This window comes from Panthera pardus, unplaced genomic scaffold (genome assembly GCF_024362965.1).
Source record: "Panthera pardus isolate Hobbes unplaced genomic scaffold, ASM2436296v1 HiC_scaffold_24, whole genome shotgun sequence".
Classification (NCBI taxonomy): Eukaryota; Metazoa; Chordata; class Mammalia; order Carnivora; family Felidae; genus Panthera; species Panthera pardus.
Genome location: NW_026526810.1, coordinates 111,328,262 through 111,397,426, shown reverse-complemented (window position 1 = coordinate 111,397,426; position 69,165 = coordinate 111,328,262). Strand labels below are relative to the sequence as shown.

Here is a 69,165-nt window from a genome sequence, read left to right as displayed (position 1 = left end):
CACACAGAAAAGGCTCAGTTAATAGTAGCTAGCTTTTAGGAGTTCTTGGCTGGCTTAGTCCGTAGGGGGTGTGTGTGACTCTTGATCTCGGGGTTGTGGGTTCAAGACCCACTTTGGGTGTAGAGATTGCTTAAAAATAGAATCTTAAAAAGGTTTATTAAAAAATATTAGTTGGCATTTAAAATAGCTATTACCAGATCTCGGGGTTCCTGGGTGGCTCAGTCAGTTAAGCATCTGACTTTGGCTCAGGTCCTGATCTCTCAAGTTCGTGGGTTCAAGCCCCACATCAGGCTCTGTGCTGACAGCTCAGAGCCTGGAGCCTGCTTCGCATTCTATGTCTCCCTCTCTCTCTGACCCTCCCCTGCTTGCACTCTGTCTCTCTCTCTCTCAAAAATAAACATAAAAAAATGTTTTTAATAGTTATTACTAGATTAAACCAGCCATTCAAAGAGGTACAAACTTGGACCACATTATTTTGGTCCCTCTAGAATTGCTGTCACTGAAATGCTTGTTCTGTGTCATGCTTTGGACCTTCACAGGTCATGCCAGGGAACTCAGGAGGGACCCTGTGTCCACTGGAGGGAATGTACAAGACGATCCTCAGAATTTCCTTGTCTATCTACATTTTCTCTCATTCTTTTTAATTTTTATTTTTGTGTTTTATAATGCACATAATATTGCATTAGTTCATCGGTGCATATGTATAGTTTATAAGCAAATACACCTATACTTGGGAGTTCAACAATTTTTAGCCATGGGATGTTACCCTATAAAGTTTAGAAAGCAATGTCTTCTTTAGGAGTTCTCTCAGACTCAAGGTCACAAAAAGCTTCTTTTCTCCCAAGCAATTGGTTTATTATCTCTAATGAATAAGATCACTCCTATCATTGAATGCCTTGCTTTTGGCTTCAGCTGCTAGACACCTCAGAGCCAAGTTCATAACCCAGCCCTGTGTACAGAATGCCTGTGGTTGGCATCCTGAGATTTGTAGTTACGAGTACAGATTCTGGAACCACACTCCCTGTGTCCAAATCCTACTAGTGTGATCTTAGGCAAGTTGCTTAATCTCTCTGTGCCTCTATTTCCTTAAAATGTAAAATGATAATTATAGTAGTAATTACCTCATAGGATTATTACAAAGATTATTACAAAGAGATGATGCATATAAAGCAATTAGCATGGGGCACCTGGCTGGCTAAGTCAGTAGAGCATGCAACTGTTAACCTCAGGGTCATGAGTTTGAGCCCCATGTTGGGGGAAGAGTTCACTTAAAAATTTGTTTTCTAATATTAAAACAATAATACAGCAATCAGAACAGTACTCAGCATATACTAAGCACTCAAATATTATTCATATTGTTATTCTTGGCTCTCATTCTGTGATTTCCTACTCTTGCTTTTCTTCAGCCCCATTTCTGCTACTCTTTATGTATTTTAGTAAGATATTTCCAACCTTCTTTTGGAAAGAGCATAAGCAAGCAACTATATAAATAAATTTTTAATACGCCAGTCATTGTGTCCAGTGCTTGAAGAATACAAAGATAAGCAAAGATCGTTTCTGTCTTCAAGGAAATGCTCGGTCTAGTCAGGGAGACATATCCACAAATAGTTATAACCCAAGTACAGAATGTGGTAAGACACGCAGTTAAGGTGCCCATGAGGACACAGAGCAGCCGAGATATGTGAAGTGTTCCTTGGGAGGGTGGCATGGGAGCCACGCTGCCCGGGAGACAAGGATGATGGAACAGGGATTCCAGGTGGAGGGAACAACGGATGATCCAAGACGGACTCCCCAGAACTGATGTGCTATCCATGCTGGGTACGGTGGGAGTGCTCAATAAAGCCTTGTTTTTTGACTATTCGATTCAAGTGGTGGGAAAAGGGGTAGGAAGAGACAACAGGACAATGCCCAAGGGCACCTTCCTTTTTCAAGACAGTGAAAAAAATAAGATTGGAACCAAATCCTCTGAGGTGGGAAGATCAGCTTGGCTGCCAAGAAACAGGTGTGGACACCAAAGTAAGCAATTGCTTTGAGGGAGGAGGAAATGGAAGGCTTGGGGGTAAGAAATCGGAGGGGTCCTCTGCCCAGATCCATCTGGCATGCAGAACAAATGCCCAAAGCCCCTAACATTTCCCCTTGGACTCAGAGATAGAAGTCTCCTTTTTTTTCATGGTGCCTTCAACTTTAGGTCTTCCAGAACCACATTTTGGCCCAATCTCTTAAAGTGTTCTATCACTTCTAAGCAGGGTGACCCCAGATGATTTTGGTCACACACTCCCTTTCTCTGGAGGTATATGGAGAGTGCATCTGAAAATGAGGGGTCCAATCACAGTTATTTTTCAGCCCCAAATGTCCCTAAGAAGTGTCAACATGAGGGCGTTTGACTGGCTCAGTCAGTACAGCATTTGACTCTTGATCTTGGGATCATGAGTTTGAGTCCCACGTTGGGGGTAGAGATTACTTAAAAAAAATTTTTTTTAATGTTTTTATTTATTTTTGAGACAGAGAAAGACAGAGCATGAGCAGGGGAGGGGCGGAGAGAGAGGGAGACACAGAATCTGAAGCAGGCTCCAGGCTCCGAACTGTCAGCACAGAGCCCGACGTGGGGCTCGAACTCACGAACTGTGAGATCATGACCTGAGCCGAAGTCGGACGCTTAACCGATTGAGCCACCCAGGTGCCCCTAGAAATTACTTTTAAAATAATAATGATAAATAAATAAAATCTTTAAAAGAAGTGACAGAGTGTGGTAAGCAAAGTATAAAATTTGGAGTTGGGCAGAGCTGGTTTAATTCTAGCTTCTGACAAGGTGCTAACCCAGCTAAGCCATAAATTCTGCACCTGTAAAATGGAGTTCTCAAGGGGCACCTGGCTGGCTCAGTTGGTGGAGTGGCCGACTCTTGATCTCCAGATCTTGAGTTCGAGCTGCTCGTCAGGTGGAGAGGTTACTTAAAGAAAGAAATGGAGATGTCAATGTTTGCCTCAAGGGCTTGTCTGGGAGGATTATGCAATACAGTATACAAATGCCTGGTACTCAGAGATCTCTGAGCTCCCTCCATTCCTGAAAAGGAATAAGCTACTGCTTACTGAGCACCTCTACTGTGTCAGGCACTGTCATCTGTGTTCCCAGTTTGCCAATGAGTTGGTGGCTCAGGTCTTTCAGAATGCAGTGAACTCTTTCCTTTATTTCTGCCTTGAAGACTTGATGTCTTAAAATCAAGTGATCAACTTCTAGAATACCTCAGGTGTCATCAGTAAGTTTGGTACTACTAAGGGCTATGCTGACATAAGTCTAGAGATAATTCGAGGTGACCCCAGGCCCTTTCTTTTCCCAGAAGGAGAAGAGCAGGTAATATCTGTTTACATTTCATGTAAAGATGGGGTGCCTGGGTGGCTCAGTCAGTTGGGCGTCTGACTCTTGATATCGGCTCAGGTCATGATTTCATGATTCGTGAGTTCAAGCCCCACACCGGGCTCTGCGCTGACAGTGCAGAACTGCCTGGGATTCTCTCTCACCCTCTCTCTCTCTCTCTGCTCCTCCCCCACGCACACGCACTCTCTCAGAAATAAATTTTTAAAAATTAAATTAAAAAAAATTTTCATGAGAAGCGTTTACAACTTCTTTTTCCTTTCTTCTGTTTCTTTAAGTTGCTCTTTCCCAAGTTGGCTGCTCAGAGGAATCACCTGAAAAGGTTAAAAAAGAGGTGCCTCCTTCCTGCCCCAAGAAATTGTGATGTAATTGTCTGGTGTGCAACCTGCGCCTCTGGATTTTTTTAAATTCCCAGGTGTTCTAAAGATTTTTTTTTAAGTTTTTATTTATATATTTATTCTTTTAATGCCCCTCACCCCTTTAGCCCTTCCCCCCACCCAACACCCTACCAGCAACCCTCAGTTTGTTCTCTGTATTTAAGAGTCTCCCTCTCTGTTTTTATATTATTTTTGCTTCCCTTCCCTTATGTTTACGCACCCCTAGATTTTTTTTTAATGTTTATTTATTTTTGAGAGAGAGAGAGCACGTGCCTGTGGGGGAGGGAAAGAGAAAGAGGGAGAGGATCCCAAGCGTGGAGTCCAATGCGGGCCTTGAACTCACGAACCATGAGATCACGACCTGAGCAGAAAGCCAACTTTTAACCGACTGAGCTGCCCAGGCCCCCCACTTTGTGTTGTCTTTTGCTCAGTACATACATGGAATTACTGTGATTGAAGTGGCCTCTGAGGATGGGGTCTTTGGCCCTTTGAGGTTGAGGGCTGGCAGGGCTGCTGACCATGACCACATCCGTAGTTATATTGCAGCTTTTTTCTCCAAGGCAAGAGGTGGCCAGGGTGCAGAGTTTTCCTTCCTCTCCCTGCAGGGTGCCTTTTGGTGTGTTGGCCCATAGCCTAGGAAGTTGGAGGCACTTTGGGAGGCTATCAGGAGAAGTGGCCCATATCACTGTGAATCAGCCACACTCATTTTGACTGAAGCTAGGTCCTGTCCACAGGGGCAGGGCCTGCAAGAAATGGAGGAGGGTCAGGGAGCAGCAAATCCCAGCCATGCTCGAATGTGGACAGGGCTTCTCACAGAGGGGGGCCAAAGAACTGTCCCTTTTCCTAGCCTGTCCTGCCGAACTGGTATTTGAAACAAAATGTGGGCTCTTCCGGAGGCCATCTAGGAGGGCAAGGGGAGCTCAGGTGGGGCCAGCCCAAGACCCTGGAAGGGTCAGGATGATGGCCTCTCTGATTTTGGAGCCAGTTGGTAAACATGTAAACAGCAGAGACTGAGGAATTGTGCAAGAGAATTTGAGGAAGGGGTTACCCAACGGTCCTCAGATTCACATTCAAGGTAGGGGGTGGCGGGCGGGGGTGGGGGGTGGGGGGAGACCAGGGCTCACACCCTGAAGTGTTGTTGACAGCTGATTGCCAGCTGACTGTGTGGAGGCCTGGGGCGAGCCTCTCCTCTCTGGGCCTCTTTCCCTGTCTGAAAAATGGGGTCCGTACTCATTTCACCTTGGGTTGCTGTGAGAATTAAGCGAGGGAACAGATGTAAAGGCATTTAGCACTGTCCCCAGCACACAGGAGTAGCTGGGCTGGGAAGCCATGCAAAAAGACAGGGACCAATATCCTACAGGGCAGCCCCCATGGGGGGCCTGGAATCAGGACCACAAGGACCAGGGAAGCCACTTCCGCGTGCTGTCGCCGGGTGGGATGTCTTGTCCTGGACAAAAGGCTCGAGCCTTCAGCCCAGGATTCTAGCATGGGGACCTGAGCACAGAACCCCTCTCAGTATTTCTGCTGCCCTGGCTATGCTCCACGGGCAACTACCTTCCACCTCCAGGGAACTATGAGGAGAGTCTCAGGGTCTAGTGGCCCCGTGGCCCAGGCTGTGGCCAGGAGGGAGAGAGGGAGTGGTAGCGGTGGTGGGGAAGCTGTAAAAAAATGTAAATAGTGCAGTGTGGAGCATGGCTCCAGCTGTCTGGCACTCACCGGAGCTGGCAAGAGCCCGAGGAAGGAGCCCCAGACCCCGGGCGTCTTTTGTCCCTGGGTCTTGGCTATGTAAAAGGTGGGGGAAGGGACAAGAATTCTTGGAACTTGTCCATTCATTGGAGCCCCCCTGCTGCCAGCAGGTGCGAGAATGGGGGAGGGAGATGCGGACTCTGGCCTGGAAGGTTTAGAAATAAGAATTGCAACTCAGCATGCAGTGAACTGACAAACAGATTCCTCAGGTTCCAGCCTCCTAGGCTGTGAACCTTCAGGCCAGCCAGACTCCATCCTGCTTTGAATGCGGCCATGAACCGGTTCCCCGCTCTCCAACCGGCTTTCCCAACTCCCCTCTCGCCAGTTCCCGGATCCCAGCTTTGTGTACCCTACCAAAGAACCCTGCTTCGCCGGGCCTACTCCCAGGGTTGTTTGATTTTCTGAGGTTTCGGTTTGTTTTCATTTTGCAGCTCCTCTTTGGCTGCCAGGGCCTTCTCCAAAGCATCACATTCAAGCATTAGACATTACTTGGACTGAGGTCTTAGAAAAAGCAGTGTGGGGAGAGGAAGGACTTGTAACCATGCAAACCTGAATCCCAACCCTGCTCTGCCCTTCCCAGCTGAGCACAAGTTGCTAACCTAAAGCCGTGGTTTTCTGTAGGTACGTGGGAATTTCTTTTGTTCCTACTCCTCAAGGTTTTTGTGCAAGTTAAATCCTGAGTTTAAGGTTTAGAAAGCTCTTAGCACAATACGTGGCACAGAATACGTGCTCAATGACTATGAAATTATTCCCCTTAATAATCATAGGAAAATAAGGCAGAACCTCCCTACAGTCTTGTTTCAATTTGTATTTGTATTTCCCTCTTGCCAGAGAGAGTAATCTTTTTTTTTCTTTTTTTCTCGTGTTTATTGGCCCTTTGTGTTTCTTATGTGAATCGTCTGTTCGTTTCCATCATCGGTTCTTTTAGGGGTTTATTTATTCATTTATTTTATTTTTTGTCTTTGGTTTAATGATTGGTAGGGCATCTTGGTACATTCTGAAATTCTTTGTTAATCTAATCTGCAGAATTTTTTCTTTTGGTCTGTCACTTGCTTTTCGGCTTTTTGACGTCTTCCAACATACAAAGCCTGTTTTTCTTTCTACACAGTGTATGCCCAAATCTGCCCATAAGAGCTGGTCCTCTATAGACTGATTTACTTGGCAGTTTGCGGGCCTCAGTGACTCTCCCTTGACCAGCGCACTGCCCAGGGCTCTCTTAGACCTTCCATTGTTCTCTAAATGAACGTGAAAACCTGCTATAGTGCTGTTTGACCTATCCTGCAGTATTCTAGTTCTGTCCCCAAATGCACACACTCCCACCTACTGGTTTCTGGAAGGATCACAGCCTTCTTTTACTGGTTGGCCGATTTGGGGAAACTCCAAGATCTGACTGAGAAATTAGCAGCTGAATGAGAATTTGGATGTCCTCCATTAACCCTCTCTTTGGGGCCCAGGACTGACTAGATAGATCTCTCTATGCCTCACCAGCCCAGCCAGCTGCCCAGACTCACATTGACTGACCATTTACCTGATGCATTTCTGAGAAGCTGTGTGTAAATCTAATTTGATGGATTATATTTTAATGCTCTAGGAGAGAAGGAAATTAAAATAAATGTTATAAATTCTACTAGCTCATTTATTGGGCACTTATCACGTGCCATTTGCTGATGAAGCACTTTACCTAAAGACCTTATTTAATCCTCACGGCAATAAAGAAATTCAAATTTCTCCATTTTATAGATAAGAAGCCTGAAGCTCAAAGGGATGGTTATGCAGCTCGGCCAAGGTCACCTAGCTGGGAGGTTGCCAGATAGGGCAAATCAACATGGCCCAAATTTGAATTTCATATAAATAACAAGTAATTTTTTTTTTTTTTACTATAGCATATCTCAAGTACACATGCAATATTTTATCCGGCAACTGTGGGAAATGTGAACTGGAGTCTAAGTCTTCTGATTCCCTGGCCTTCCAGTGGTGAGACCATGGAATTCTTTTGCGGGGAATTCTTTGAAAAGGGAAGAACACGCTTGTACTCACTTTTGGGCTCCACCTCAGACACGCTGAATAAAACTTCTGGTGGTGACATGTCCTCACAAGCACCCCGACTTCAAAGCCCTACTCCTTGGGGAGCCCTCTGCACTCTGAATTTTGAGAGCACTTTTGTATGTATCCAGCTCCTACTCCACTGCAGAGACTGATAGGTAGACAGACACATTATGGGGCGTGCTGGGTGCTCGATGCTGGGTTGGGCAGCAGCATAGTAGAGACCATTTTAGAAGGGGTAGGGGTGGGAGCAGTCAGATAGAAATTTCAGGAGGTACGCTTCAGCCAACTCTCAAAGAGTCCATAGTTTTGTTTTCCTCCGAAGGGATATAATGCAGGATAATGGATATAACTTTTAGCCAGTAGTTATGTTTTGCAATAAGAGATAAATTCAGATGAAGAAGAAAGTGAGCACATGGGCTCCAGAGCCAGATATCTTGGTCACATCCACCTTTCACCACTTACTGGATATATGATCATGGCCATGGGACCAGTTGACCTTCTCCATGCTTCAATTTGTCTTCCGTGAAATGGACATAACGATAGTATCTACCTCATTGGTTTGGCATACAATTAACTAATCCTTATAAAATGCCTACCACAGCTCCTGAAAGGTACTAGGCATGCATGGAGGTTCACACTGACGATTTCCCTTCTCTAGTAGATTTTTGCTTCAGCCTGCAGATGGGTTGTACTATCTCCATCCTTGACCTCGTGGCCTCCTCTAACTACTGGGTCATTCATTATCTGTTCCTTTCCTATGGCACAACTCAGAGAGAATTGCATATTCCTAATTGCCTATTTCCGCTTCCTCACCTGCTTCACTCTCCGGAACCCACTCCATGGAATCTGCTCTTGGCAAGGTTGCTGATAAGCTTCACAGTGCAACGCCAGCAGGCAATTCTGTTTCTGTCTTTGTAACCCCATAGCAGCATTCAACACAGTTGATCTGGCCATGCCTCTTGAAGTTTTGCTCCCTTGGCCCCCAGAACACCACATTCACCTGGCTTCCTCCTCCTCCCTCCCTGCTGTTTCTTCTCCGTCTCCTTTCCTGGCTCCTCCTCCTCCTGTCCTGGTCCTACTGCTAGATGTGAGAGTCCTGTAGGGCTCAGGCCTCTGACCTCTTCTCCTCTCTGTCTACATACATACCACCTACCTTCCTACATACCTACCTACCTACTCCTTAGGTGATCTCTTGTAATCTACAGATTTAAAATCCCACCTTTCTTCTGATGATTCCCACATTTATAGCACCAGCTCAGATATGTCTCCTGAACTCAAGACTCATAGCCAGTTGCCTATGGAACATCACCACTGGGTGTCCAGTAGGCAACTTAGATTCAACCTGCCCATAAACAAACTCATGACTTACCAACTGCCCCCACCTAGAATCTGTTCTTCCTTCAGAGTTTCCCATGTCAGTACTATGGTACTATGGTACTATCGTTCACTGTTGTTCAGGCCAAAGCCTTAGAATCACTCTTGATTCCTCTTGCTCTCATTCCCCACATGCAAACTCAAATCCTGTTGGCACTAGTTTCAAAATACATCCCAAATCCAATACTTCTCACTTCCTCTGAAGCAAGATTTCTTAGCTTTGGTGCTTTGGACATTCTGGACTAGGTAATTCTTTGTTGTGAGTCCTATGCATTATTATACGATGCTCAGCAGCATCCCTGGCCTCTACCCACTAGATGCTAGTAGGATCTTCCTGGTTGTGACAACCGAAAATGTCTCCAGATATTGCCAAATGTCCCTAGCGTCGGTAATAGGGGATGGACAGGGTGGGGCAAAATCATCTTGGTTGAGAACCACATCTCCACAGCTACCATTCCATAATCTCAACCATTGTTATCTCTTACCAAATAGCTTCCTAACTGGTTTCCCTATCTCCATTCTACCTCTCCCTTCTCCACAGAGCAGCAACCAGAGAAATCCTTTTTTTTTTCTTTCAATTTATTTATTTAAAGTTGGCTCCACGCCCAATGTGGGGCTTGAACTCTTGACTCTGAGATCAAGAGTCGCATGCTCTACCAACTGGGCCAGCCAGACATTCCTAGAGTAGTCTTTATAAATCATAAGGCAACTCTTGTCACTCTTCTGTTTTCAACCCTCCAATGGTTTCCTGTAACAATAACCGTAAAACCCAGCGTCCTTATGATGGTGTGCAACACCCTACATGGTCTGGCCCTTGCTCGTTTCCCAACACTCTCCCCTTGCTCATTGCACTCCAGCAATGACTTCAAAGAAGCTGACTTCTTTGCTGCACCTTGAACACATCAAGAATATTCTTCCCTCAGGACATTTGTATCTGCTGCTCCCTTTATTCAGGATGCTATCTCTCAAAATCTGCCCCTTCCATCACTTCATTCAGGTTTGCTATTTAAACCTCCTCTGAGAGGGCTTCCCTGATCACTCTATCTCGAGGAGCACTGGGATTGCCATCCCTGTCTCCCCACATCCTGCATGATGGACCTGCGTGATGCATCCTGCATGATGAAGGTGTGCGGCCAGATCCCCTTCCTTGAGGAGGGACTTGTTGCCCAGCTGTTGGGAGTGTAGTCAGCAGACAGCTTTCAGCTCTCAGTCCCTTCAAGGATTGCCTCAGAGCAGAGTTGTCCAAGGTTGTGACCTTCCCTAGGTAGCCCACATCCAAGGACTGATTGGGGCCAAGTAGAAAGGAGGAAACTCAGAGGGACCATTTTAGATCTGGAGTTCCCCATGGAGTTGACTGAGGCTATCATTAGATCTGCCTCTCAGCTTGATTTCTCCCTCTTGCCCCATCTTGCTTCCTTCCCATCACTTGCACAGATGTGATCTGAGAACATTCAGGGTGCTAAACATTCAGGATGTGTGTCCCAGGGGACTGTACCTATGACGCCCTCTATAGTGTTCTTGGACTTATATTTAATATCATTTTATTTGTTTATTGTATTATTTGCTTAAGGGCTGTGAAGGCAGGGACTTCGTTTTGAAACTGCTGTATCTCTGACACCTAGAACAATGCTGGGCACATACAGAATATGTGCTCAGTGAACACTTACTTGAATGTTGAATGAATTATTCTTTAATATTTAAAAAAATTTTTTTAATGTTTATTTATTTTTGAGAGAGAGAGAGAGAATGAGCAGGGAAGGGGCAGAGAGAGAGGGAGACACAATCCAAAGCAGGCTCCAGGCTCTGAGCTGTCAGCACAGAACCCGATGCAGGGCTCAAACCCACAAACTGTGAGATCATGACCTGAACTGAAGTCGGACGTTTAACCGACTGAGCCACCCAGGCGCCCCTAACATTTTTTTTAGGTAAACTCTGTACCCAAAGAATTCATGACCTGAAGATCAAGTGTTTCATGCTCTAGGGGTGCCTGGGTGGTTCAGTAGGTCAAACATCTGCCTCTTGATCTCAGCTCAGGTCTTGATCTCAGGGTAGGATGCTTATAACAGCATCAAATGCCCCATTGCACCCCTTGTTGGGCCCCGCATTGGGCATAGAGCCTACTTAAAAAAAGAAAAAAAAAAAAAAAAGGAAAGAGAGTCTTATGCTCTACCTACTGAGCCAGCCAGGTGCCCCTGAATGAATTATTCTTGTCCCCAATCTCAGCTCCTCATTACTCTAAGATTACTCTGGAATCCTTGAGTGACTTCTAATATGAAGGCTCCAACTTTTTAACAGACGTGCAGCTCAGGGGGCATAATCTTTCCAAAATGATTTACTTCTGGAGCGGGAACAGGCCCACGTGGTTTCAAATCTAGAAGTCTGGACAGCAGGGCTCTGCTCAGCTCACAACTTTGTTCCTCCTGCTGTGTCCCCCTTTTGTCTGGAAACAAATTTAGCATTCTAGTCTCATACTGGAAAGCTGCCTTGGGCCTTTGAACCAGCTACACTGCAGGTAGTTTGACCTTGTCAGCCTGTAGGATAAGTTTCAGATTAACTGATTATTCTTCAGTGTTTTTACACACTGTTTCATCTTTTTCAAGAACATTCACATCACTCAGTAATGTCTCATGATGGCTGTGAGCTGCAGATTCATTTTATCATCCTAATTTTATGTACAGGAAGACTGGGGGTTAGGGGGCTAGCTTCATCATTCCAAAAGTGTTCGCTGAACACTTTTTTTTTAATGTTTATTTATTTTTTGAGAGAGAGAGAGAGAGACGGAGCACGAGCAGGGGAAGGGAGGGAAGGGGCAGAGAGACAGCGAGACAGAATCCGAAGCAGGCTCCAGGCTCTGAGCTGTCAGCACAGAGCCCGACGCGGGGCTTGAACCCACGAATGGCGAGATCATGACCTGAGCTGAAGTCGGACGCTTAACTGACTGAGCCACCCAGGCGCCCCTTGCTGAACACTTCTGTGTGCCAGGCACTGGGCTGGATGTTGAAGGATATAAGGATCACTAGGCAAGACAGGGGAGATAGGCAGAAACAACTTTGTCTATAACAGGTGTAAATCAAGAGCTGGGGGAGCCAGAAGGTGACTGAATTGTTTCTATACTGGGAGACAACTTTTGAGAAGGTTGCATTGTGTGGGTAACATTTTTTTTAACCCACTTTAGAGGCGCCTGGGAGGCTCAGTCGGTTAGGCGTCCCACTTTAGCTCAGGTTCTGATCTCATGATTTGTGGGTTCCAGCCCTGCGTCGAGCCCTGTGCTGACAGCTCAGACCCTGGAGACTACTTTGGATTCGGTGTCTCCCTCTCTCTCTGCCCCTCCCCCTCTCACGTTCTGTCTCTCTCTCTCTCAAAAATAAATAATAAAAACATTTTTTTTAATTTTTAAATAAAAAAACAACCACTTTAGAGGTGTCTGGGTGGCTCAGTTGGTTGAGTGTCCAACTCTTCTTTTTTTTTTCTCTCTCACTTTTTGCATTTTATTGGCCACAGGGGAGGAGGCCTCCTCCAAGTTACCAGAGGTGCTCATAGTTTCTTTAGCCACTCCAAGCTTGGAACCTTGGGGTCCTGGGACTGGCTGGGCACATCGGGCATGTTCCCATCATCTTGGAGCGGCACTGGATAGTTGTTGGGCGTGGCCTGGTTGATCATGGTGGCATATTTGGTGAAGGGGCTAACGGTGGGCAGAATTATACCGAGGCCCCCAGTGGTGAAGGATGCGACCAGCACCTTGACCCAGGCATCCTTAAGGAAGGCTGCGAGTCTCCTGGCCATCCATCTTGGTCCTTGAGTGTCCAACTCTTGATTTTTTGGCTCAAGTCATGATCTCATTGTACATGGGTTCGAGCCTCACATTGGGCTCCATTCCGAGAGTATGGAGCCTGCTTAGGATTCTATCTCTCTCCTTCTCTCTCTGCCCCTCCCCAACTTGTACATGTGCACACACACTCTCTCTCAAAATAAATAAATAAATAAACCTAAAAAAAGCACCACTTTAAATATACAAACTGTTTTGTTCAAACTGTCCTCTTTTTTAAATTTTATTTTTATTCATTTAAATTTTTAAAAATTTCTTTATTTTTAAGAGAAAGAGCAAGCAGGCAGCAGAGAGAGAGGGAGAGAGAATCCCAAGCAGGGTTCGAACTCACGAACTGTGAGATCATGACTTGAGCTGAAACTAAGAGTAGGATGTTCAACTGACTAAGCCACCCAGGCACCCCTTATTTTTTTATTTGATACAGAGAAAGAGAGAGAGACCCCACGAGTGGAGGGAGAGGGGCAGAGGAAGAGAGAGACAGAATCTTAAGCAGGCTCCACACCCAGTGTAGAGCCTGACTTGGGGCTCAATCCCATGACCCTGGGATCGTGACCTGGGCCAAAACCAAGAGTCAGACTCTCAACCAACTGAGCCACCCAGGTGTCCTCAAACTGTCCTCTTTCTATTCTTTTCATTCCTAATTCTTACAGATTCCTATCATTTCCAATGGGTGCATACTCACACACACACACACACACACACACACAAACATTGCATTGTAAAAGCAAAATATGGAGTATGGCTTCTTTTAAACATAACCATATTTTGGCTATATCCAAGGATATTCACTGCAGTATTCTTAACTGTTTCTTTGTTTTATTTAAGATACAAGATAGTGATTTCAGATTTTTTTTTCAATATATGAAGTTTATTGTCAAATTGGTTTCCATACAACACCCAGTGCTCATCCCAAAAGGTGCCTTCCTCAATACCCATCACCCACCCTTCCCTCCCTCCCACCCCCATCAACCCTCAGTTTGTTCTCAGTTTTTTTTTTAATCTTTTTTTTAAAATTTTTTTTTAACGTTTATTTATTTTTGAGACAGAGACAGAGCATGAACGGGGGAGGGGCAGAGAGAGAGGGAGGCACAGAATCAGAAGCAGGCTTCCAGGCTCTGAGCCATCAGCCCAGAGCCCGACGCGGGGCTCGAACTCGCGGACCGTGAGATCGTGACCTGAGCTGAAGTTGGATGCTTAACCGACTGAGCCACCCAGGCGCCCCTGTTCTCAGTTTTTAAGAGTCTCTTATGCTTTGGCTCTCTCCCACACTAACCTCTTTTTTTTTTTTTTCCTTCCCCTCCCCCATGGGTTTCTGTTAGTTTCTCAGGCTCCACATAAGAGTGAAACCATATGGTGTCTGTCTTTCTCTGTATGGCTTATTTCACTTAGCATAACACTCTCCAGTTCCATCCATGTTGCTACAAAGGGCCATATTTCATTCTTCCTCATTGCCACGTAGTACTCCATTGTGTATATAAACCATAATTTCTTTATCCATTCATCAGTTGATGGACATTTAGGCTCTTTCCATAATTTGGCTATTGTTGAGAGTGCTGCTATAAACATTGGGGTACAAGTGCCCCTATGCATCAGTACTCCTGTATCCCTTGGGTAAATTCCTAGCATTCACTGCAGTATTCTATGTATTAGCAACATCCATCAGTAGGGAAGTGGATAAATAACGTTTCTTTTTTGGGTGACGTATTTTATAGCAGAAAAAAATGAGGTAGGTGTATATGGTATGGAACAATTGCTCCAAGATATACTATAAAGCATAAAAAGCAAGTTGCAAGGTGGAGTGTTTAAAAGGAAAAGATGGGGGGGTGCCTGGGTGGCTCAGTGGGTTAAGCGGTCGACTTCGGCTCAGGTCATGATCTCCCAGTTTGTGAGTTCGAGCCCCACGTCGGGCTCTGTGCTGACAGCTCAGAGCCTGGAGCCTGTTTCAGATTCTGTGTCTCCCTCTCTCTGACCCTCCCCCATTCATGCTCAGTCTCTCTCTGTCTCAAAAATAAATAAACGTTAAAAAAAATAATAAATAAATAAATAAATAAATGGAAAAGATGGGTGTGTGAGTGTGTGTATATGTGTGTGTGTGTGTGAGAGAGAGAGAGAGAGAGAGGAAGAATCACACACAGAAATCCGCATATACATAAAATATTTCTGGAAAGATTCCTAAGAAACCATGAATGGTAGGGGTCTCTGGGATATGAGACAGACTCGTTTTTCATTATATGCCTTATTATCCCGTATGAATTTTTTTTTTTTACCATGCGTTTTTAACTCTTTCTTTCTTCCTTTCATTCTTTCTTTCTTTCTTAGTACTCTCTATCCCCAAGGTGGGGTTCGAACTCATGACCCCGAGATCAAGAGCCGCATGCTCCAGTGACTAAGCCAGCCAGATGCCTGCATTTTTAAATTTCTCAATTAAAATCAGTTAACTGGTACTAAAAAAATAATAAACTTAAAAAATAGTTAACTAAAACCAAACTAAACAGTATAGCACGGGCATTTTTTCCATGTTACTATATAATACATTTAGCTCTCCTCATTGCCAGGCTGTTCAGGTATTTCACATGTATTAACTTACTATTTCCCACAACAACCCTCAGTTATTATTCTATTTCACAGATAAGAAAACTGAGGTACCTTGCCCAAGATCACACAGGAATTTGAACCCTTGTAACCTGACTCTGAAGTCCATGCCCTTAACCATCTTGGTGATGACACTGTTCTCTTGTTAAGGGCTGCAAAGCATGTTCTACAAAGTGATTGTGTCACACTTTATCTAACTGCTCCTCCTTTGATATGCATTCTGGTTGCTTCTAGGATTTTGCTATTATCTACCATGCTGCAGAAACAGCCCTGTGATTAACTCTTTGTGCTCTTGGGTCAATATATTCATAAGAGTGCAGTGAAACCACTGCATCATCTGATATTTGATAGTTATTGCCACATCACTTCCCTTTGTTTTCCTTAACCGATTTGGTCTTTGCTCTGCTCGTCTATGTATAAGAATGAGGAAGTAGCCCAGAGGTCCAGTAGCTAGAAAAAGGGGACGCTCAGTCCTAGTGGAAAAAAGTATGAACAGAGACACTGACCTGTGTGTTTTGTGAGGTTAGGGGTTGTCTAACTGATCTTTGTTCAACAAGTATTTATTGTGCCCGTACTGAGTGCTTTTACACAAAGGAAGCAGAGTCAGGGCGGACACAACAGGCCCGTGGTCCGTGCCTTCATGGAGCTGACAGTCTGTGGAGAGAGAGGCATTAATGAAGCAAACACACAGAGTGAAAACAACAACAACAATGCTATAAGGAGAAAAAATGGGGTACTGGGGGAGGGAATAATGGAGTCTTTCTTTAGAGGGGGCAGTTAGGAGAGGAACTTCTGGGGAAGAGACATTACACTGGGGACAGAAGGAAGAGTAGAAATTAACAGAAGAGTTAAGGGGAACAGGGTTGTTTCCTGGCCCCTAAAGAAGTTGGAGTGGTAGGTGGGGCCAAGGCCCTAGAGCCCTTTGAAGCACTGAGGTCTGAGTGAGGTGTTGATGTAAAGGAGTTTACATTTTTGCAGATTCCCTTTGCTGCTGTGTAGGAACTGGATTAGGGCAGCAACAAGAATTTAAGCAGAGAAACCAGTTAGACATTTGGCCTCAGGTGGTGGAGGAAGAATCTGTAGGTTAAAAGAGTTTCAAAAGATGCATCTGTCAACTGCTATGTGTGGGCCTTATTTGCATCCTGATTATTCTTTAACTATAAAAAAAAATCACAGCTATAAGACAATTAGACACGTGATCATAGTATATTTGATATTAAGGAAATATTTTAAAAATTTTTAGGTGTTCTGTCAGATTTCCCACTATCCCCACTTCAGGATTTAAGAGTTGGAAATTACCTAGTAGATAATTTAGAAATGTAAACTAATATATTAATTTTTAAAATTTTTATTTATTTTTGAGAGAGAGAGACAAAGTGTGAGTAGAGAAGGGGCAGAGACACAGGGAGACACAGAATCTGAAGCAGGATCCAGGATCTGAGCTGTCACCACAGAGCCCAACATGGGGCTTGAACCCACAGACTGCAAGATCATGACCTGAGCTGAAGTCAGACGCTTAACCGACTGAGCCACCCAGATGCCCCTAAACTAATATATTATTAAATCCAGTTGATACTGGAACAATCGATCCCACAACCCTGGGGTCATGACCTGAGATGAAATCAAGAGTCAGATGCTCAACCAACTGAGCCACCCAGGCACCCTCCCTTGTTATGAGGCCCAAAAAGTCAATACTGTCCTGTTTGAGAAACCTTGCTGCTGTAGGTCTTTGTCACCACACTTCATGAAGACACTGTAGTTGTCAACAGGTGGGCCTTCCAGGTTGACCAACAGCTCAGTGAAGACAGGTGATGCATGTGTCTTGCTGAGTTATTGGCATATAGCTTACACTTAATAAGGATTGAAGGAAGACAGGAGGTTCATCCAGATTCAAACTTAGGGCCCTGTGAGATCAAGCTGCTAGATTTATTTCTCTCTCTCTCTCTCTCTCTCTCTCTCTTTTTACAGTGTTATAGTTCCAGGTGTACAATGTAGTGATTCAACAATTTCACACATCACCTACTGCTCATCAGGACAAGTGTACTGTTTAATCCCTATCATCTATTTAACCCAACCTCCCATCCCCCCTCCCCTGTTAACCATCAGTTTGTACTCTACTGTTAAGGGCCTGTTTCTTGGTTTGCCTCCCCACCACCCCCCCCCCCCCCCGCTCTTTGTTTTGTTTCTTAAATTCCACATCGAGTGAAATCATATGGTGTTTGTCTTTCTCTGCACGCTGCTTGTTTTCTTGATATATTTCCCACCTCCCTTTGGGCACAGTAGTAATAAGACGACAAGCATTTGGTTCTCCAACATTTCACAAATATTTATTAAGTACTTACTAAGTATTGGCAGTGTTCCAGATACTAGGTATATGGAAAGGAGCAAGGCAGAGTCCCTGATCAAATAAAGTTTATTCTTATAGGTGAAGACAAACAATAAGCAAGGAAACAAGATGGCTTCAGTGATAATTATAATGAAGAAAATAAAAGTGGGGCGCCTGGCTGGCTTAGTCGGTAGAAGATTCCACTCTTGATCTTGGGATTATGAGTTCGAGTTCCATACTGGGCGTAAAGATTACTTTATTTTTTTTTTTAATTTTTTTTAACGTTTATTTATTTTTGAGACAGAGAGAGACAGAGCATGAACGGGGGAGGGTCAGAGAGAGGGAGACACAGAATCTGAAACAGGCTCAAGGCTCTGAGCTGTCAGCACAGAGCCCGACGTGGGGCTCGAACTCACGGACCGCGAGATCATGACCCAAGCCGAAGTCGGCAGCTTATCCGACTGAGCCACCCAGGCGCCCCAAGATTACTTTAAAATGAATGAATGAATGAATGAATGAATACGTGTAATGGCAATAGGGAATGATGGGGCAGGAAGACATATTCTGGGTAGGGTGAGAAGGTGACATTTGAACTAATTTTGAGAGCAAGCCATCCATGGAAAAGCTCGGGGCCAGGGCAATTGCACTTGGAAAGACGGTGAGATGGAAACAGTGGCCACTCCATGAAGGCATAAGGGAAAAAGCCCGATCACTTACACCACTGCAACGTAGGATTTCGTTACAACTGCAATCCGGAATCCTGATTTACTGTTAAAATACCGCCGCGGTTTCTTTGGGAGAATGTACGACACATCTATATTCTGAGTCTAAAATACTTGTCACAAAACAGTCACACTTCTTGGCTACTTCTTGGCAAAAGGGAAATCTTCCGGATCCAGCAGGGGGCGCTGTAAAGCGCCTGCTCCACAGAATGTACCTCTCAGCACTCTTTGGTTCTTTTCGAGGAGCGGGTCGCTTCCGGGAGCGGCCGCAGCGCCCGGCTCCTTCCTCTCTATCCGCCCGTCTCCGTGGTCGCCATGGCCCCTCCCCTCTTCGGCTAGCCGCGTGCTCTTTGCACTCTTCCCGAAGCCTACTCTGGGGCCGCGGGGCTCCGGCGGAGGGCGGAATCCGGCTTATGGCGGTCCCGGGGCCGGCGGCCGGGGCTGGCGCCAGGTGAGCAGGGCGGCCGGGGAGGAGGGCCGGGCTTCAGGGTGCCCTCCCCGGGGGTAGGTGAGGAAGGGGCCCCGCTGCCTTCCGCCCTCGGCCAGGTCCGGGCACAAGAGGAGCTTGCGAGGGGGCGCCCACCCTCCCGCGATCCGAGGCCTCCTCCAGCACTCTGTGGGATCCTCTCCCTCGGAACTGGCTCCCCGCCCCCCTAAGAACTTCAAGTGCACAGAATCGAATGAATCGTCATTCTCAGTTCTTGGCACACTGTGGTCCAGTGTAAGCCCCTCTTGTGTTCTGTTTTTGTATCTTCCTTCGTTCCTTATTCTCAGTCCCATTTCACCCCCCTTCTCAGACGCCCCACTCTGGTGTATTAAAAGAGTGTTTGTACAGCCCAGTGTATACAAGTTTGCGTATTTGTTACCTTGAAAGGTATATAGTGGTTTTGAATTCCATAAGTTATAATATGCTGTGATTTGTTTTTAAACTTTTGTACTCAACGTAATGCTTTTAAGATCCTATGTTCAGTAGTAATCTAGTTTTCATTTCCCGGGGCTGCATGAAATGCTGCTCTACATACTTTTAGACCGCATTTTACTTACATATTCCCTTAGTTTGCTTCCAGTTTTTAACCACCGCAAACATACTGGCGTTTGTCTCCTTGTGGATATGGGTGATATTTTTCTGGATTATCCACCCCCCGGGTAGGATGCTAGGTCATACCTACATCTGCAAAATTATTCTCTGGAATGGTCACATCAGTTTATACTTCCCAGCAGCATTGCATAAAGGTTCTGACTTCTTCATATCCCCGCAACGTTTGGTATTGTTTGATTTTCTAATGTTTATCCATCTGATGGGTTGTAAGGTGGCATCCCCTTGTGTTAATTTTCATGTATTAAGCATTCGGGTTTCCCCTTTTCTGAATTGCCTGTTTGTATCCTTTTCTCACTTTTCTTTTTCTTTTTTTTTTTAAATGTTTATTTTTGGGGCGCCTGGGTGGCTCAGTCGGTTGAGCATCCGACTTCAGCTCAGGTCACGATCTCGCGGTCTGCGAGTTCGAGCCCCGCGTCGGACTCTGGGCTTACGGCTCAGAGCCTGGAGCCTGTTTCGGATTCTGTGTCTCCCTCTCTCTCTGACCCTCCCCTGTTCATGCTCTGTCTCTCTCTGTCTCAAAAATCGATAAACGTTAAAAAAAAAAAAAAATGTTTATTTTTGAGACAGAGAGAGTGCCAGCATGAGCTGGGGAGGGGCAGAGAGAGTGGGAGATACAGAATCTCAAGCAGGCTCCAGGCTCCGAGCTGTCAGCACAGAGCCCGCCCAATGCGAGGCCCGAACTCAGGAACCGTGAGATCATGACCTGAGCCAAAGTCAATGCTTAACCGACTGAACCACCCAGGCATCCCCTTTTCTCACTTTTCTATGGATTTCCTGTTGTCCTGACTTGTAGGAATTCATTGTATGCTCTAGATTTTGATTCCTTGTTGGTTTTACACTCCGCACACACCTTCTCCAAGTCTTTTAATTTAACCCATGGCACGGTGTTGAGCAAAAATAAGTCCGTGGGGTGCCTGAGTCGCTCAGTTGGTTAAGCATCCAAGTTCAGCCCAGGTTCAAACCCCGTTTCAGGTGAGCTCAAGCCCCAATTCGGGACTCTCGCTCTACCTCTGTCTCTGCCCCTCGTGGAATTCTCTCTTCCTCTCACTCTCTGCTCCTCACTCTCTCTCTCTCTCTCTCTCTCTCTCACACACACATACACACACACATACACACACACACACACACACACACACACACACACAAGTAATAAGTGCATTCGTTTTCCCCTTTATAAAAATTTGTGGGTCTGGGGTCTTATTTGAGGAGTATCTTCCCACTGTATCTTCATTAAGATGTTCTTCTGCAGTTCCTTCTATTAACTAAATAGAATTGCTTTTCACCTTTAGACTTTCAATCCATTTGGAGTTTTTAAATTTTATCTTTCTAAATGATGTGAGGTAATGACCTAAATTTTCCTCTGCCTTTTTCAATTATAGCTAATGAATTAATAATTAGAAGTTAGAGAGCCTTTGGAGCATTGTTAAGAGCTCACTTTCTTGGACCTAGGTGGCCTGTATCCAAACCCTAAGGCTGCCACTTACCAGGTGGGTGACAGGGCAAGTTACTTACCCTCTTTGGCTTTAGTTCCTCATCCATGAAATAGGATGTAGTTTCCATCTCTTAGGGTTGTGGCAACCAAATGAATTAATACATGTAAAATACATGGAGAACAGTACTGGGCATATAGTGTTGCTTACTAAGTGTAAGCAGGTGTTCGTATCAATATGTCATTTCTTGTGATACAGCCTCTATTATGTGTCCATGTAAACATAGGTCTGTTTTTTCTTTTTGGTCTCTGTCCCATTGGTCTTTTTGTTCCTGTATTAAAACCACAGCTCTGCAATATGATTTGTTTTAATAACTGATGGTTTGAGTCTCTTCCTCCTCCTTTTCTGTTCTTCACAATTGCCCTCAGCTATTCACGGGCCTTTATATTTCCTTATAAAGTTCCTCAGAGAAGTTCTGCTTGTGATTGGTATTATACAGCATTAATAGGCTACTTCTGTTAGAAATTAGGTCTTTATAGGGGCACCCGGGTGGCTCAGTGGTTAAGCGTCCCACTTCGGCTCCGGTCATGATCTCATGGTTTGTGAGTTTCAGCCCCCGCATCAGGCTCTGTGCTGACAGCTTGGAGTCTGGAGCCTGCTTCAGATTCTGTGTCATTCTCTCTGTGCCCCTCCCCTGCTCACACTCTGTCTCTCTGTCTTTCAAAAATAAATAAACGTTAAAAAAAAAAAAAAAAATGAGGTCTTTATATAATTAAAAAAAAATTTTTTTTAATGTTTATTTTTGAGAGAGAGAGCACGAGCAGGGGAGGAGCAGAGAGATAGGGAGACACAGAATCTGAAGCTGGCTCCAGACTCTGAGCTATCAGCACAGAGCCTGACACGGGGCTTGAACTCACAAACCACAAGATCGTGACCTGAGCCGAAGTCAGATGCTTAACTGAGCTACCCAGGTGCCCCTATCTTTATAGAATGTTAAGTCATCCCAGCTCTATCTAAGTCTTCTTTCACATCCTATGACAGAGCTTTCTGTTTTCTTTCAAAATGTATATTTTTTTTAATGTTTATTATTTTTGAGAGCGTGTGCTTGCACACACGAGCAGGGGAGGGACAGAGAGAGAAGGAGAGAGAATCCCAACGGGCTCCTCGCTGTCAGCACAGAGCCTGACGAGGGACTCCCATCTCATGAATGTTGAGATCATGACCCGAGCTGAAATCGAGAGTCAGATGCTTAACCGACTGAGCCACCCAGGCGCCCCTCTTCCAAAATGTCTTATACACTCCTTTTAAAAGTTAATTTCTGGATATTTTGTAGTTGTTTTAAGGCTTTTCTTTTGTAAATGACATCTTATTTTCTTTATATTTTCCAGTTGGTAATTGTTGGTATAGAACACTATTGAGATTTGTATGTTAACCCTATATCTAGCTGAACTCCTTTTATTTCCATCATTTGCCTATTGATTTGCTGTTTGTTGGGTAATTGATCGCATTATCTGCAAATAAAGACCATTTAATCTCTCCCCTTTTAATTCTTTTACCTCATTTATTTTTCTTGCTTTATTGATCTAACCAGAACCTTAAAATCCTTGATGGGCTTTCTTGTCATGTTTGGGACCGTATAGAGGATGTGGCTAAAGTTTCTTCATTAACTGTTTTTTAGCTGTAGATTTTTGGTAAATAACCATTTATAGCATTTACCAGCTTACAGAAATTCCTTTCTCTCCCATCTATTCCTCACATTCTTGCTGCCTGGCCTGGACCCCTCCATGGAACAATGTAGAGAAATTTGGTAACCGCTCTCTAAGGCTTAATGGCTGTCTTAGGTTTCTCTCTGCTTCTCTTCTTCAGGCCCAAATTAGATCTGCAATTTCTCCAGCGGTTCCTGCAGATACAGAAGGTTTTGTTTCCCTCTTGGTCATCCCAGAATGCTTTGATGTTCCTGACCCTTTTGTGTGTGGCCCTGCTGGGTGAGTGAGTGAGCCCAGGTTGGAGGGGGCTTTGGGGTTCCTTCTCTCTGGAGAGTTGATGAGGCAGGTGTTCAAGGGGAAGCCTCCCTTCTCGTTTTCTCATCCTTCATCATTGATTTCTGGCTCCTTTCCCCACCCCAGAACAACTGGTGATCTACCAGGTTGGCTTGATCCCAAGCCAGTACTATGGGGTCCTGGGAAACAAAGACTTGGATGGGTTCAAGACCCTGACATTCCTGGCTGTCGTGCTCATCATTCTCAACTCCATGGTAAGGTGTTCTTCGTGTGTTTCTCTTCTTCTCCAGCCTAGTGTAAGCAGAATGCCCTCTGGGACTTAGCCACCAGGAAGCAGGAATCAAGCTGTGAGAGGCGTGTTCCCTCCCTTTTCTGGGAACTGGAGTTCAGAGCCCTGTTCAGGGCATTGATCTTGCTGTTGGGCCTAATTCCTCAGGTGTTTCAAGCTTCCAGGACTAGGCTGGGAGGTTCTGGTTAAATCGGTATTTAGCAGAAATGATCTTGTCCCTTCCATTCCCGGGACTCTTGCTTCAGGGAGCTCAGAGCACTTGAAATTGGGGATCAGCAGTAGGGGGCTGCTGCTTCTCTGTGGGGCTGAGGCCATGGTTCAGCCTGGCACCATGTTACGTCCCGGCCCTTGCACCTGCGGCTTTCCTGCAGGATGGCCTCCTTCCCTACCCTTGTTCCCTCGGTTAATGCCTGCTCACTTTTCAAGGTTCTGCTGTTGTCACCTCCTTCAAGTCCTCCTTAGCATTCTCCTTCATGTTTTGTCCACCAAACCCTGCCCTCTTCTCTGCTTAACTAATACTTTGAGTTAACCTCTGCTGTAATACTCCTCACACCCTTGTCATTGTTTTCTTGCTAGACTGAGCTCATTGTCATTGCCTCAGGCTTAGCGTGTAAGTGCTCCATCAGTGGTGAACAGGGAGAGTCAGGCCTCTGCTAGGACTCAAGCCTGATGCTCTGTCTGCCTGTACTACCTGCTTTCTTGGGGAAGTCACTTCTCATCACACTTGGGGCACTTTTGATGGGTCTTCTGGAAGGAAACACCTGTGTGTACATAACCCTGTTCTCAGCTTTGGGGGACAGAAAAGTAAGAACATAAATGGCATAGAAATACCCTCCCAGTCTCCAGAAGCTCACCTGCTCTCAGCATAAGACAGAACAATTACTGTCTTGGCTTTGATAAGCCCTTTAGTGCTTCGTGAAGGAATGAGCACGGGAGGGAGGGAAGAATCCCCTGACTTGACACTTGAAACAAGCAGAAGCGCTGAGTGGACAGAGAATAATCAGAGTGGGCTGGGACTGGTCAGCAGAGGCCTTCTGCCGGCCCTGAGCTTCTGGCTGAGGCTTGCAGTAAGCCATCTCTCCCTCTCGCTCCCTTCCTCTTGCTACCCCCGCTGCACAGCTGAAGAGCTTTGACCAGTTCACCTGCAACCTGCTGTATGTGAGCTGGAGAAAGGACCTCACCGAGCACCTTCACCGCTTCTACTTCCAGGGCCGTGTGTACTACACCCTCAACGTGCTGCGGGATGACGTCGATAACCCGTAGGCGCCCGCTCTCGGTCCTCCCTACCATCTGCAGGGTCCTGTCGGGCTGGCTCAGCCCTGGAGAGTCCCTACTGCACGCCCCTGAGAGCTCATCCACAGTTAGGTGCAAGTGTTGATAAGCACCCTACGGGAAGGAGACCCTGGAGGATCCCTGGAGGGGCTGCAGGGCTGAGAATAGGGAGCTAAAAGATAGGAGCAGCTCCCTTTTGTCCGTTTTATATCCTGCATTTCCAAACCAGGCACCATCCGAAGAAAGTGCCCTCGGGAGCAGCACAGCTCTTGGATTTTCAGCAGTAGAAAATTACTGCTGCCTAGGATTCCGTGTAAGATTTAGATCTTCATTCTGTCCCCTCCCAGTTTATAGGCCTTAGTTCACTGAGCCCCAGGTCCCCTTTCTGGGAAATGAGGATGATAGTTCCTATCTGAAGAATATCTCAGATGATTGTCATGGAGTGCACATATGTGGTACATGGCACATGACCAGGGTTCCAGTGTGAGTTCGCTCTTGTTATTTTACAGGTGAGGAAACTGAGGCCCAGAGAATGCAAGTGACTTGCCCAGGGTCATGTCTCTCATTGGAAATAGGAGTCAGTGTGGCCCCCCGGCGGTGCAGTGGGACCTGAGGAGTCCCTCCTCATACTCATTCCCTCTCCACCCACCACCCTCAGGCACTTTCTTGCTTTCCTCAGCCTAAGCTGAGCTTTGCAGCAAAGATTCTTCGGATGCCTGTTGCCTCTTTCTCTTCTAGGCTTCTCCATGGCTCACCGCATATGAAGCCTCTGTAGCCACATAGTTAAAATGGGGGAGGCTCGGGCTTGCAGAAGAGATTGGGAGGAGCTAGATAGACGGGATAGCTTTTCTGCTCATCCAGAAACTCGGCTTATCCACCCTCGTGTCTTTCTCTGGTGCTGCTCAGGACCCTTGGGTACTGGACCTTTCAGTTGCCACTTTTCCTGAGGGGTAAACTGAGGCACCCTAAGACGCCACTCTTCAGAACCCCGTTTAAAGGTCCTGAGGGTCTCGGTGCCTCTAGGAAAACCAGTGCTTATCTGGGTCCATCTTTCCCTGGGATCGTAGCTGACAGTGCCGAAAGGCAAGGTCAGGATGAGAGGTAACCGGAATCTGTCTCCACTCTCCCCACCCTCTGCCCTGCTCCCTGGTCCAGTTGCTCTGTGTTGTTGGTTCCAGGGACCAGCGCATCAGCCAGGACGTGGAACGGTTCTGCCGGCAGCTCAGCAGCATGGCTAGCAAACTGATCATCTCGCCCTTCACCCTCCTCTACTACACCTACCAGTGCTTCCAAAGGTGACACCTCTCCTCCTCCCCCAGCCAGGTGTTTCCCCTGAGGTCACTCACTCACACAAATTCTCCCAAGTCTGGGCCTTCCTTCCCTCCTACCTGTAGCCCAGGAAGCCTTCCTCTGTCCTGTGCTCTCCCCTCTGCCCTCCCTTGAGACGTGGCATTTCAGTGTCACAGGGATCCTGGTACTCTGACCGCCTAGATCAGGTAGCAAATGCCCCCCCACACAGGAGCAGAGGTCCCACAGGACTGCTGGCTGAAACTGGACAACTGGTGCCTGAAAGCAAGAATCAGGGCTGAGCCCTGCAGACATACGTGCCACACACACATACACACACACACACACACACACACACACACTCCCCACCCCCACCCCTACCCCTCTGCTTTTCAGCACAGGCTGGCTTGGGCCTATGAGCATCTTCGGGTATTTCATTCTGGGAACCGTGGTGAACAAAATGTTGATGGGGCCCATCGTGGCAAAGCTGGTGCAGCAGGAGAAGCTGGAGGGGGATTTCAGGTATGTCTCTCTTGCTTGAGGTTCCTGGGCTGAGCATAGTGGCTAAAGAATGAGACCTAGAGTAAGACAGCCTCATTCAAATCCCGGCCTGTGCTAGTTACTAGCCACGTGCTCTTGGGTGAGGTCTTGAACCTCCCTAAACTTCAGTGATCCCATCTCTGAAAGGGGTGATACCGTTGCCTGCAGAGAGGGTGGTGAGGAAGATTACTGAGATGATACATGAGAAGCACCGAGGACAGCGTCCGATTGGCCATCATCATCCCTCGGCCTTCTCATGTGCTTCTGTTCCAACCTCCCTGGTTTGGCTCAGCCGATGGATCCAGCCCCTGTTCTTGCTTCTCGGGCCCCCCTCCTTCAAGTTGGGCCCTGGGAGGCGGTGGTGTGGGCAGGAATGCACCTGTCCTCTGGGGAGCTGAGGAGCTGCCCTGTCTGCAGGGCGTCTGTCACCCCACACAGGTCCTGGGATTCCCGCCTTATGACAGCTCAGGGAAGGGCTACGCCAGGACGGCCACAGTTTTGAGGTGGAGCTGGGTTCCTCTTGGGAGGTCTTAGTCCAGGCCTCCAAAAGGAGAGGGGCCAGTACTGGCCACTGTCAGCACACGTTTCCCTTTGGTCTGCGCAGGTTCAAGCACATGCAGATCCGGGTCAATGCTGAGCCTGCTGCTTTCTTCAGGTGAGTCAGGTGGGGATAGTTCCCTTCTGCCTCATCAGAGCTGATAGAAGAGATGGCAGAGAAGGGAAGACGAATTGTACAGCCCTCCCACCATCACTGAGCCTAGGGGCCGAGTATTTCCATTTGGCTATGACCCTATCCCCGTATCTCTCACTGACCTTGTTGGCCTCATCCTTATGTCCAGGGATTTTTGCTTCTGAAGCTGGTCCCTTCTAGTGGCCTAACATGGGGCCTAAATTTGTTCTAAGAATGAAATGAGTGAATGCTTCACATCTTGGTGAGGATTGTAAGGCATTGCCTCTGCCTTTGTCTTACCCTCTTTAAAATGGCTTTCTGCCACTGCCTGATGGCTGATCAAAGAGTCAAAGGCCAATCCTTTGTCTCTGTAGCATAAAGAAGGAAAGGGAGCCTCAGGAGATCAGGAGACCTGGTTCTTACACTGTTCAAGTGGAACAGAGAGTCACCTGGTCTCCTGACAGCAGCATTGTGAAATTTCATTCCTTCCCTCAGGGTCAGGGCAAGTCCCTGGGCCTTGCCTCCTGGTGGCCTTTGGAATCGTTGTTTGGACTAATAGCTCAGGGCCCAGAGGTGTTCGTGGAAGCTGCCATTGAATTATCTGGATCTCATTGCCCAGGGACTTTTGCACTTGTCCAGCTCTGCTGAAGTTTGTAGCAGCCACCACTTGGGGGCGCCAAGGATACTAGGAATCTGCAAGGTGGGGTTGGGTTGTGTGGTGGGTAGGGCTGGGCCTGTGCTAAGTTGTTTTTGGATTCTGCAGCCTCTCAAGAGGCTCTGGGGAAAGCAGGTTGGTTGTTGGAGCTCTGGGTGGCTTCCAATGGCTTCTCTGTCCCTCTGACACTTTCCACGTGCCAGGTGGAGAATGCAGTGTCTGCCTGTCCCCCCTGAACTGGGAGCTCAAGGACAGGGACTATTTTATCCACTTCTTTATCTCACTGGCTAACTAGCACAGGGCCTGCCACATAGCGACTACGTGTATATTTGTTTAGCAATAACAGCTGTTATTTATTGAGGGCCCCTCTTATGCCTGGCAGTGTATGTTTAGAAATTCTCACTTTGACTTGTTATGTAGGTGCTATTAGCTCCATTTTATAGAAGGAGAAACTGAGATTCTGAGGCTTAAGTAACTTATCAGCGTCACCCAGCTAGTAATTGGCCAGAGCCAAGATTTGAACCAGCTCTGCCCAATCTAGAGTTCATATTCTTTCTGCAGACAACACTATGTTGAGAAAACGAGGCAATGAATGGGTGTTAGTAGCAGGAAGGGTCTGAGGTGAAGACTATTTGAACAGGCTTGGTCCCTAAAGGAGCATGTGATATGTGATGAGGGATGGAGGGGTCCCCTGGCCTGGAGTAAGGCTCTCCAGGCCCCGTGGACACCCCAGCCTTTCTCGCCAGAGCTGGGCACGTGGAGCACATGAGGACAGACCGCAGGCTGCAGAGACTCCTTCAGACCCAGAGGGAGCTGATGTCCAAGGAGCTGTGGCTGTACAGTAGGTGGAGGGAGCCCCCGGAGGCAGGAGCCACAGGATTGGGATAGTCCCCTTCCCTTCCCACACCTCCCTGCTTTCTCTCTGCACAAATCACTTTGCTCTGATGAAGGAATTAGCCACAAGGAGCCACTGCCTTTGCCATGAGTACCTTCGGGAGAATGAGGATCCAGGGAATAGCTTGGCCCTGCTTGGCTCTTCCTCCCTCAGAGCGCATGAATGGTTCCTGCGTCTCTCATCCTGGGGGTTTCTGTCTTCCACAGTCGGCATCAACACATTTGACTATCTGGGCAGCATCCTGAGTTACATTGTGATTGCAATCCCTATTTTCGGTGGTGTCTATGGAGACCTGAGCCCCGCAGAGCTCAGCACCGTGGTCAGCAAGGTGAGAATCCCCTCTGCTGACCCCTCGTGCCATCCCCTTCAGCCAAGTGCCCAGGACCTCAGAGTCCAGGCCTTTGATCAGTGCTCCCTGTCCTGTGCAGAATGCCTTTGTGTGCATTTACCTCATCAGCTGCTTCACCCGGCTCATCGACCTCTCCAGCACCCTCTCAGACGTGGCTGGTTACACGCACAGGTGAGGCTGCGTCAGGCCCCTCCCCACGTCCTGAGCAGAGCATGTGCCACTTGGAGAAGTAGCTGAATGAAAAAAAGGAACAGAAAAACCATATGCTAGCGGGTGTGAGAGAGGGAGACTAACACCTTCACCTGGGCCTTCAGACCCTCCTCAGATTTTCATTTCTTGCCCAGGATCGGGGAACTTGAGGAGACCCTTCTGGACATGTCCCCGAAGTCGCACGGTGGTGAGATCCTGGATGAGAGCGAGTGGGACATGGACAGGTGGGTGCCGGCCTGGCAGGGTGGCACAGCGGTTGAGGGGGCAGCTCTGGGGGTGCCCAGTTCGGGTTCGCCCTGGAGCCCTGCTCTTGCCCAGCCGTGCAGCAGAAATGTGCGGAGCAAATGAAGGAGATCGCTGCCTCATGCCCGACACGTTACACATGTTCACAGTTAGTGTTGCTGTTCTGGCATCTGTTGTGCGCACACCCGCTTGGGCCTGTGAGAACAAGACGAATCTGAGTGGTACCCCTCCCACTGAGCCCCGCCACCTATCCCTTTCCTCAGGGCATGCTTGTTCCCCTTGCCTCGCTCACACCCACACGTCTTTATTCGTGTCTCCTTGCATGCTCGGTGATGTTTCTGACCTTTCTGTGCAACTGAGGATTTGTTTCATGTCCTCGCTTTTCCTGATCTAATTACTTAACTGTTCTTCTGTGTCTCAGTTTCTTCATCTCTGTAAGGGGGACAGTATCTGAACCTTCCTCTCAGGGTGCTTGCAAGGATTAGAATCACAGTTCACAGAAGGTACTTGAACAGTGGCCACAGAGAAAGCTTTCAGAAATGGAAACAGCCTGAATTCCAGGGACCACACACAACTCTCTCCTTAGGGACTAAAGCCTGAGCTGTTGCCCTGTTCAGAATTCAGGCTTCGTGCACCTCTGGGCCTCGGGCTGGGGAGATGGGGCAGTGGCCACAGGAGACCAGAGGTGCTGTTGTCCGGGGGAGATGGGTGTCTGCGCAGACCCAGCAGCTCCAGATCCCTTTATGACCACCATGCCCATCCTGTCATAGCTCCTGGTTACACGTGCTATGAAAACCCGCTCGTCTTCTAGTTAGACAGCTTCAGCCCTGTGACCCTGAGGGAGTTACTTAGCCACCTGAATTGCTTTCCTCATCTACCAAGTGGGGGTAAGGAGTCACGTGCGGGGCTTTGTGAAGCCTGGAATAAAGGAGGTGCCCCCAGCCCTACCTCTGTTAGTCTGCTAGGGCTGCCCTAACGATACCATAGGCCAGGTGACTTATCCAACATTTATTTCCTCGCAGTTCTGGAGACTGGAAGTCCCAGATCAAGTTATTGCCTGGGTTGGTTTCTTCTGAGGCTTCTCTCCTTGGCTTGCAGATCTGTCTTCTCCCTGTGCCCTTTCCTGGCCTCTTCCCTGTGTGTGAGCCTCTCCCTTTTCTTTTCTTTTTGTTTTTTGTGTTAAATGTTTATTTTTGAGAGAGAGAGAGCGAGCACGCAGGGGAAGGGCAAAAAGAGAGGGGGACAGCGGATCCAAAGCAGGCCACGAGCTGTCTGCACAGAGCCCAACGTGGGGCTCAAACTCACAAACCATGAGTTCCTGACCTGAGCCAAAGTTGGATGCTTAACCGACTGAGCCACCCGGGTGATCCTCTCCTTCTTGAAATGACCTCAGCTGTATTAGATCAGAGCCCTATCTTCATGGCCTCATTTTAATGCAGTCATTTCTTTAAATACCTTATCTTCAAGTGCAGTTACACTCTGAGGCACTAGGGATTGAGTGTGAGACTCAATTGAGATTGAGACTTCGGCATGTTATTTTGAGGACATAGTTTAGCCCATAACTACCCCTCTATTCAGAGGTAAGACCCCCCCCCCCCCCAAGGACAAGACCCTCCCCGCTGGCAAAACACACTACTTATCTTCCCCACACTCCCCTCCTCTTAATCACAGGGCCCCAGACTGGCCAGCCGCAGAACCAACGGACACAGCTTTTCTCCTCGAGCGGGTCTCCATCTGTGCCCCCTTCTCTAACAAACCCTTAATCAAGGATCTGAGCCTGAAGATCTCTGAAGGTCAGAGTCTGCTCATCACGGGCAACACGGGCACCGGCAAGACCTCCTTGCTCCGGGTTCTAGGCAGCCTCTGGACAAGCACACGGGGTGAGAACCAGCCCTCCCTGCCTCTGAGCCAGCTGGTGGGATGCGTGTGTGTGTGTGTGTGTGTGTGTAAAAATCCGGGTGTTTTTGTCAGGAAAGGAAGTGAGAGGCAGTTACTCTGGGAGATCTCAAAATGGAGGTTTCTGTGGGCTCTGCAGGCTCAGTGCAGATGCTGACGGACTTTGGACCCCATGGGGTGCTGTTCTTGCCACAGAAGCCATTCTTCACTGATGGGACCCTTCGGGAGCAGGTCAGTGTGGAGCCCACTCCTACCCCTGCCCTCGCTGAGGCTTCTGGCAGTATGACGGGTCTCTGCGCTAGAGAGTTCTGGGGCAGCAGGTGGGGTAATAAAATGGCCCCTGCCTAGCAATGCCCTGGCCCTAAGAACTTTCTATTCACATCCGTGGATTGGGCCATTAGAGTGGCTCCTGGGGCAGGTTGGATTCTGGAGGCCCTGCCCCACCATCTGCCGGCTCAACCTCTCCCACTGGACTCTTGGCCCGGGTGTTCCTTGCCGTCCTCAGGTGGAGAGGAGCCTGGCCTTGGCGGTTCCTGGGGCTGTTTCTGAGGGAGGATGGGCTGTGTGCCGCCCCACCTCTCGTTGGCCCTCGTCTCAGGCCTGTGTGGTTTTGTTTTGTCAGGTGATATATCCCCTAAAGGAGATCTACCCCGACTCAGGTGAGCTGGGCCTCGCTGAGACACGTCCTCCCTTGTCAGTTGTCCCCACTCTGCCTGGCTGTGGCCTCGCCAGTGCCTTTTGGCAGAGGCTCCAGCAAGGCTGCCGGTATCGGGTTGGTTTTCTTCTTCAACGGCTTATGATTTTGCAAACTCCTCTTGCTTTGTCTTCCTCTCCTTGAGGAGACATGCCCACTGGAGGAAGGGAAGAGATTACTTCCTTCACCTGGCCCTTCCCTTCTGTGTTAAGTGCCATAACCTGTCCCTGCAGAGCCTTAGCCCAGATTCTGGTGCCCCCCCCCCCCTCCGCCCCCTTCCATGATGTACCCCATCTCTTCTGGCCACCCAGAAGGAGCTGACTTCTGGAGGAAAGCTTCTCTGTGTTGCAGGCTCTACCGACGATGAGAGGATCGTGAGGTTCTTGGAGTTGGCAGGCCTGGTGAGTGCGGGCAGGGACCCTGAGGTCCAGGCCCACCTGGTAGCACCGACCGCAAGTGCTGGTCCGGCAGAGCCAGCCGACTGGCCTGGGCCTGGGACTGGAAGTCGGAGCCTGGATCAGGGGAGTGGAGTATAAAGTGGCGACAGGAGCTGTGGGCATGTACAGGCAATAAGGGGGTGCGTTCTCTGGAGCGAATTTTAAAATGATGACAAAACACCACGTAAGTCTGCTTTTTCTTGTCCTCATGCTCCAGCAAATCTAAACCGTGCAGTTAACGAGGTATTCCTCTCTGCCTGCGGCAGATTGCTCTCACGGCGTCCTGCCATGGTGCACCGCAAGGATGGAGCTCTGTCTCAGAGATGGGTGGGGTGGGGTGGCAGGAAGCAGGGATGGGCCCTTTCACAGACAGTGTTCCCTCTGGGTGTGTTACAGTCCAGTTTGGTGGCGAGGACAGAGGGTCTGGACCAGCAGGTCGATTGGAACTGGTAAGAAGGGAGTTGGGGTGCTTCAGAGCCATCTCCCCCAAAGACTGGGCTCCAGGTATTTGCTGGCCCATCGAGGGCATGTTCATGGCCTCGAGAGCACAGTTGGGACCTCAGCTCGTGGGCAGCAGGGCTGCAGTGTCGTTGAAGGGAGGAGGGTGCTGTCCATCTGTCTCGGCGCTGGCTCCTGCCATGGGAACCTCTTCTTGCCTTGACCTTCTGTGCAACAGCCGGTCTATATCCTCCTTCCTCTAGTGGTGCTCTCGTTCCCACTCCTCAGGTACGACGTTCTGTCCCCAGGAGAGATGCAGAGGCTCTCCTTTGCCCGGCTCTTCTACCTGCAGCCAAAGTACGCAGGTGAGGCCTGCCCCACAGGTGTGCGTGCCAGGTGCCGTGTGCTCACAGAGGTGTCTGTGCGTGTGTGTTCGTGTATAATTGAGGCGTTCACGTGGCTAGGAGAGCACCCCTGTGCATGACTGGGCATCTCTGTCCCTGCAGGACAGGATGGCCGGGCTCTGCCCATGAGGCAGCAGGGTGCTCTTGGAACCCTCAGGGCGGTTCTGGATGTGCCACCAGTTCCTAAGCATTCTGCCATTGCAGCAGCCGGAGCCAGCCTTGAAAGAGTGTGTGATTTTATGCCCCCGGGCTCTGCGGTCCATAAGGGGGCCACACTCTTCCCCCCAGCTCTGCCTGGAGAGGGATGGCAGGTGTGATCTTCAGGGACTGACATCCTCGGGGGGAGCTAAGAATCCCTGCTTTGAGTGGTTCTAGGCGGAGCTGGTGCTTATTACAGGAAGAGGGGGGATTTTGTCGTGCCGCTGGTAGAAGGCTTCCCAGGTAGAGCCTCGCCCTCTGCTCTTTTGGCCATGCTCTCCCTATGGCAGGGCTCCTGTAAGCCAGAGCAGCCGTTAGCCTTCCCCTGGTCCCAGCCAGAGGTAAGTGCGGTTTGGAGAAGCAGAGGTGGGCGGGGGCAGGACCCTATCTCTTCCCTCCGGCTTCTGCCCTCAGTGCTTGATGAAGCCACCAGCGCCCTGACTGAGGAGGTGGAGAGTGAGCTCTACCGCATTGGCCAGCAGCTGGGCATGACGTTCATCAGTGTGGGACATCGGCGCAGCCTTGAGAAGGTACCCAAGCTCACAGAGATGGCTTAAGGAGAAGGAAGAGCCCAAAGGCTGGGCCTGGCCAGGGGCCCTTCAAAATGGGGAGCGGGGAGGGGCGCCTGGGTGGCTCAGTCGGTTAAGCGTCCGACTTCGGCTCAGGTCATGATCTCGTGGTCCGTGAGTTCGAGCCCCGCGTCAGGCTCTGGGCTGATGGCTCAGAGCCTGGAGCCTGCTTCCGATTCTGTGTCTCCCTCTCTCTCTGCCCCTCCCCCGTTCATGCTCTGTCTCTCTCTGTCTCAAAAATAAATAAATGTTAAAAAAAAATTAAAAAAAAACAAACAAACAAACAAAATGGGGAGCGGGGGCAGCAGAGAGGGCAGGGATTGGATGGCCTCCTCTTGTTGTGGCCGGGCAAGCCTGATCTATGCGTGGTGGTGGTCTCTTGCAGTTTCACTCCTTGGTTCTGAAACTCTGTGGAGAAGGAAGATGGGAACTGACCAGAATCAAAGTGGAATGAAGCCAAGGGTGTGGCTGGCCACTGGACGAAGTGCCAAGCTCGGGGCAGATCGGCATCCCCCTGGAGAGACCAGGAGGCCTGCAGGGCAAGGGAGACCCCTGGCCCGCCTCACAGGTCCTGTGCAGGGAGCGCTGGCAGCGAGGGTGTGGCTCCCAGTGGGGCACCCAGTGCTGCCAGGCCCCCCAGCTGCCTCAGCCAGAGCTCCCTGCACTCCCAAGTGCTGATTGCTTACAAATGACCTCAGATTGTGTTTTCTAAAGAAAAACCTGAAAGTGTGAGATCTATGAGAAATGTAGGATCAATGTGGAGAGAATATTGGGCTTAAAGTCCAGAGATCCGGAAATCTTTTAAATCCATTAAATTCTGTGGCAATAGATTTTTAACTTTAATCAACCACTTGAATTTTATAACTTTTTTAAAAAGAAAAGATAAACATTTCTTAAAAATTGGAGCTTTCTCCCTTCTCTTTCCTCTTCATTGTAAGATGACCTTTAAATTGAATCCACAGACTTGTATTTGGGAGCTGGGTGGGAAGGAAGTAGCACTCTCCACAGTACTGGAACCTTCTGTGCCTGGTTTTTCACTTCACCCTGTGTCTCCACTTTCCCTTTGCTGGTTGTACCTATAACCTCTAGGGCCCTTCTGTTCTTGTCTTAACCCAAGTACAACTAAATCTCTTTCCCCTCAGTCAGCTAAAATAAGGCGGAGATTTTTCAAAAATAGTCTTTGGTAGGAAACAGCAACAGCCAGGGAGAACAGACAAAACCCAGAGAGCGCAAAATTTTGATAAGGAAAATGAGCCCAAAGTCCTTATTCTAGAACAATGTTCCCCAATGTTGAGTTGTCAGGGCAGCACATTCATAATTTTTGTCAGATCTCTCTATTTCTTGTAGTGTTCATCACTTAATTTTTTTTAATGTTTATTTATTTATTTTGAGAGGCGGAGAGAGAGAGAGAATCCCAGGCAGGCTCTGCTAACAGCGCAGAGGGCTCCATCTCACAAACTGAGATCATGACCTTGAGCTGAAACCAAGAGCCGGATGCTTAACTGACTGAGCCACCCAGGCACTGCAGACGCTTAATATTTTCTGAAATAAGTCACTTTTTGTTTGTTTTTGTTCTTTGGGTTTTTTGTTTGTTTGTTTGTTTGTTTTTGTGTGTGTAAGTTTATTCATTTATTTTGAGAGAGAGAATCCCAAGCAGGCTCTTTACCAGCAGTGTGGAGACCCACACGGGGCTCAGGCTTACAAACCATGAGATCATGACCTGAGCAGAAACCAAGAGTTGGACACTTAACCTACTGAGCCAACCAGGCACCCCAGAATTAACTCCCTTTTTAAACCTAATTGCGTTTTTTAAAGTTTACATTTGGGGGCACCTGGGTGGCTCAGTCGGTTAAGCATCCGACTTCGGCTCAGGTCATGATCTCATGGTCTGTGAGTTCAAGCCCCACGTCGGGCTCTGTGCTTATGGCTCAGAGCCTGGAGCCTGTTTCAGATTCTGTGTCTCTCTGACCCTCCCCCATTTATGCTCTGTCTCTCTCTGTCTCAAAAATAAATAAACATTAAAAAAAATAAAGTTTACATTTGATAAAATAGAAATAACTGGGGTGCACGGGTGGCTCAGTCAGTTAAACGGCTGGCTCTTGGTTTCTGTTTAGGTCACAATCTCATGGTCTGTGAGTTCGAACTCTGAGTCAGGCTCCTGGATGACAGTGCAGAGCCTGCTTGGAATTCTCTCTCCGTCCCTCTCTTGCCCCTCCCCTGCTCACACTCCCTTTCAAAATAAATGAAAAGAACCTTAAAAAGGTAACTAAAAATGAATGTAAACAATGTTGCGAGATTGCAGTTTGATACTGTGCCTGCAAAGACTCTGAGGCTTGCTCTCTTTGTACAAAGGGAGGTTAGGAGATTGTTGCAAGGGAGTTAGACGTACTGGCATCCAAGTGAGAATTTTCGCCTTAATAAAGTTAAAAACCTGGAATGGGAACTGCAAGGGGAATGACTTTCTCACTGTAAGACTTGAGGTTATTTACTGCCTTGTTGCTTATCACGGAAGGTGATCCCAGATGTGGGGCAGGAAATGGTAGAAATGGAAATTGGGAAAGTGCTGCCTGGGTAGCCGAAGTCTCCCCAACCCGGCCTGGCTAGAGCTTTTTCTTAGCTCCAGCTCCACCCTTTGCACCCAGGTGCCGGGCCGAGAGAGCGCAGGTGGCTACCTGGCCAGGTCTGATGGAAGTTCTGGTCCCTGGTGAAGCCTTCTTAGGGACCTGTAGGATACCAGCACTGCCAAGGCCGGTAGCAGGCCTTCGGCCAGTGTCAGACTCTCTCGGGGGCTCAGAGGGACCATCAAGGTGGGCATCTGCTTCGGAAGCCTTCCCATACTTGAATCTCCTAACTATATCCTGCCAAGTGGTCTTCTGGCCTCTGTTCAAACACACTTAGCATTGGGGACCACCCATCCTTAGGCCCCTCTAATTGAACAAAGCTCTTCCTTAGGTTGAGGGGAAGACTGTCTCCCTAAGGATTAAGGATTGCCCTGACTCTCACCCCTTGGGCATGTGTCTGTTAAGCTGTGGGGGCCAGGAATAGAAAGACCCTCTCGATATAATTTCTGTACTTTTTCAATGTAGCTGAAACTTCCCCCAGCCTGTTTGGTGACCTTTCCTTACTGACTTGCTTCCTTCCTTACTGGGTCCTTCAGCTCCCAAGCCTTCGTACAGGTGTTGCTCTAGCAGATCACTCGAGAGACCAATTTGGTGCCTGACTCAGGGTCTTGGCATTTGCTGTTTCCTACTCCTCAGACATGTTCTCAGTGCTGTTTGTGTTTTTAAAGCCCAGTGTTCTCCCTTGCAGAAACTCTGCCAGGAGAAAGCTGTTCTTAGGGGCAGACTCCACCTTTACCCATCATTCATCTCTGATGGAGGGTACTGAGTTTTGGATGAATCGTTACACACCAGCACGATGAAGTCAGCTTATATGTCCTTATTGCAGAACAAAGACAAAATGTTTGTTTTAAATGTTTTCAAATCAGCCAGGCAAATAATTTCCCCAACTTCATTCTACCACTCAGGGAATTCCACAGACCCAGTGGATGATACATAGAAACATGACTCTGTTCCTCTCCTAGGGCTGTGGGCCATGGCAGAAAAGCAATCTTTTTGTCATCCCTATCATGTGCCTGCCTACCCTAGCGATACTTCGTAATGTGATCTACAGACTAAGTGCAATCCCTGTTAAAATCCCAATGGCCTGTTTTTGCAGAAATGGAAAAGCTGATCCTAAAATCCATATGGTATTGCAAATGATCACGAACAGGCAAGACAATCTTGAAAAAGAACAAAGTTGGAGTACTCAGGTTTCGAGATTTCAAAAATTACTTCAAAGCTACAGTAATCGAAACATCATAGTACTAGGATGGAGAGAGGTCATTCACTGGGATAGAATTCAAAATCCAGGAATAAACCCTTACATCTACGGTCAAGTGACTTTGGTCAAGAGTTGCAAGACTATTCAATGGGGAAGAGCAGTCTCTTCAACAGATGGGGCTAGAAAACTAGATATCCACATGCCAACGAATGAAAGTGAACCCTTTTACACCAGATGCAAAAGTTAAAATGAATGAAAATTTTAGGAGCGAAGACTGAACAACTCTTAGAGGTGTGGGGAAATCTTCATGACCTTGCATCTGACAATGGTTTCTTAAACATGCCCAAAGCACAGGCAACAAAAGAAAAACACGGGACTTTTTAAAAGTAAAGCTTTGGTGCATCAGAGGACACCATCAAGAGAGAGCAAAATAGTTGAGTAGGCAGCTCCAAACATCCATCCCTCCAAAGAAATGAAAAACAAGCTGACACTGTCAGAACCAGAAAACAGTCCAAGGTCTACAGCAACCAAGCAAACACCGAATCGTGAAAAAGATAACCTAGAAGTGGTAGGCAAGTTTTGCAGTGTTTTTCCTCGCCCTTCCCTCATCTCCCGGGTTTGATGGCAGTTGTGAAGAGGGTAGCCTGTGTTCCCTGAGACCCTCGTCCTTGGTTCCAGAGAAAGCAGAGCAGACCTTATTCCCAAATTCTAACCTGTCTGGGGCTAGAAAGACTAGCACAAGGTGCTGGTCTCTGTTTTGCCTGACCCAGAACTCACTGGGCAGAAAAGTAGCATTGCTCCAAAACTTTGTAAGGTGCACAAAGCCTGCAGCCAGCTGAAGTGAAAGGTTATGGTTAAGACATACAATAGGTCACCTAAAGCCTGCAGAGAATGCTGGGGAGAGAAATTAGGGTGTTCAAAAACGACCTTGTGTAGGAGGGAATTTAGAAAGCCACATTCCTGGCCAGGACAGGATGCGTGCTCAGAAAAGACTGGAAGAGACCCTGAGCTTTTGCCTCTGGCTGGTCTCTGGGCTCAGTCCAAGCAGGAAGTAAAGACTAAGGCAGAGTTAAAGGAGCTAAATTGGCCCAGTGTTGAAGAGTGCCCCAGCATAGAGCTGGTCTGTAAAGACTGGGAGACATGTAGGTTTTGTTTGGGCTCCTGGTATTCAAGGAGATCTCTGTCAAATGCTAGCAGGACAGAGACTTCAAGTGACCACACATGACAAGGATGACAGTCTTTGCGAAACTAGCTTGAGAAGGTCCCCGAAAAGATGGCTGCGGCCTTTAGTTATCAAAAACAGCAAACTCTGGGGAAAGGAACTGGCTTCCAGTTACCGTATGATAACATTGAAATACCCAATTTCCAACAGAAACAGGTTCTCCAAAGAAACAGAACTATGGCCCATTCAAAATGGGGAGAATGACAGAAACCACGCGTGAGGAAGCCCAGGTATTGGTCTTCCTACACAAAGGCTTTAACCCATCTGTCTTAAATATGCCCACACGGCCAAAGGAAACCCTAGAGCTGGTTCCAGCTCTGGCTCTGATGTCAGAGCCACTAGCTCTGGACCCAGCACTGACTCCAGCACCGGGTTTGGTGCCGCGGCACCTTCTAGCTCGAGCGGGCACCGGCTCCGGGTTTGTAAGTGGCGGTGGAGTCGGAGCTCCAGCCGGATACGGTCCTGCGGCTGATGCTAGGGCTGGTCCAGCAACTGGCTCCACCTCTGAAGCTGGCTCCAGCCCTACAGCGGGCCCCTGCTCTGGCTCTGGTTGGTAGAGCGGGAGCTGGTGCCAGCTCCGTCTAGTCAATGGCTCGCCTACTGGAGCTGGCTCTAGGTCGAGACTGGTTGTGGCTGTGGTGCTGAAGCTTTACTCTAGCTCTGAAGCTGACACTCAGTGTGGCTGTCGCTTGAAAGTAGGTTCCGGAGCTGGTGCCGGTTTTAGCTATAGCTCTAGAGCTGGTGTTGGAGTAGGGGGTAGAGCTGTTTTTAGCTCTGGAACCAGGCCTGGTGCCGGCAACGGAGCTGGCGTAGGGTCTAGCTTTGGAGCTGACACTAGTTTGGCAGATGGCACTGGATCTGGATCCGAGCAACTCTAGCGTTGGCACTGAGGCGGAATGTAGCTCTGGAGCTGGTGGTAGAACTACCGCTGGATCTGGCCTTGAAGCCAGGGCCAGCTCCGGAGCTGGCACTGGAGTTCGCTCTAGCCCTAGAGTTGGCTCTGACTGTGGCTCCACAGCGGGACGTGGGGCCGAAGCCATCTCTCGCTCTGGATCTGGCGTTACAGCCGGCACTGGAGCCGGTTCTGGAAAAGTCCTACACGGCACTCCAGGTCCAAGCCAGGCAGGTTGAGATGCAGAAAGGCCACCGGCTGCTTCTGTCAGGGAAAGTCTGGAGGCTGTACCCACCCAGCAGCCAGGCAGGACGGAGGAGGCTGGAGGGGTAGGAGGGCAGGCGGTGGAGGCTGAAGCCTGGCCTCTCCTTCCACGCTGCCTCCTAAAGCACCTGTGCAGGGGGCTTGGCCCCCTACGCCTGGCCTTGCCCATCCAGACGCCAGCCCCAAACCACCCCTAACCCCACCCTGGCTGTCCTGGCAGAAGCAGGCCTGGTCACCAAGAAGGGAGCTGACAAAGAGCCTCGGTCGTGGGATGCTCTCCGTAAAGGTCTAACCAACTGAGCCCCCTTCTTCAGGGAAGCCTGACCTACTTCCCTGTCTTTCCCGTTCCCCGCCCACTGGAATATAAAGTCCACGAGGGCAGGGAGGGGCTGTGTCCACTCTGTTCGTTAACATCACCGGCACACGGTAAATGTATGTGCTCCATAAAAATAAATAAGTGCTCCACAGAGGTCTACCGGATAAGGGAACAGTCCATCCTGCCAAGCCTTCTCAGGGCCCTCGTGGCACCTCAACCTGTAGCTTGTGCCCGGAGGCGCTGCCTTACTCTGCGTACTGTGCGTGGTCACATCTGAAGGACGCCAGGCCCATGTACAGCCGAGCATGCGTGACTGAGGTTCAGGGCGGACTTGTAAGCAGGCTGCTCACCACCCCGCCGGTTCTGGGCCCCCAGGTGGAGGTCGGCGGGACAAGCCGAGCTGGGAAGGGGCTGTGGTGAATCTGCGACTGATAATTCCTTGTGATTAGATTCAGGTTATGCAACCTAATTGTGAGGAAATACGAGACAAACTCAAACTGAGGGTCTGCCATAAAGAAACTCACCTGAAATCTTCAAAAATGTCAAGGTCAGAGAAATCAAGGAAAGACTGAGAACTGTTCCCGACGGAAGGAAACTACAGGCTTGGCAACTAAATCCAATGTGTGGTCCTGGACACAATCCACCACTTATAAAGGGCGTTCATTATTGGGAAATCAGCATTCTGTGGATTAGATGAAGTATTGAGTCATTGTCAATTTCTTGATTTTATTGGTTGTGTAGTGGTTAGGTGGGAGGGCATCTTCACTTTAAGGAAACAATGGCGCATCACATCCTCGATTTGCTCTCGAATGGTTTAGGAAAAAATTGCAAAAATATGTATATAGAGAATAAGGGGCACCTGGGTGGGTCAGTCGGTTAGGTGTCTGACTTTGGCTCAGGTCACGATCTCATGGTTCGCAAGTTCGGGCCCCGCATGGGGCTCTGCTCTGACGGTATGGAGCCTGACTGGGATTCTCTTTCTCCCTCTCTCTCTGCCCCTCCCTCACTCGCTCTCAAAATGAATAAATAAACTTTAAAAAAAGACTAATAAGGCAGTGTAGTAAACTGTCCATTTTAAAATTTAGAAATCTGGGGTGCCTGGGTGGCTGTCACCCAGTTTGGTGGCCAACTTCCATTCAGGTCATGATCTGCCGGTTCATGGGTTTGAACCCCGTGTCAGGCTCTGTGCTGACAGCTCAGAGCCTGGAGCCTGCTTTGGATTCTGTGTCTTCCTCTCCCGCTGCCCCTCTCCTGCTCCCACTCTGTTTCTCTGTCTCTCTTTCTCAAAAATAAATACACATGAAAAAAAATGTTAACAAAAATGAAAAAATATTTTAAGTAAATACTTTTTTTTATTTTTAATTTTTTTACATTTTTATTTATTTTTGAGAGACAGAGCACAAGTGGGGGAGGGGCAGAGAGAGAATGAGACAGAATCCGAAGCAGGCTCCAGGCTCTGAGCTGTCAGCACAGAGCCCGATGCGGGGCTTGAACTCACAAACTGTGAGATCATGACCTGAGGCGAAGTCGGACGCTTTAAGGGGCCAGGTGCCCCTTAAATAAATAAAATTTAAGAATCACAATTAGCATTTCAAAATTCAGTGAAAAACAACTACTAAAAGAGTAAGTCCTCCCTCACTGCTACCCAACTACCTACCATACCAGATATACGGCCTGTGTGCCCTTGGGAGAATAAGCATGTTTCCACCATAACTGCAAACAGAACTGAAGCCTGGAAGAAAATACATTTCATGGTCTCATGGTTGCTCTGCCTAAGCAAACACCACATATCACTTGCTCCTCCAATGCTTACTTGACGTTTCTAAATAAAGACAGAGATGGAGAGAAAGAGGTCAGTGGTAGGCGGAGGCTGACAAGAACTGAGTGAAACAAATCCAAGCAGGTAGCTCAGTGTTGGGATTGGGGAAAGTATCCCACCGGAGACCTGGGTGGGGCAGTGACCACCAGCAGTGGGGAAGGATATGCACAAAAGCCACAGGCTTCAGAAGTAACCACATTATTCACATTGTACTTCCCTTGACAGTTCACGAAGGAAAATGGTGGACTAGACTGGTGGGGAAATGTCTGATTAGGAACACCTAGACATGACTATATCCATCAAAAACAAGTCTGACGCACGAATGAAGTGGGAAGCCAGAAAGGGAAATCCCAGGTGTGAGAGCCAGAACAGCGATGGGGGTCAGCAGGTGACAGGAGAGAGCAACTTGCATTTTAAATATGCAGGGATAGGAGGGGCGCCTGGGTGGCGCAGTCGGTTAAGCGTCCGACTTCAGCCAGGTCACGATCTCGTGGTCCGTGAGTTCGAGCCCCGCGTCAGACTCTGGGCTGATGGCTCGGAGCCTGGAGCCTGTTTCCGATTCTGTGTCTCCCTCTCTCTCTGCCCCTCCCCCGTTCATGCTCTGTCTCTCTCTGTCCCCAAAATAAATAAAAAAACATTGAAAAAAAAAATTTTTAATATGCAGGGATAGGAGACCAGACCCAAGCTGAGGGCTGGAAAGATGGAAAGAACACTTCAACAATCCAAGTATTCTCACAGAAAAAGAGAGAAAAGCTGTCACATTAACTTACAGAACGCAGAAACAAAATACCATGAGTCAGCAAATGCAACAAACAGAATTGCAAGGAGAAATTGGCAAAGCCACAGAATGGAAGGTTCTTAATGCATTTCTCTCCATAATCAAAACAGAAAAAAAATCGCGATATATAATATTTGAACAGCTCAACTAACAGTTATACCAAACACTGCACTTCGAAGTTGGAGGAAACATTGTTCAATCACACATGGAGTATTTACAAAAATTAGCCACATATTAACCTAAACCTAGTCTCAACATATGCCAAAATATCCAGAGGATGAAAATAATGATCTCTGATCACAATATAATAAAATTAGAAGTCAATAACAGGGATAATGTCTTCCCCCAGAAAAATCCCATATGCTTGGAAAATTTTTAAACATTTAAAATATCCAGAAGTGAAAAAAAATCAATTTGGTAAATATGTAAAACTGAAAATAATGAAAGCTCTACAGTCCTTTGGGGTGCAACTACAATAAAACTTGGAAATGTATGATTTTAAATGTCTATTAGTAAAGAAGATTAAGAATGAATAGGTGTTCAACTCAAGAAGCTAGTCAAAGTCCCCCACACCCAAAGAAGGGTAGCAGGTGGGAAATTTTTTTTCAACGTTTATTTTTGAGAGAGAGACAGAGCATGAGTGGGGGAAGGACAGAGAGAGAGGGCGACACAGAATCGGAAGCAGGCTCCAGGCTCTGAGCTGTCAGCACAGAGCCCAATGTGGGGCTCGAACTCACAAACTGCGAGATCATGACCTGAGACGAAGTCGGATGCTTTACCAACTGAGGCACCCAGGCGCCCTGGGAAAAAATTTTTTTACATAGAAAGTAAGAGAAGAAATAAGAGTTTAGTGCACACCATTTTGAAACCAGTAACTAACAGGTAAATGGGACTACCCCCCAACTGCAACTTTTTACCCAGACCTTTCTCATCTGCCAGTAAATTTCCCTGACTTTCCTCCTTTGGAGGAGGGGCCTGCCTTGGAAATGGATACTTTTCTTGCTGCACGTTCCAGGCTGGGGGGTGGTCCCGGCTGCGCATCAGGCAGAGGAACTTGGGTTGCGTTACAATCTCACCGCCTCCTTGGCCCTTCACACCATCCCGGCGAGGTCCTGATCTGACTGCAGGTTTGTAGACGAGCGTGCTAGTGTTGAAGAAGTTAAGAGAATAGCAGAGGCTGCACTTCAACTCGGGTCCTGGATCCACCTTGGTGTTCTTCCTGTCTTTAGCTGGCACTCTGCTCCAGGGGCTGTCTCCCTGGGCGGTGGGCCTGGCAGACAGACAGGAGTGATCCCCGCGAGGAGGAGGGCTGTCCGCCCGGCTCCAGCACGAGTCAGTTCCTGCCTTTTGTGCTACTCTGCTCCTCTCTTCCTGGGCTCTTGCTCCTGGTATCCTCAGCTGGACGGCTCACAGGACATCACGGAAGACAGAAGCGTGTGAGGAGGAGAAAGTGGCACTCTTGTCAGAGGGCGCGCTTGTCCTCGAACATTCTCCTGTACCTATTGCCGTTCAGCTCAGCACTTGTCTTAACATCTTGTTCATAAACGTGCGCATCGATCAGATTCCTGGGTCGTCATCTCACCGACGAAGTTCTGTTGACTGAGCCCAGATTTGGCTTTTAACCCTTTGTTTCTACTTCCGGGCAGGTAAGCGCCGCTCTGGTTCTGCTTCGTGGGAGCTGTGAGGAGGAAATAGGTGAACTTCTCCTCTTCTTGCCTCTCCCATCTGAGTTCACCCTGGTCAACCCTTTTTTTCTCTGGCCTCCTGAGCACCAAGTGAGGCTGCGAGGTGAATATCAACCTGTGTGGGCACACAGGACAACTTGTGCCATTCTGCAGCTCAACAGGAGGCCACCTCATCACTCCCCGTCCCCTTCCCGGGTCAAACTCCCTGAGATCCAAATTGGGAGCGGAGCCTTGCAGGTAAAGCAGAGGGGGCCTTGCCTCAGAGGCTGGGCATAGGCCAGGGAGGAGGAGGCTGAGGCCCACTGAGAAGAGTCAGCCTTGGAAGAGATTGATCTGAGTGAGAAGTGAGCAGATCACTGCTGGGCCCGCTCGGCTGTGACAACCCAGAGATGTCATTGCTGCCTGAGTTGAGGAAGCAACAGGAGACAGGACGATTTGGGGCTAGTGGCTCTTGACTCAGTTTCAGCTCCCCAGAGGGTGGGTCTTGGGTGTCTGAGTGATCTTGGGGAGATCAGGGAGGGGGACAACTCGGCAAGCAGAACCTTGGGGCAGAGAGAGGGAAAGGGGCACCCCTGTACCTGTTCTAACCCAAAGGAGTCATCTGTTGTTTTCCCTCTAGAAAACAAGCTGGTTGGTCTTTAAAAAATTTTGTTTCTCATGTTCATTTATTTACTTTGAGAGACAGAGTGAAAGAGTGCAAGCACAAACGAGGGGCAGAGAGAGAGAGGGAGAGAGAGAGAATCCCAAGTGGGCTCTGTGCTGTCAGCGCAGAGCTGGACTCCGGGCTCGATCTCGCGACTGTGAGATCATGACCTGAACCGAAATCAAGAGTTGGATGTTCAACCGACTGAGCCTGAGCCACCCCGGTGCCCCATAGTTTTTGTTTGTTAATAAACTTAATTTTTTTTGCAATAATTTTAGATTTATAGAAAAATGGTGACGATAGCACAGAGAGTTCCCATAAACCCGTCGCCAGGTTCCCCGATGATTCACATCTGCCATTTGTACGTGTACCTTTGCTACAGCTGATGACCCAGGTGCCATGCCCCCAGGTCCCCAGGACAGCTGGGGAGGAGAGGGCCCTACAGCTCTGGTGGGAGCAGAAGGAAGACTCCAAGGCTCCTGGTGATCTGGTGGTTCAGGAGACAGAGGAAGCTGGATGGACCAGGCCCCAGAGGACCGTCCGACCTCCTGCCACCAGCCAGACTCCTCATCTATCCCTGCCAGGCTCTTCCTGGCACATGCAGCCCTCTGTGGGTAGCCTGTTGGGCCTGGGAAGCCTGGAAAAAAGTCTTTCTTCCAGGTGCTGGGTTGCAGGATCCTTGGGGAAAAGTCCCTCCCAGGATCGCAGTCGGCACTGAGCAGGATTTCCCTTCGTTCAGCCCCTGGCTGTCCAAGCCCTTCCTTTCCTGGTCCTTGCTTTCTCTCCGCAGTGTCCCCACCTCTCCCTTCACTGATTGCCTGTGGGTTTGTCTACGGGTCCCTCTGAAGAAAGCAGCATGCCTCTTCCCAAGGCAAACCCCTGGGGCGGTTGTCATCTCCCAAATCTCTGAGCATCCCAGTTGTCCCCCGGATCTAACCGAGTGGGGGCGGGGGGCAGCTGCCAAGGTTGGCCCCTGGGCTTAAGAAGACTATGTGGGTGTGCCCCCCCTTACCCGCTTCCCCTGTGCTCGTGTGGCACCTGTGCCAGTTTCCTTGCTGCTTCCTCACAACACTATGACATTGGAGGGACAGACGTTATCAGTCCCAGGAGAGAGGCACAGAGGTCAACACCTTGACTCAAGTCCCACAGATATGCTTTCATGGCCCCCTATCTCACGCCTCCAAGGCCTTAGAACCTTGGCAATTCTGTGTTTGACTTTTATTACTGTGATTCCTTGAATTCTATCTCTCTTTCCCTCCAAATAAGACTGCTCTGGCCACCACCATATCCCTACTGCCTTGCCCCACTGCCTGGTACTCAGGAGATTCTCAATAAATGTTTTTAAATGATTGAATAAATGGATGAGTTAGAGGGAGAACATTCATCCGTGCATTCAACGATAGATTGTCAGGCCCTTTGATGGTTCCTGGGGTTAAAAGATGAGCAGGATATAATCCCCACCCTTGAAGAAATCAGTCTTGTGAGGAAGATAGACTTGAAAACAAAACATTACACGAAATTACACACGATACCGTAATGGAGGGATGTCTAGGCGTGTTCCAGTGCTAGGAAAGAACTCTCCTATAAACTCTCCCTGGAGGATCAGGAAGGCTCTGGGGAGGAGGGGGCTTGTAGGGTAAGTGGCAGTGCCTCTCCTGGAATGGTGGGGGCAGGCAGGGTGGAGGAAGGGCATTCCTAGGCCAAGGGGCCACAGTGAGCCCTACAGGGACCTGACTTTCTCAGAAAAGGCTCAGGGGAGCCTGTGCAGGAAGGACTTGAAGCCAGGCTCTTGGATCTTTCCCTTCACCACATCGCAGTTGGAGATTTCCCACATGTGCCCTCAAGGATCGGGGTCCAGGAGGATTATACCCACTCCCAAGACAGGGTGCGGGGACTACTGGCTCCCTGTCATTCTCCTTTGACGACGGCCTGCCAGGAAAATCTCTTCTGGGAGGGAGTTCCACATCTGAGGCAATTTGAAACAGTCTTATGAGATTTCTGGAGCCGAAAGCTCAAAGAGAAGCTATCCGGCCGGCTCCCTCCTCTCTCGCAGCTTGCAATTCCAGCCAGCACATCGTGGAGCCACCGGGTCGTAGCTGTCTGCAGGCAATTTCATGCAGTCCCTTCCCACGTTTACTTCCTGTCTCTTTAACAGGATTTAGCTCAGGTTCGTTTGACTTTTACTTCCAGAGACCGCTGCCTTTCCCACATGTTGCCGTTGTGTTTGGGTTGTAGGCAAGATCTTAAGAGTGCACACATGTACACAAAAGGAGGGAGTCGGTACTCTGGTGGGGGTGGGGGGCAAGGCGGGATTGGGATATTTCAGGGGTGTCTGCAGTGGAGGAGGGTCCCAAATCACGGTGACAAGTGCCACTGAAGGTGGCGTCCGCTCAGTGGAGAAAGGCAGGCCACGGTGCCAGTGCGGCTGGAGTACTTTCAAAAGAGGAATCTGGTAATTTTGATTTAAAAATGCCTTCATGGATTTACTTTTTATGCTACCCATACGTACACCATCCTCACCCATGGAGGATTCCTGGATCCCTCCTCCCCTGACGTTTTTACATCAATTTTATTCTTACTTGTGTCTTTACAGAAAATGGCACAGAAATCACAGGTTTGGAATAGCTAGAAGTTATTACAGTTCCGTATTTCGAACACCTCAATATCAAGTTTCTTTCTTCCCACTCTATGTACAGTATTTACACAGCAGGGGCTACAGTCTAACACTTCAAACCAACTGGGGACAGACAAGAAGAAGAAGAGTGGGGGAGTTCCATGAACGGGTGAGGAAGAAATCAACTGTTGATACGGAATTAAAACCCCAACTCACTGTCTCAGACCTTCCTCTTGCAAGGTATTCCCTGCCAGGGTGGGTGGCATGGCAGAGGGAAATGTCAGGGGGGTGAGGGAGACCTGCTTCTGGCCCGGGGGCAGCTGCAGGGAGGCCACCCGTACGGACAGTTCCTCTCATCTGCATACAGGAAGAAGCACCCTGTCACCTATTCCTACACGGTCACTATGTCCCTCCTATTCTAGCGGGCAGACAACACGCATACACCGGGCATGGTTTGAGTTGAACACCGGCTCCTGCTTTGCTCTCCTTTGAGCCCTTTCTCTCTCTCACCCTTCTGGTGACCACTCCTTGATGCCTATAATAGCCCCAGGCCCCCTCCAAGCTTGGCCTCCCAAGGATGGTCTGGATCAAGTGGAGTCGAGATCTGTGGCTTCTTATGGGTTCATTTTACAGCTGGATTGGGGTGCTCCGAGGCAGGACACATGCGAACCGATAAATTGCAAGAAGCTCTAGAAGGTGTCTTGCATGGCAAGTCAGGGTCACAGGCATCACACCAGGGGGGTCAGGATGCTTCAGAACGCAGGCCCCAGGGCTCCGGGTAAGAGTTCGGCCTCCCCAACAGTGCCATGACCACAGCATTTGTGACGTGTACCCCCTGGCTGCAGGGCCCAGGCCCAGGACTCTACAGATATTGTACATGGCCCCGTGCGGTGCTGGGACCCATGCTGGGGGGAACGGTGGGGCGGGCTGGGTGTGGAGAGGGCCGGCAGGTTCCTAAGGGTGACCGTGGAGGGCATGAGACAGAGGGTGGCCGAGGGGCTCAGGCTGAGACCTTCCAAGTTTAACCTGGACCGTGGGCAGAGGTTGTAGCTGGGCCTGCAGGGCAGCACATCCACACCGCAGAGGCCCAGGCCCAGGCCCTCAGGAAGGAACGGGCTGGTGAGCACAGTTTTACTGAAGACTGGGGGGCTCAGGACGTTGGTGCCAGAGTGCGGGTCCTCAATCCCCGTCACCGCTGTGGCAGGCAATGAGTCTGCAGAAGTGGGCTTTGGGCCCGACCAGAGCAGAATCCGTAGCGGGTGTAGAGCTGGGAAGGGGAGGCTCTTGCAAGCGAGAGAACAGAGTAAGGGGTGGATTTGGACAGGGAGAGTCGCCAAGGGATTGAGTGAAAGCGGCTTGAAGGGGTGGTTTGGGACAGCAAGAAGGCTTCTGAGGCAGGGCTGTTGGGGTGAAGGGGAGGATGCTGGAGAGGTCAAGACCAGATAGGGGGTGTCTCCGCGTGGCCCAAAGCCTCGGCCAGAACTGAGTTGTGCCTGAAGTCACCCCGGGGGTCATGGAGGGCCTGTGGGGCCGGGGGAGGGGGGCAGAGGCCAGGCCCGGGCCCTTCCTCAGAGAACACCTCCTGACACCACAGGCCCCGAAGAGAGCAGAGTCCTGGGGCTCCGGTAGCTGCGTGCCCTTGACCTAAGCCATGTCCTCAAGCTGTGGTGGACTCAGCTTCTCCGCTGGCCTGTCTTCTTCCATGGCGTCCTCCTCCTCTGGCTCCTCGGTATTCCGGGCCAGGCTGTCGGGCCCAGACACAGTCCCCAGCACTTTGGTGCTGTGCTCCTGAGCTCTGGCTCGGAGCGCCGCAATGCTGTTCTCCCTCAGTTCCTCCTGGGACATGGCCGCTGGAGGGTCGGGGCCCCGCTCCTCCGGCTCCATCTTGTCGAGTTTGGGCAGGGCCTGGCGCTCCACCTCGGGCTTCCTCCCCGACTCCGCTGCGGCCTCCAGCGACTTTTTGTGCATCCCTAAAAAGAATTGTTGGTATTCGGGTTTAGAAAAGCGCCTGGGAAAGCCATCTTGAACTGAAAACGGCAAAGATAGAGAGAGGCCAGAATTAAGGACGAGCAGAAAGCCTTACTTCACACACCACAGTCACGCGAGTCCCAGGGGCCGGGGCTGGGGCAGCGGGAGGGAGGCCAGGGGATGGGGCTACAGACCAGCAGCCGGGCACCAGGCCTGCAGAGGGCTTCTTCAAGTCAGGTTCCCCGGCACCTGAGCACTGGGCAGCCTATTCTGTCCCTTCCTAAGCATAGCACTTGCCCCCCCCCCCCCCATCTCTCCCTCCCAGGATTCCAGATCTTAGAACCCCACGATAGGCTGGTGCTGCTTACCAGACATAGGCCTTGAGGGCAGGTGGGGAAAGATGGCAGGAGAGATTTAAGGGGGAAGAAGTCCTTTGGGAAAAACCAGAATGGTGGCCACAGGGACCTAGGGGTCCCCTGAACCCTCAAGAGGGGCGGTTTCACTCACCACAAGCCCACCTTTGGCCAAGGGGGAAGGAAGGTACAGACCCTGGGGCGACAGCCACACCCTTATCAGAAGACAAAAGAACCCAAGTTCCGGGGCCTGGCAGGGATGAGAGTCCTAGCCACCCAACAAGGGGGCACAAGGGATAGACACCGAGCCCTGGGCCCAACCTGCCCTCTGAGCCTCCTAAGGATGACGAGGAGGCCTGTTTTGGAGTGCCTGTGTCCTGCTAGGCTGTTGTGGCCAGGTCTCCCTGCTCCTAGGTTCTGTCCCCTCCTCCAGGGAGCCCGCTCTCCTCACCACAGGGGCAGGGCCCCAAGGAGGGTGCGGGCTCTTACCCAGCAGCCACGGGGCACAGGAGTCCATGATGCCATCCTTGGCAGACTTGAGGATAGACTCTGGCAGGGGGATGGAGTGCCGCACCATGGCCCCATAGAGCCCGTACTCCGCCATGACGCTGCTCCGGCCCCAGCACTTCTCCCGTTTCCTCCACTTGGCTCTGCGGTTCTGGAACCAGACCTGCAAGTGAGGATGAACAGGTCAGGGGCGTGTTCTGAGAGACGCTGAGGCCAGTCCCTTACCTCAGTGTGCCCACTGGGAAGGTCCCCACCCCTTTGCTGGCAGCTGCATCCCCTTGTGACGGCTGGTCTCTCCAGCAGGGTGTCCTTACTTAAGCTCACCCGCCCCATGGTGCCCCTGGGGTTCCTCCAGGCTCCGAGTGCCCAGAATGAGGACACCCAGTCCTGTAAGAATACGATGGGTGAATTTGTTTTTAATGTTTTTTTTATTTTTGAGAGCGGAATAGAGAGTGAGAGCGGGGGAGGGGCAGAGAGCGATGGGGAGAGAGGATCCGAAGTAGTCTCTGCAATGACAGTAGAGAGCCCTAGGGGGGCTAGAACTCCTGAGAACCAGGTGATCACGTCCTGAACTGAGGTCAGACACTCAACCCAATGAGCCACTCGGGTGCCCCTCTTTTTCTTTTTTCTTTAAAAAAATTCTTTAACGTTTATTCATTTTTGAGAGACAGAGAGAGACACATTGTGAGTGGGGGAGGGGCAGAGAGAGAGGGAGACACAGAATTGGAAGCAGGCTCCAGGCTCTGAGCTGTCAGCACAGAGCCTGACCTGGGGCTCGAACTCACGAACTGTGAGATCATGACCTGAGCTGAAGTCGGGACGCTCAACGGACTGAGCCACTCAGGCGCCCCTTTTTCTTTTTTAAATCGAAGCAGTTCTAAGGTGATGGAATAGAGGCCTCATGACAGGGTCTTGCAGGTGGACAGTCCCCAGCATGGTCCTCAGTTCGCCTCTGAGAAGCCCCACCTGGATAGCTCTCTTGCAAGTGTGCATGCCTCCAGCATATAAACAGAATCTCTTTGTGACTCGCAGAGGGACAAATGCCTTCCAAGGGCTGGACTAACCGCACCTCTTGTTCAGGGCTCCCTCTCCACCACAACTCCAGGGGCCAGAGCTGTCTGGGAAGCGAGCGAGTGTGGACCCAGGCAGCAAAGGGCATTGCACCTAGGGATCAGGAAGCCGGGGGACACACTCCCAGGAGGCCTGAGTCAGCCCCCTTTCTCTGCCCTGTCCTGGCTAAGCCCTCCTCTGCCCTGTATCCTCCATTCACCCTCTCCCCCACAGTTTTGGATCTAACCCTGAATGACATTTAGGGAAGCTGGGCATCCATCCCTCAGGTTAGAAGACAAAATTCTCCTGGTGTGCAGAGAAAGTGGGGTGCAGACCTAGGAAGGTGCAGTGGGGGGCACCCTAGAGATTGTTTCTCTGGCCCCAAAGCTGACTGGTACAGGGCATGGGGTACCCTCGGGGTGTCCATAGCACTCCAAGCCGGTGCTTGGGGGAAGGGAGATTCCTTGGTCTCCCAAAGCAGCTTTTCTGAGATTTCCGGCAGCTGCCAGGAGTCAGCGCTAGGGACAGCTGCACTGTCCCTCAAGCAGGTGAGAGGCCCTGGAGAAACCAGTGGGCGCTGTTAGAATTCCAGGCCCGGCCAACGGCCCCCTCTTGGCCCCCTCACAGCCCCTCCGGGCCCTCACCCCCGGGATGGCGAGACGGCCGAGACGCCCCGGGAAGTGGGGGGCTGAGGGGGGAGGACAGAGGCGGGTTCCGGGAAAATCTATTAGTTTCCTCTGCGATTTCCATTCCCTCGCCTGCGCCGGGTCCCCCGCCCTTCCCTCCGGGCCCCTCCCCCTCCCCCGGAGGCGGAGGTTTCAGCTTTTGATGAAAAATTGCTCCAGCTCTATTCAGGAGGCGGCAAAAGAAGAGTCACCCCCAGGGGCAGCCCTGGGCTGATTGAAAAATAAGTTAATTTCTGTTTGAATCGATGGGCCTCAGGCACTGAAATATCACGGGAAATTAAAGCGGCTGCTCTCTCGGGAGCCGCGGCATTGACCCGCACTAATTAATGCTGGGGAGGCAGCGCGAGCCGCGCCGCGAGCCGCTCCCACTCCCTGGGGGACCCCAAACACTTCTCATTTAACTAATTAGACGGGGAAAATTGGGTGTTAATTTGTTTAGGATTTTTTCCCCTCTTCCTCCCGGCAGCTCCCACCCCAGCCCCCACCCCGCGCGGGGGCGCGGGAAATGAATGCGGGGCTCGCCGGCAGATGGCTGCCCGGGTCACTCTGCAATCTTCTCCGACTTGATTGCTTGATTAGGTCGTTAGCACATTAAAAAAAAAAATTGCTTGCCGTCTGGCGCTGGCGTGATGAGTGGGACGCGCGGCAGCGCCTGGGTAATTTATCTTTTTATACGGCAAAGAATTTGATTTCAATCTGCAGATATATGGGGCGCCTTTGACACCTGTTTAACATCGCGCCGCTGACAGTTTAACCCTTTGCTGCCTCGGCCGCCGGGAGGCCCCGGGCGGGGGTTCGGATCCGCACGCCCCCGCCGTTCCCGCCGCCGCCGCTATGTGGCGCAGTGAGAGCCCCGACGGCCCCAGGTAGCCGCGAGTCTACGGCTGCGCGCGGCCGGCCGCCTCCAGCAGAGGGCGCCCCGGCAGCCCCGCCTCGCCTCCTGACAACCTCCCCAAAGCCCGGTGGTCACAGACACCCTCTGCGGGGCTGCGGAAAGACCGCACGCTCCACGCACACCTTTAAATAGACCCAAATGTGTGTGACCCTGTTTTGAAACATCTCCATTTGTAAACAACCAGGAACCCATAAAAATGGGAGAGAAGAGGCCCAAGACGCCCTGGGCCTCGCCACCCGCAATTAGAAAACTGTCTCTCGTTCCACCCTGGGTGGAGCCGCCTGCGGCGAGCTGCACTTTTGCCACCACCGGGTTTGGCACCTGCCGTTCCTGCTCGGGCCCTCCTGGAGAGCTGCGGAGCCAATGTGCGGGACCTTTCCCCTGGTCTGGACCCAGGACCACCAGGAGGGCCCCTGCCAAGGAAAGGGTTTATGCAATTTGAAAGCCACTAGATGGCTGCGCTTCGTGTGCTACAGAGGGGAGATCAGCAATGCAAGCCCAGGCTACCTCGCCCATCGTCCTGGCCTGGCTCTAAGCTGTTTAGATCCCTCCCCAGCGCCACCTGTCTGTCCTGCAGGCGCTCTGCCCGACTATCTGCCAACCCCAGTGCCTGCGATTTGTGAGACCTCTGTCTTGTCCTGTCTTCCTTCCCAATAGCCCTCGGTGGCCCTCTATAAGTACCCACTTGTCTCAAGCTGCCTTGTTCCATGGAGGATAAATCTAAAAGGACTAATTCACATAAAAATGTAAGTGACTTCTGGTTTCATCCACCTCTCAGAGAAGGCAGAAGGATGAAGCCGTTGGCGATGGAGCAAGGCACCGAGTCTGACCACAGAGAGTTGGGAAAGGCTTTCTTTATGAATCTAAGTCAGACATTTACTTCCTGGTCAGGAGCTAACCTTCTTGCTTGAATATAGTGCATTATAAAACAACAAGACCACAACCTCTTAACTGGAACCCATGCAGCCAGACTCCACCATGTTTTGGATTTTAGAAAGAAAATGTGATGTAAATACCACCATTACATGGCATTCTGCAGCAGCACACCCATAATCAAACTCACTAGTTTGGATTTCTGCAGCAAAGCATATACATATTCATACTAAAAGGGATAAATAGGGGCCTCTGAGTGGCTCAGTCGGTTAAGAGTCTGACTTCAGCTCAGGTCATGATCTCATGGTTCGTGAGTTCGAGCCCCGCATTGGGCTTTGCGCTGACAGCTCAGAGCCTGGAGCCTGCCTGCCTGCCTGCCTGCCTTGGATTCTGTGTCTCCTCTCTCTGCCCCTCCCCTGCTCAGGCTCTGTCTCTCTCTCTCAAAAATAAATAAAACATTTAAAAAAATAAAACAAAACAGATAAATAAAAACATAGGGAATAATAAAGAGCATAAAGTTGGGTCTGGTTTTTGCCATTAGTGAGTTTTGGATGACACACGTAGGAAAGAACCCTGTTTTCAGCATGGTTTGGCATTATGGATTCTGGAGAAGGGATTGTGGAGTATGCAAAGGCAGAAACACCCCACCCGCCCCAGTGTGGATGCCTGGGAAGATGCAGCGCTCTGACTTCCTCTGGATTCCATGAGCACTGGTGCTTGGGGTGGGGGGCGGGGGGCAGGGAGCTGGCGGGGGGCAGGGCTCTCACATGGAAACAGCATTTTTATAGGAACACTAAAGAAGGGGGTACAGACTTGGGATTCAGATTATCTCTGGGGCCTATAAACAGAACCATTTTCCTGGGTCTCCTAATTTGGGCAAATGAATAACCGGTCTGCAGATCAGACTTTGCCCACAGACATCCCCAGGGGAGTTGGTGCCAGCTGGTCGTTCAAACCAGGAGTCATCCGGACCCTCGGTTATGGGCTCCTGGAATGCCTGGCTCTCTGCAAAGACCAGATGCTGCTCCAATTTATGGAGGAAACCTGGACAGCCAAAACAATTTCTTTTTAGGACAGTTGGCAGGGACGCAGTGGCGGTGGTGCCTCGGAGGGAAGTGGACAAGGAATGAGCATTAACCCTAACCACTCTTCATATTTGCCTTTCTCTTCCCTTCCTGGAAGCAACCAGCATGTGTACAGAACTTTGAAGTGTACGAGAAGCACTGAAGGCAGACAGTCCTGAACTGGAATTCTCAGCTGTGACCACGACTGCTGTGTGACTTGGGGCAAGTTCCTTGCCTTCTCTCAGTCTCCATCTCTTCAAATATAAAACAATACCTATTTTTCAGGGTTGTTTGAGGATTAATGACAGAAGTGAAAGTTTCTAACATCCATGCTCATCACATAGAAGGGAGGTGTTCAGGAAGTGCTACTTGTTATTTCAATGGAGGCACAGAATAGCAGCAGGAGTCTGCCCAGAGGGAACGTTAATCAACAGCATTACCTGCCCCTCTGGCCTCCTCTGCATGCCCTTTAGCAAGGCTGGACTGACAATAATAACTCCAGGAGAGGGGCAGAGAGACAGATCCAACCTTCAAACCATGCTATTTTAATACAGACAGCCTCTGGTTTCCCCTTAGACATCCAGAGGGCCCAACGGATTTCCCTGCCGCTCTCAGCACATGTGTAAGGTATTGCAGGCCCTTGAGGCTCAAATGCAAGAGAACACCCATGCAGGTGCCCAACGCTCCCTGCAAATTGGCCGTGATCAGAAGCTAGGAAGCCTAGGTTGGAGATCCTTGCTCTGCCTCCAAAGGTCTTGGTGATCTTGGGTGCATTTCTTAGCCTTTCGAGCTTTGAGTGCCTCATCTGTCCTGTAATACCACCCTCTTGAAGGTTTGTTATAAACATGAAATGTAACAGTGCATGGGAAATGCCTGGCACGTAATAATAATTAAAGAACCCTGGCCTGATGCTGGATGAATTCTGTGGATAAATGTGCAGCAAGACGAGGTTCCACTTTCCAGAAAATGCTCAGTGGAAAACTTTTTACCTAAAGCCAGGTCCTTCCTGGCCCCGCTCCCACCTCTGAGGTTCCTTCTAAGCATTTAGATCTTTTTCCCTACTTGGTTTCTTGGTTCTGGCAAGCGCCGAATACTCCTTCAGTCGCTCGCTCCTTCAGTTTCCTGGCTGCCCACTTTCTAGAAGAGACTGCCCCTCTCATGCGACGGTCAGGTCTGGAACTCTTCAGCAGAACCTGTGTAAAGGTCACGGTCCTCACCTGCCTGACACTGCAGGGCTCTGAGTGCCTGAGCAGGGACCCAAAGTGACGCCCATAGTCGCCGGATTTGGCACTCCAGGCAAGAACTTCCGGCTTGGGAAAGGATCTGGGTTTCCTGGTGCATTTCCCCTCAGAGGTGGTGCCCCAGCAGCGCTCAGAACGCCTAGTAGGATGCCTCTGGCTGTCAACAGCTAGTCTGGCAGGTGCCTCCACAACTGGCAGAGAGGGTCCCAAGAGTGTGTGCCTCCATTGATAGACTGGACCTGGGGAGGGGTACTTGCCAAACAGGTGCTCTTCTGCCATAGGGCGTACTCGGAGCAGACCAGGCAAGGCTGTCAGTCATTCCTCTCGCTGTGCGTGTGGCCAGCGTGAGCAGCTGTGGTTGTGCCCATGGCTTCTTTCCTGTCCTGGAAGCTGCCATCTTTGCATTCCCACCGGACAACATGCCCAGGGCTCCTTCCCTCAAAGGTCTCCCAGGAGACCCTCTGTGGTTTTCCCAGGACTGTCCCCCCTAAAGGAGACATCTTGTACAATGGACGCTCTTTGCACATTCTGGGCACTTGCCTCCCCAGGCCCCGCCCTCCAACCTTGTCTTCCTACCGTCAGGCCTGGCTCTGTCGGCCATGTGGCAGTTCCCATCACATTCACCCAGCTTCTTTCCTCTCTCCTCCGGCTGGAAGGTGATTAATTTGGGCTCGCTGCTGCAGTGATTTAATGACTTAACACTCCACATGCGCTCAGCATTCCTGACACCATATTTCAGCGTCTCCCTTCCTGTCCCAGCTTCAAGCTCAGAGAAGCTGGGCCTTGCTGCAGCCTCTGACGTCCAGTAGGGGGCGGCTTTGCCCACATTTCCCAGTAGCCCAGGCAGCATCCTTCCGTGCACACCTGACAGGTCATCTTGTCCCGCATCCCGTCCTGTCACCCCAAACTCTACTTCCCTCCACTCATATGAACCCACTTGAAACGCAGAAACTCCTTTCCTGAGCCTCTGTCCCAGCGTTTTTACTTTGGCTGCCCACAATCACCTGGAGAGCTTTAAAAACATACAGATGCCCAGGTTTGGGCTTGGGAGCTGGGCTTGGGAGCCCAGCATGGGTGTCTTCCAAAGCTGCCCTGGGATGCTAATAAATGTTCCAGGCTGAGACACCCTGCAGCCTTCTGTCAAGGTACATCTTCTATCTTCTGGAGTAAAATTCCTTAAAACTTTGTTCCCTATCCTTGGGCAGGGATCCCTTTAAAAGAGGCAGAATGGGGGACACCTGGGTGGTTCAGTCGGTTAAGCATCCGACTCTAGATTTCAGCTCAGGTCATGATCTCACGGTTCGTGAGTTCCAGCCCCTCATCAGGCTCTGCACTTTCAGTGCTTGGGATTCTTTCTCTCCTTCTCTCTCTGCCCTCCCCCGGTTGCTCTCTCTGTCTCTCAAAATAAATAAAACTAAAAAAAAAAAAAAAAAAAAAGAATGGAACAGCACTAGTCAGAGAATCCAAACCATGAATTTATATACAAGAATGTGCCCATTCAAAAAAAATTTTTTTATGAGTGTGTTTTTGAGGGTTTTTTTCTTTAAGAATAATGTCTGGTACTCAAACAAATTTTGGTTATTTTTTTGAGAGAGACAGCGTGAGTGGGGAGGGAGTAGAGAGAGAGGGAGAGAGAAAATCCCCAGCAGGCTCCACACTGCCTGCGCAGAGCCCAGCGCGGAGCTTAAACTCATGAAACCGCAAGATCATGACCTGAGCTGAAATCAAGAGTCAGACCGTTAACTGACTGAGCCACCCAGGTGCCCAATATTGGTTATTTCTATAAAGGTTTTTTTTATAAAAATTTTTTTTTAACGTTTATTTATTTTTGAGACAGAGAGAGACAGAGCATGAACGGGGGAGGGTCAGAGAGAGAGGGAGACACAGAATCTGAAACAGGCTCCAGGCTCTGAGCAGTCAGCACAGAGCCCGATGCGGGGCTCGAACTCAGGGACCGCGAGATCAGGACCTGAGCTGAAGTCGGACGCTTAACCGACTGAGCCACCCAGGCGCCCCTCTATAAAGGTTTGATATAGGTCCCCACCTGACCTCAAACCATCTCTGTTCCCTCAGCTTCAAGTCAAAGCACAGGCTTCAAGCTCAAGAGGAGGTGGTGAACTTCCGGGCTTTAGACGCAGACCCGGGTTCGAACCCTGTGCCCCGCCACTTGCTAGCTGTGTGGCCTTGGGCAAGTTGCTGTGCTTCCGTTTCCTCAGTTGTCACCAGGATTTAATGAGATCAGCGCTGAAATGGAGTGAGCACTGGGCATTTGCCCGGGCATCACGCGGAATTCATTATGCACGGCGCATAGCATCTGCACAACAGGCAGGTGTCACCATCATCCCCATTTTACAGGAACCAGAGGCTCTGCAAGGTGAAGTAACTTGTCCGGTCACTCAGCTGGGAATGGTGAAGCCAGGATGTGTTTGGCTCCGAAACACTGCCCCTAATCACCCTACCTACTCCCTTGCCCTGTGCACGTCATGTCTTCAGAACACCTACACATGGAGACTGCTCTGTAAATGACAGCTGTGACTGTCACTGACACATGCTAAGGCTTTCTCCCCCAGCGCCACCTGGGGCAAGGACATTTAACAGCTCACAAACACCTCCTGGAGGCAGCATTTAGCCAAAGAACCCTGTGGTGCTCAAAGACTGAGAGATTCTTGTCTCCATTCTCCCATTTCTACAGTCCTCACAGTCCCAAGGGCAATCAATTTACTCCACACCCTAGTTCCTCCTTGCTGGTTCCTGCAGCTTCAGACGCCACGGATAGATGCCCCCCCCCCCACCGCCCCCAGGCAACTTAGAGAAGCGGGGGGGGGGGGGGGGGAGGGGGGGACATCTGTGGCAACCGCAGTAACAGCTGAGGAAGAGCCTTCCCCCAAATCCCTCACACACTCCCACCCACCATCACCACCGTCACCGCCACGGCCAAACAGATTTTAGGACGACCCACCGCAAGAGACAGTTGTTCCTTCCTACTGGTCAGTGGTGCAAAAGTGAGGCCTGACAACAGGGGAATTTTTCAGCCGTCCACCCCAGCCGCTCGTAATAGCCAACTTTGTGCTAAGGAAGGGCCAGGTATGGGTTACCACTGCACATTGATTGGATTGGGCCTTGGCTTACACACACGCGCACGCGCACACGCACACACACGCGCACACGCACACACACGCGCACACATACGATTCAGAATCAACACCCAGGCTTACCCCACTGGACCCAGTTGGGTGGGGGATGACGGATCCAGGCCACCATGGATAATGTACCAAACAGATAATCTGCTTATGAGTAATTGAGCTCATTGTTAGTGCCAACGTCTAAAGCTACTGGCTGAAATTCCATATCACTTTCCAGGGGAGAAGAAGACTCTTCTGGAAAAGTAGCTCATGTCTCATTTCCAATTCTCGGGTTGTCCAATGAGAGAACACAAAACAACCCACAACTTATCTGGTTCCTTCTCCCCCCAGCACACATCCCACCTGGAGACCCAGGGTTCTTGACTGGGAGGGGTTTCAGGAAGTCAGGACACCCCCTATCAACAACTTTTCCCAGCCTTAGCAGTGAACTGTTCTGGACCATTCCACTGACGGGAGCAGCTTTCATTTAAGGATGTGATCCAGTTGAGGCAAATCCAAATCTGGAAATGTTTCTCCTCCTACCACACTCACTTCTTCTGCCTCATGGAGGCCCTGCCTAGAAAACCATCCGACTTCATCTCCTCCCAGAGAAACCATTAAGCAGCCACACCCCTGCCCAGCTAGTGATGTTCTGGCCTTGGGAAGGTCTTCCTGCTGATGAAGGGAAGCCCTGCACCCACCACAGCTGAGAACACTCCTGTCCAGACCCATGGCCGGTTATGCCGCAAAACTCTCTAGGAGAGGCGTACCTGGCTGGCTCAGTCAGTGGAACATGTGATTCTTGATCTCAGGGATGTAAGTTCAAGCCCCATGTTGGGTGTGGAGATTACTTAAAAATAAAATCTTAAAAAAACAAAACAATGAGCCACACTTACAGGCACAAGTCCCCAGCCACAGGGCAGGGCCAGCTGTTCACGTGTGAGAGGAAGAAGAAGCTTCTGGTGGATGGGTGGATGGACGTGGTGGGGAGTAGACAGAAAGGGAGGGGGCAACCTTTTCTTCATGGGTCAGGGGAGTGGAAGAAAGGGAAACAGAATGGGGTCAGGGCTAGAAGCCACTCTCCCCCTCTCCCCACCCCTGGCCTTGGAGCAGACATTTAGCTGTCCTAAGAGATATTGACCACAACAAAGACCCCACTGAGAGCCCATGACCCACCCAGCACTCCTTTTCCCACCACAGGGCCCTTCACGGTCTGCCTGACATATGCCTCAGGAACCCTAGGGTCTGGAACAGCAGGCCAGGCTACGTCATCTAAGTCTCTTGTCCCCAACAGTGCCCACGTCACATGATGGGTGTTCAGCAAATACCTGTCAGCTTAAATGAACTGTCATTCATAAGGACCCATAGCAGGGGGGTGGGAGATGGGGTCACAGGTGTCCGGGAGCCTGGGGCAGTCAATGCCTCCGAGGGTGGGGAAAGAGAGAGAGAGGGACTTGGGGCTCTGTTACCTGTATCCTGTCTTCTGGCAGCTCCGTTTTCATGGCCAGCATCTCCCGGGCATAGACATCTGGGTAGTGGGCTTCATTGAATGCCTTCTCCAGCTCCTCTAGCTGGTAGGAAGTAAAGATTGTCCTAAGGGGAGTAAAATCACACACTCAGGATCCAGCAACTGAAAGACACTGTTCCAGAGAGGATAGAATGGACCTCCTCTATGCCACCTGGACAGACCCCAAATACAGGCTGGCTCAGCACAATCCGACATAAACTCCTTCACACACACACTCACGCTCACATATATTTACACACACTCATAGCTTAACACTCTAGACTCGTCTTCATTCAACACTGAAGATCCACCTTGCCCTTCTTGGGAGGACATTATTTCATAATGTCGGTGACATTTCATAGTGGGAGTCCTTCTAGAAGCGATTTGGGGGAAAGGGTGTTCAGAAATTTTAGAAAACTGTAGAAAGCCCTTCTTCTTCCTTCTAAGCACAGAGTGAGGGACTCACCAGATAACTTAAAGCCTCTGGCCCCCTGGGACCTGCTTCCCAGTTTCCTCTCACAGACAGCAAGTAGTATAATAGTCGGTCCTTTTTTATTTAGTCGTTGACCTTTTAATGACACCCAAGTTCAAAGACCCACCAGAAAGTCAAATGCAACTGCAACCCCAGTGTTTGTACAGCTGGGAACTGAATCTCCCACCTCCTCACGCACCCCAACACCTCGCCCTCCTTACCAGCCCTTCCCCTGCCAGCATCCAAATTTACTAGCTCCTTAGAGCTGCCTGCAGACCCCCTCCACTTCGGGGCGGTCCATTCTGGTCACTCTCACTCTGAGAGAGCCTACCTACACAGCCCCCACTCCCCACAGAGCAGATTCCATTGACCTGTTTGGGTCCTAATCTGTTTTAAAAATCTGGTACAAGCTACAGCCTTTCTTTCGCCCTGGGCCAATGTGCAAATGAATACGGTCCAACACAAAATTTTACCTCCAATATCAGGGGCTTCATGGAGCCCATCTTTTTTCCATGAACTATACACATCCACTTATAGGCACAAATTCTTCTCTTTTCAGACCTTATAGTCCAGATTCCACAAACCCATTTGTAAAAATGGTACATTCCACGCTTGAGCCTCTGGGATCTGACCCTGGGACCAGCACGGGGTGGGGGGGGGGGGCGGTTGGTTAGAATCCTTCACTGACGGCCCTCACTTTCACCCTTACCCAACACAAGGGAAAAGTATAGGTGTAAGCCCCAGTGGGTCCTTGTGCTGGTGTGTCGGCTTTAATATCTTGGGGGATGATGCAAGGGATGTGTGAGGAAGAAAGATTCTGCCCTTTATAGAAAATGACTGGCTTGATTCTAAATCGTTTCTCCTATTCTCCTGGGAGGGGGGAATGGAATGTTTATGTATACAGAAAGTGAATTCTTCAGAATTTTGAAGATCTGCTGGTTTCTATTTTGCTCTTGTCACTTACTAAAGGGCCCCTGGAAGAGATCGTCCAAATAAACAATCAAAATATGCAAGCCGTTTTCAAAACTAGGGAAACAAAGTCACACAGGTATTGTGGTTTGGCCAAAGCCAAAGAAGAGACGTTTAGAGATTTAGAGATTTAGAACCATTCAAGTGCCAGCCTCTGCATGGGAGAGCTCTCATTGAAAAATAAAACAAAATAAAACCTCAAATCCCCCAAACTTTCCCTTAGTCCTGCCTCAGAGCGAATCCCTGTGTTGACACGTGCCCTCCAGGGAGCCTCCTGTATCCCCAAAGTGGGATTCAAACCCTGCTCCTGGCTTTGCGCAGAACCCCAGCCCCTTTTGGTGCCCACTGCATCCTGTCTGCAGAGCTGAGCTTTCCCAGTACAGAGAAGTGCAAAATCTGAGAGACTCCCAAGGCTTCTGCTCCATCCCTCCTCCCTTCTCTAAGCCCAGCACATTTCAGAGAGAAAAAGAGATGCCCATCTCTCATCACCAGACTCTAGGGTCTCTTACCTGAAATCCTCAAGTGAGAGAAGTTCAGGAAAAAATATTTTTTACTAATTAAAAGCTGCACTGGCAATCAGTCGCCGTTCTAATAATATCTCTAATAATCTGCTCCTTTCGTGCACCAGACATAACCTGAAACCCAGGGCAGGTGGTGAGTTATACTGTTGCACTGAGAAGCCTCCAAAGCTCCCAACCATCTCCTCGGAGAGGAGAGTGTCAGAGGAGGACAGTCAGGAGCGTTAAGCATAGACTTTGGGCTATGGGTCAGCAAGCTCCAGGTGCCACACAAGGACATGTCCTGGAACAGAAACACTGTTCCGGCATGCAGGGGATGCTTTTACTAGAACTCTCCTTGCTATGTGAACCCTGCTTCTCATTCCATACCAGCACAGAAGCAGTTCAGCCCGGACTCTGAACTGTCCTCCCTCCATGGTCCCCGCGTCTGTCCCTGCTCGGGGAGGCTGACAGGATTGCCCACCCTGGGACCAGCACGAGATGGGCGCATTAAAAAATGTTCTAATGAATATGTGTTAGATGAATGAATGTCCAAAGTGACCCAGGATCAATGCTTCCGTTTAAAACAAAACAAAGCTAAACAAAACAAAACCACCGCTGGGGTTACTGAGAAACCAAGTCAAAGTTCACCCTCATTCCAGCCTGAACCTATTGGGGTCTTAGAGGCCAGGAAAAGCCATTTTACAAGGTGGAAGCCAATAGAGGGGTTTTCAGGGGCTAAGGAAGAGGAAAATGCAAAAAAAGTACCCAGAGAAAGGGTGCCAAGAGGCTGAGAACGAATTGGGGAGAAGAGGATGGGGTGGAATGCAGCAGGGAGAACTCGCAGGGAAGAAATGTCGGGAGAGTCAGCAGGAACCCTCTGGAGATCCCACCTAGACTGGTGCGCAGAGAGAGATTTGGGGAAACACACCAGAGGGTGAGCACGGGGAAGGAGTCTGGAGGCAGCGCTTGCAGCCAGTCGGGCAGATTTCTGGTTCTTGCTTCTCTATTTCCTTAAAAACCTCCCCATAAATTCCTACAAGGACCGGGTAGCTGTGGAGTGGATGTGGACAGGAACGAGAGTCTGGGGTGGGGGCGGAGAGGGTTTACTTTTCAGGAATTACCTTTCAGCACCTATTACATTTCAAAAATGTGCCAGTAATGCCAGTTTGAAGGCATATCTTTTAAAATTCTCCCTTTAGCCTGTGGCCTAATGCAGCCCACTCCACTCCAGCTGGGGCTGGCGGGGTCAGCCAGTCCACACACCTTCCCTCCCCATTTTACAGACGAGGAAACCGAGGCTGGGGGACGGGAAGAGACTCTCTCAGGATCACAAGAGAGCAGAAGCCTAACGAAAAATTCCCATCAGTGCAGGTATCACGCTCAAGATTTGGGGAACGGTGGGAGCAGAAGACTGGGGGGGGCGTGGTGTGTGGCAGAGAGGACAGGGGCCGCGGGAGAGGAATGCGGTCCCGGGGGCCGAGGGCAGAGGGACCGGCGTGCGCGGGAGGTACGCGCGGCTTTCCGAAGGTGCTGGTGCAGGGATCGAATCTGGGGGCCGCCTGCCCCTCTCTGGCTCGGGTTTGGCCTTTCCTTTCTCCCGAAGGAAAAAGCCCGCCCCGTGCCGCCTCCCCGGAGGCCACACACCATCCTCGCCCCGTGTGGCTGGACGCCAGGGTCCCGGGCGAATGTCCCCAAACAACGTTCAGTCTCCCCGCCCCGGCACAGCCTCAGGTTTCAACTCACGAGCCGGCGAAAATAGGGTCGGAGCGACCCGACCCCCACAGAGGACACGGCAGGGAGTGGGTGGGCAGAAGAGGTAGCAGAAGGCGCCGCAGGGGCCTTACCTGTGTCTCCGCTTCTTCCGTTTCTTGGTCTGGTTTAAAGCCGATTTGGACATTTTTCGGTCGCTGGAGGAAACATCTTCAGAATCTGAAAAGCGGGCGGAGGCACATGCGGCAGGATGGGGGGAGAGCTCGCCGGCGCCCGGGGACTTGAGGCGCCCGAAGCCCGCGAGGGCCCCACCCCGGGCCGCCTGCGGAAGCGCCGGGGGCCTGCTCTGCCCGCCTCGGAAGCCCTCCGAGAGGGCGACCCCATCCCTAAGACCCGGCTGGCTGTACCCGCGCCGGCGCCCCAATCCTCAGATTTTGAACAGATTTTGTTGCAAGAGAGGCAAAGGCCCCAACGCGCCTGGGGCAGGGACGGCGGTGGAGCGAGGCAGCCTCAGGGAGTCGCGGGGCCCGCGGGCGGTGATCCCGGCGCTGCGCCCTGCCCCGCGCCTGCAGCCCCGGCGCCCCGGGCCTTAAAGTTGGCCCCGAGGAGCGGAGCCGAGGCGCCGGGAGCTGGGCGCCGGGAAGGGCTGGGGTCTCCCCGGGCACAGCCCCTTTTTTCCGTGCCTGCAGAATGCGCCCCCGCTCGAGACTGGAGAGACTGCGACGCGCCACTTTTCGTTGCCCCTCCAAATAAAAATAAATAAATAAATAAATAAAAAGATAAACGAAAAATCGGGGGAACTGCCGAGAGAGAGCACGAGCCGGAGCCCGAGCGGGTGGGGACGCAAGGCCGGGAAAGCAGTCCAGGGAGGGCGCGGTGGGGTCATCCCGGGGGCCCCCCGAGCCGGCAGGCGCCGGCATCGGATATATTGTGGCGTTTGGGAGCAACTGAACGGCGGCCGCTTCGGCCGCAGCAGAGGCCAGGTTGTCCGAGCGCGTGGGGTGAAAAATAAACCCCAGGTGACCAACGTGGGCGTTGTGGAACGGAGAAAAAAGAGGAAGGAACAACAACTTTGGGTACCAGGGCTGGGGCCGAAGCGGGCACCCGCTTCCCCGGGCCTCCAGCACACGGAACAGAGCGAGGGTCCTCCGGGAGGCCGGGGCCGCAGTGGAGCAGCGGAGCTGGGGGCCCGCAGCCCGCCCCACGGGCTCCGACACGCCAAGCCCGGTTTCCGGTGGGGCCCCAACCTGGCGCCGGGGCAGAGCGGGGCCCGACGAGGGGACGAGAGAACAGCGCGGAGGCCGGAAACGCCGGGGCCGAAACCAGGCGGCCAGCGGGAGCATCCTCCGGGCCCCTGCCCCGGGCGCGCCAGCCCCAGGCCGGAGCTGCGACCCCTCGGCCAGGCGCGAACTTTTGCGCCCGGGGGAGGCCTTGCGGTGCCAGCGAAAGCCGACGGCGCGGAGCTCCGGCTCTTGCCCCCAGTCAGGCAGCCTGGCAGCCTCGCCCTCACCTACCCGAGCTGGCCGTCTGGCTGGTGTCCAGCGGCCCCGACGCTCTGCCCAGCGGCTGCAAGTGGACGCTCTGCGGGTCGGACAGCACTTCCAGGAAGGTGGGCTGCGCGTAGAAGCCGGGGAGCCCCCCGGGCCCCAGCAGCCCCATGCCGCCCACTCCTGCGGGACTGAGCACGGAGCGCGCCGCCAGCAAGTGCCCGGGGGCCAGGCCGTCGAGGGCAGCCCGCGGGTGGGAGCTGGGGGGCTCCTTGTTCAAGCCCAGGATCTCCTGAATGCCGAACCCCGTGCACCTGGCCGGGGCGACCCCCGAGGAACTCTTGGCCACAGTCTCGGATTTGGGCTTGCTCAGCGCTTCCCCCGCTTTCCCCGTCATCTCCCGGTTCTTTGGAGGGGCTGAGGCCGCAGGTCTTTCGCTCCCCCCACCCCCCCGCCGGGCTCCCCGCTTCGCGAAGTTGGTCCCAGGTGCCCCCTCCGGTGTCTAATGCTCTGGAGCCCCAAGGAGATTCCCCTTTTATCCAACCAGGCGGCAGCCCAAGTGGGGTCAGAGCTGAGCAGCCAATCACCGGGGCCAGGAGCATTAGGAATTCCAAAAAGCTGGCAGCTCCCGCCGCAGGCAGTACCGAGGGGCCAGGGCGCTGGGGGCCGGGCACCGGGTGGACTCGGCAGGACGCCCATGGGCAGGGACCCCAGGGGCTGAAACGAGTCAACAAGGTTCAGGGCTGTTCCAGGAGGCTGGGTGGCTTGGGATTCTGGGCAGAGCCTGGCTGGGCCAGGTCCCTGGGGTGGGGTGGGAGGATGGGCTGAGGGCCGGCGCTAGAGGCTGGGAGTCCTCCTCCCTCCTTTGTGTCCAGTGCAGGTTGATAGGGTCAGAGAAGCCCAAATATGGGATCCTTGTGTAAAAGGCAGAACAAGGAAGAGGGGTAAGTGGGCTGGGCAGGGTGTGTGGTGGCATGGGAGAAAAGAGGGGGCCAGGGTATGAAGAGGGAGATGTGTGGGTGGGAAGGGCTCCACATTTGCCTTACGGCACAGGATAAAGTGCCTGGTTCAGAAGAGCTACTCAGTAAACATTGGCCCAATGAATAAATGGATGCTAAAGGGGTCCGGAGTAAGAGTCTCTGGTGGGAAAGAACAGTGGTGATTTCATTTGGAGAACAACCATGGCCATCTGAACATCTTCCTAGAGTAAGCATGAAGTGTGCCCAGCTTCCATGGAAGGACTTCATTTATTCTTCCATCCATTCATTCAACTAATACGGACTGAGCACCTTACCAGCTCTGAGCTAGGAGCCAGGGGTTCTGCAGTAATTCAGACAGACAACACAAGGGATCGGCTATCCCTTAGAGTTCACTGAGCACACAGAACGAAGAGGATGGGATTGTTGGTGGGGAGGAGAGGGGTGGCGAGAAGGCCTTAGAGGCCATTAAAAGGTGAGCTTGTGTCTCCAGTTGAGTGGGATCCCTTGACTAACTCCTGTGTTGGAAGTTGCAGAATTGCCACCAACTGGGCCAGTTGAAAAGTGGTGAGAGGCAGGAGCCTTATCTGGGGAAAAGCCTGAATTGCAAAAATGGGCAGTGGAGCCACTGGTTTCTTGCTTGAGGGCTCTGCAGGGAACATGATCCCCTTGGGCCCAAATGTGAAGTGAAGGTGATTCTACACACACACACACACACACACACACACACACACACACACACACCTGCCATGGACCTCTGAGCCCCTGCATTACACCAGCTCAGCTAATTCTTCTGTGACATTCTTGGGGCCAGGGGCTGTCTTGTCTACATTGGCATCCCCCTCTACTGTGCCTAATATACACTAGGTTTTAAATCTTTCTTTCCTTTCTTTTTCTTTCTTTCTTTTTCCTTTCTTTTTCTTCCTTCCTTTCTTTTCTTTCTTTCCTTCCTTTCTTTCTTTTTCTTTCTTTCTTTCTTTCTTTCTTTCTTTCTTTCCTTCCTTCTTTCTTTTTTAAGAGAAGTAAGCCTTTATTTCCTTGCTTCACAAATAAAGTTGGTTGAATTGATTGTTTAAAAAAATTTTTTTTTAACGTTTATTTATTTTTGAGACAGAGAGAGACAGAGCATGAACAGGGGAGGGTCAGAGAGAGGGAGACACAGAATCTGAAACAGGCTCCAGGCTCTGAACTGTCAGCACAGTGCCCGACGCGGGGCTCGAACTCACGGACTGCGAGATTGTGACCTGAGCCAAAGTCGGCCGCTTAACCGACTGAGCCACCCAGGCGCCCCTGAATTGATTGTTTTAAATATTTCTTGCATCAAATTCACCCTATGAGGCAAGATAAAGACAGGGTTAGTTTCTTTAGGCCAAGACTGGAAAGCCAGTCTGGGGGAGAGATTCCATTCAGGATTTCTTGGCCAGTCAGCTGCAACCCCCCAAATAAATCGAAACCTCCTAACCCAGCCTACTGCCAGGGTGTCTAGTGCCCTTTGTGGTTGGCATGAGACCAAACTGAGAGGTAAGAGGAGACCCCATAGGGTATGGAAACTGAGGTCTTGCTATCAGGGCTGTTATGAGATGGGTCTCTGCTCACTGTGGCCTGGTCCACACAACAGCTGGAATTAGACTGGGGTATTTCTCAGTGAGGGAAGTGTCTGGAAGAAGTATACTGTTCACTCCAAGGCCTGCCTCCTCATCCCATAATAATGTCATTCCTACTGTGCGTCTATCTTGCTCATTCCCTTTAGGCAACATAATCTGATCTCACAAGAA

General features: G+C 50.4%; 3 protein-coding genes across 11 annotated transcripts; 1 reads left to right on the top strand and 2 right to left on the bottom strand.

Moving 5' to 3' along the window:
* Positions 1-12,447: 12,447 nt before the first annotated feature.
* LOC109253779 (NADH dehydrogenase [ubiquinone] 1 alpha subcomplex subunit 3-like) lies at positions 12,448-12,696 on the bottom strand. The gene has a single exon (XM_053888713.1). It carries the CDS (start codon positions 12,694-12,696, stop codon positions 12,448-12,450), a length of 249 nt encoding a protein of 82 aa, XP_053744688.1.
* Positions 12,697-18,627: 5,931 nt separating this feature from the next.
* ABCD4 (ATP binding cassette subfamily D member 4) lies at positions 18,628-34,857 on the top strand. 8 transcript variants are annotated; one of them, XM_019427140.2, is made up of 19 exons: positions 18,630-18,830; positions 22,775-22,893; positions 23,035-23,162; positions 24,317-24,456; positions 25,648-25,764; positions 26,153-26,278; positions 26,901-26,951; positions 28,368-28,462; positions 28,723-28,844; positions 28,945-29,036; positions 29,210-29,299; positions 30,990-31,198; positions 31,354-31,445; positions 31,837-31,873; positions 32,260-32,309; positions 32,742-32,794; positions 33,072-33,148; positions 33,800-33,915; positions 34,340-34,857. In XM_019427140.2, the coding sequence occupies exons 1-19, from the start codon at positions 18,793-18,795 to the stop codon at positions 34,406-34,408; spliced, it is 1,821 nt and encodes a 606-aa protein (XP_019282685.2). In that variant the 5' UTR covers positions 18,630-18,792; the 3' UTR covers positions 34,409-34,857. The 8 variants fall into 8 exon arrangements, with proteins under 8 accessions (XP_019282686.2, XP_019282687.2, XP_019282685.2 ...); XM_019427141.2 differs by lacking the exon at positions 34,340-34,857 and having other exon boundaries at positions 18,628-18,830; positions 33,092-33,148; positions 33,800-33,909; XM_019427142.2 differs by lacking the exons at positions 32,742-32,794; positions 34,340-34,857 and having other exon boundaries at positions 18,628-18,830; positions 33,800-33,909.
* Positions 34,858-47,945: 13,088 nt separating this feature from the next.
* VSX2 (visual system homeobox 2) lies at positions 47,946-67,191 on the bottom strand. Of its 2 annotated transcripts, none has more exons than XM_019427138.2 (5): positions 66,441-67,191; positions 65,061-65,145; positions 61,238-61,361; positions 50,820-51,000; positions 47,946-50,036 (listed from the first exon to the last, which is right to left on the bottom strand). In XM_019427138.2, exons 1-5 carry the CDS (start codon positions 66,808-66,810, stop codon positions 49,654-49,656), a joined length of 1,143 nt encoding a protein of 380 aa, XP_019282683.1. In that variant the 5' UTR covers positions 66,811-67,191; the 3' UTR covers positions 47,946-49,653. The 2 variants fall into 2 exon arrangements, with proteins under 2 accessions (XP_019282683.1, XP_019282684.1); XM_019427139.2 differs by having other exon boundaries at positions 47,946-49,979; positions 66,441-67,187.
* Between the last annotated feature and the right edge of the window lie 1,974 nt (positions 67,192-69,165).

Coding starts and splice junctions, on each gene's coding strand:
- LOC109253779 (XM_053888713.1), bottom strand. CDS start 12,696: ATGGCCAGGAGACTCGCAGCCTTCCTTAAGGATGCCTGGGTCAAGGTG.
- ABCD4 (XM_019427140.2), top strand. CDS start 18,793: ATGGCGGTCCCGGGGCCGGCGGCCGGGGCTGGCGCCAG. Junction 22,894..23,034: donor TTTGTGTGTGGCCCTGCTGG/GTGAGTGAGTGA, acceptor TCCCCACCCCAG/AACAACTGGTGATCTACCAG. Junction 23,163..24,316: donor TCATCATTCTCAACTCCATG/GTAAGGTGTTCT, acceptor CCCGCTGCACAG/CTGAAGAGCTTTGACCAGTT.
- VSX2 (XM_019427138.2), bottom strand. CDS start 66,810: ATGACGGGGAAAGCGGGGGAAGCGCTGAGCAAGCCCAAATCCGAGACT. Junction 61,362..65,060: donor CGGAAGAAGCGGAGACACAG/GTAAGGCCCCTG, acceptor TACTCCCCTTAG/GACAATCTTTACTTCCTACC. Junction 50,037..50,819: donor CTGTGCCCCGTGGCTGCTGG/GTAAGAGCCCGC, acceptor TGCCGTTTTCAG/TTCAAGATGGCTTTCCCAGG.